Source organism: Helianthus annuus, chromosome 11 (assembly GCF_002127325.2).
Source record: "Helianthus annuus cultivar XRQ/B chromosome 11, HanXRQr2.0-SUNRISE, whole genome shotgun sequence".
In the NCBI taxonomy this organism is placed as follows: Eukaryota; Viridiplantae; Streptophyta; class Magnoliopsida; order Asterales; family Asteraceae; genus Helianthus; species Helianthus annuus.
Genome location: NC_035443.2, coordinates 160,445,761 through 160,517,849, shown reverse-complemented (window position 1 = coordinate 160,517,849; position 72,089 = coordinate 160,445,761). Strand labels below are relative to the sequence as shown.

The 72,089-nt window shown below is 36.8% G+C and overlaps 4 protein-coding genes, 1 long non-coding RNA gene and 1 pseudogene across 36 annotated transcripts; 2 read left to right on the top strand and 4 right to left on the bottom strand.

Annotated features, from left to right (window-relative positions):
• Window positions 1-26,980: 26,980 nt before the first annotated feature.
• Window positions 26,981-33,398, top strand: LOC110890863 (clathrin interactor EPSIN 2). The gene is made up of 14 exons (XM_022138513.2): window positions 26,981-27,219; window positions 27,924-27,990; window positions 28,079-28,130; window positions 28,417-28,496; window positions 28,584-28,662; window positions 28,758-28,841; window positions 28,947-29,092; window positions 29,605-29,889; window positions 30,006-30,047; window positions 30,176-30,265; window positions 30,894-31,090; window positions 31,186-31,376; window positions 31,473-32,154; window positions 32,814-33,398. Exons 2-14 carry the CDS (start codon window positions 27,956-27,958, stop codon window positions 33,164-33,166), a joined length of 2,316 nt encoding a protein of 771 aa, XP_021994205.1. The 5' UTR covers window positions 26,981-27,219; window positions 27,924-27,955; the 3' UTR covers window positions 33,167-33,398.
• Window positions 33,399-34,409: 1,011 nt separating this feature from the next.
• LOC110888642 lies at window positions 34,410-35,505 on the top strand (annotated as a pseudogene).
• Window positions 35,506-35,910: 405 nt separating this feature from the next.
• LOC110890864 (solute carrier family 35 member F1) lies at window positions 35,911-40,673 on the bottom strand. Its single transcript, XM_022138514.2, has 11 exons — window positions 39,952-40,673; window positions 38,790-38,884; window positions 38,623-38,680; window positions 38,317-38,511; window positions 37,946-38,025; window positions 37,678-37,760; window positions 37,107-37,158; window positions 36,715-36,783; window positions 36,492-36,578; window positions 36,345-36,406; window positions 35,911-36,238 (listed from the first exon to the last, which is right to left on the bottom strand). The coding sequence occupies exons 1-11, from the start codon at window positions 40,067-40,069 to the stop codon at window positions 36,091-36,093; spliced, it is 1,047 nt and encodes a 348-aa protein (XP_021994206.1). The 5' UTR covers window positions 40,070-40,673; the 3' UTR covers window positions 35,911-36,090.
• A 7,677-nt stretch (window positions 40,674-48,350) lies between these two features.
• Window positions 48,351-54,294, bottom strand: LOC118484105. Of its 31 annotated transcripts, none has more exons than XR_004872725.1 (9): window positions 53,812-54,293; window positions 53,538-53,620; window positions 53,265-53,340; window positions 52,319-53,147; window positions 52,187-52,228; window positions 51,973-52,050; window positions 51,869-51,897; window positions 48,590-51,778; window positions 48,352-48,487 (listed from the first exon to the last, which is right to left on the bottom strand). It is a non-coding gene; the product is annotated as an uncharacterized LOC118484105 (long non-coding RNA). The 31 variants fall into 31 exon arrangements; XR_004872718.1 differs by having other exon boundaries at window positions 48,590-49,054; window positions 49,150-50,219; window positions 51,661-51,778; window positions 51,869-52,228; window positions 53,812-54,292; XR_004872719.1 differs by having other exon boundaries at window positions 48,353-48,487; window positions 48,590-49,054; window positions 49,150-49,276; ... (1 more) ...; window positions 50,081-52,228; window positions 53,812-54,292.
• Window positions 54,295-55,278: 984 nt separating this feature from the next.
• On the bottom strand, window positions 55,279-60,071 carry LOC110907933 (2-isopropylmalate synthase A-like). Of its 2 annotated transcripts, XM_035980003.1 has the most exons (10): window positions 59,261-60,063; window positions 57,550-57,763; window positions 57,391-57,471; window positions 57,196-57,285; window positions 56,923-57,110; window positions 56,342-56,375; window positions 56,096-56,254; window positions 55,887-56,021; window positions 55,643-55,785; window positions 55,318-55,547 (listed from the first exon to the last, which is right to left on the bottom strand). In XM_035980003.1, the coding sequence occupies exons 1-10, from the start codon at window positions 59,911-59,913 to the stop codon at window positions 55,448-55,450; spliced, it is 1,797 nt and encodes a 598-aa protein (XP_035835896.1). In that variant the 5' UTR covers window positions 59,914-60,063; the 3' UTR covers window positions 55,318-55,447. The 2 variants fall into 2 exon arrangements, with proteins under 2 accessions (XP_035835897.1, XP_035835896.1); XM_035980004.1 differs by lacking the exon at window positions 55,887-56,021 and having other exon boundaries at window positions 55,279-55,547; window positions 55,643-55,659; window positions 56,090-56,254; window positions 59,261-60,071.
• Window positions 60,072-66,703: 6,632 nt separating this feature from the next.
• LOC110905202 lies at window positions 66,704-67,926 on the bottom strand. Its single transcript, XM_022151095.1, has 2 exons — window positions 67,385-67,926; window positions 66,704-67,262 (listed from the first exon to the last, which is right to left on the bottom strand). The coding sequence occupies exons 1-2, from the start codon at window positions 67,924-67,926 to the stop codon at window positions 66,704-66,706; spliced, it is 1,101 nt and encodes a 366-aa protein (XP_022006787.1).
• Window positions 67,927-72,089: the final 4,163 nt, after the last annotated feature.

Below are 72,089 nucleotides of genomic sequence, written 5' to 3'. Positions count from 1 at the left end.
TATACCTCACTAAAACGGGTCAGAACTGAAGTCAAAGCAAAAGTCAAACTTTTGCGACATTCGGCTCCGAACCGGTTCAATATAGCAAATGATCGATTCAAACGAGCGCAAACAAGTTTATATACTTAATATCATGTTTTATAAGTGTCAAAACAGGTTTCATAACATATACGTTACGGATTATGCATAAATCGCTAAAATAGCTTTCTGTTGACTTTTTAACCGCACGTTTGACTCGATATTTGACATAGTTAGAGTGGTGATCAGGGGGAACCTTTTTAGAGGTTTATTACCCACATAATTACCTACTCAAAACTACTTTTGATCCGTCATAAGACTGAACCATTTGCAAGTTATTGTAATGACAACCGTTAGTTACGACGGTTGTGTTTATAGGCTAAAACTATGGAAATGTATGATCAAAATGGTTGTGAACGACTTACAGAAGTGTGTTCTTGCTTATAGAGCAGAGAAGAGGACTTGAGAGCTCTTGCAATGACCAGAGATGTGTGTTTTTGGTGTTGTGAAGGTTATGTGTAAAATGTGGCTATTTATAGCCAATGCCAAGCATCTATGATCATTACAAACACTCACAACAGTCTAGAGATGATGGGTAGGTGTCCCTGAGGGCTATGGGTCGAGTAGGGGGCGCCCATGCTCCATTAATTATGTGTATGATCGTTCACAAGCTCCAAAAGGCAAGAAACTACAACTTTCTGCATCTGGGCACTTCACGCGACCCGCATGGGAGTTCCCATGCACTTTTACGCGGGTCGCCTGAGTTTAAGAAATCAGACGCGTAATTGAGGTGGCTCGCGGCCCGCCTCAACTTAAGCCTAACCTTCACGCGGGTCGCGAGAGGTCTGTTTTTCAGATTTTTAAAATCTTTTGTAATGATTATCAGAATCCGGTAATTAATATCGAAATCTTTCGTAATGATTTACCTGACCTTTCGGGTTTGAAGGGGTAACTTTGCGGTTTGGCCCTCGGTTATTTACCGATAGGGGCCTCGTGTTATTTACCCGCATTATAAAGTCCCTTGTTAGTTTATTATTCATTTGGAAAGCCTTAACTTTCACTGTTGACGCTTTTAACCCTTCTTATACGAATTTGAGTATAACTCTTTCGTTTTAAGACGGAACTTCGCGGAATTTATACGGTATATTCTAGTGAGCGTATAATACTGTTACGAAGCCTTGGGAACGTTAAAGGGTCACTCAGAGGTAATATTAAACATGTTGACACAGTTAACCCCTGTAGCTCGTAATCTCTCACTTTCTTCCGCGTTTCGTTTCCGTACGATCTATGATTTATTCGTTTGAAGGTTCAAGCATTATTTAGGGTTACTATACAGTATATTTACCCTTGTTGACATTTATAACCCTCAAATTTATATACTTTCAAGGTTTGTCAAAATTGGTCCTTTATTTAATATCAATGCCACGTGTAAACAAATGACACGTGTTAACACATTATTGGACACAAAAATTCGAGGTGTTACATCCTCACCCCCTTAAAATAAATCTCGACCCGAGATTTACTCAAATAAATAGGGGTACTTTTCTTTCATTGTAGCTTCGACTTCCCACGTATATTCAGGACCTCTACGAGAATCCCATTTGACTTTTACAATCGGTACGTGCTTTCTGCGAAGCTTCTTTACCTGTCGATCCTCAATCGACAAAGGTTTTTCTATAAATTTTAAGCTCTCATCTATATGCACATCTGTGTGTGGAATCACCAATGATTCATCGGCGAAGCACTTTTTGAGATTGCAGATGTGGAACACATTGTGAATTCCATTGAGCTCTTCAGGCAAGTTCAGTTTATAGGCAACTGATCCGACTCGTTCAATGACCTCAAAAGGCCCTATGTATCTCGGACTCAGCTTGCCCTTCTTGCCGAAACGCATCACCCCCTTCCAGGGTGATACCTTAAGTAATACCTTTTCACCCACTTCGAAGTGAAAATCCTTACGCTTTGGATCAGCGTAGCTCTTCTGCCTATCGCGGGAAGCCTTGAGACGTTCCCGGATCTGGACAATCTTGTCCGTTGTCTGGAAAACAATCTCTGGTCCCGATAATTGGACCTCTCCTACTTCCGCCCAACAAACAGGCGATCTACATTTCCTACCATATAATGCCTCAAAAGGCGCAGCCTTTATGCTGGTGTGGTAGCTATTATTGTAGGAGAATTCGATCAGGGGTAGGTTTTTATCCCAGTTACCACCTAAATCGATCGCACATGCACGAAGCATGTCTTCTAGCGTTTGGATAGTACGCTCACTTTGACCGTCCGTCTGTGGATGGTAAGCCGTACTAAAGTTCAAACGCGTGCCCAAAGATTGCTGGAAACTTTTCCAGAAGTGTGATGTGTATCTAGTATCCCTGTCGGAGATAATAGACACAGGTATGCCGTGTAAGGCTACAATCTTATCAACATAAAGTTGGGCTAACATATCGGAGCTATACGTCTCCTTGATGGGTAGAAAATGAGCTGATTTAGTCAGCCTATCGACTATGACCCATATTGTATCGTTTCCTTTTCTGGTTTTGGGTAACTTGGTTATGAAGTCCATAGTTACACATTCCCACTTCCACTCGGGAAGTTCAGGCTGTTGTAGCAAGCCAGACGGCTTTTGGTTCTCGGCTTTGACTTGAGCACAAGTCAAGCACTTTGCTACATGGGCGGCTACAGACTTTTTCAAGCCTATCCACCAATAATTTGCCTTTAAGTCTTGGTACATCTTGTCAGCACCAGGATGGACTGAGTATTTGGAACTATGGGCTTCCTGGAGAACAACATCTCGTAGTCCTCCATAAATCGGAACCCATATACGTCCATTCAGCCTCAAGATTCCATCCTTGCTAAGAGTCAACTGCTCCTCAGTTACTCCTAGCTTTTCATTAGGGTAATTAGCTTCCAACACAGCCTCTCGCTGTGCAGCTAATATCCTTTCAATTAAGTTGTTCTTTACTTCAATGCTCTTGGCATTGATTCGAATGGGTTTTACCCTTTCCTTTCTGCTCAAGGCATCGGCGACTACATTCGCCTTGCCGGGATGGTACCTGATCTCGCAATCATAGTCATTCAGGGTCTCCATCCAACGGCGCTGCCTCATGTTCAACTCTTTCTGGTTGAACAAGTGCTGGAGGCTTTTGTGATCAGAATAAATCACAAATTTAATACCATAAAGGTAATGCCTCCACAACTTTAGTGCAAATACAACGGCACCCTACTCCAAATCATGGGTGGTGTAATTCTTTTCATGCACCTTTAATTGCCTTGAAGCATAGGCAATCACCTTGCCTTTCTGCATAAGCACACACATGCCCGTGTGTGATGCATCGCAGTAAACTACGAATTCATCAGTACCTTCCGGTAATGTCAACACAGGTGCGTTGCTTAGCTTTTGCTTCAGTATTTCGAAGGACTCTTGCTGCTTTGGGCCCCAAATGTACTTTTCTTTCTTCTTGGTCAAGGAAGTCAAGGGCGCAGCAATCCTCGAAAAATTTTCAATAAACCTTCGGTAGTATCCTGCTAACCCCAGGAAGCTACGGATTTCGGTAGGCGTCTTTGGCTCTTGCCAGTTCATGACTGCCTCTACCTTAGCGGGATCCACTTGGATACCACGCTCACTCACAACGTGACCTAAAAATTGAACCTCTCGTAGCCAGAATTCACATTTCGAGAATTTGGCGTAGAGTTTCTCACGCTGTAGTAATTCGAGAATGCAACGGAGGTGCTTCTCGTGGTCAGCTTGGTTCTTGGAATAGATAAGGATATCGTCGATGAATACTATGACGAATTTGTCCAAGTACGGCTTGCAAACGCGATTCATGAGATCCATGAACGCAGCCGGTGCATTTGTGAGCCCAAAAGGCATCACTAGGAACTCGTAATGACCATAGCGAGTCCTAAATGCTGTCTTATGTACATCTTCATCTCTGACCCTTAGTTGATGATAGCCCGACCTTAAGTCGATCTTTGAGAAGTAGCTCGCTCCTTGCAGCTGATCGAACAGATCATCGATCCTTGGCAAAGGATATCTGTTCTTTATGGTAACTTTATTTAGCTCTCGGTAGTCGATGCACAACCGCATCGATCCGTCCTTCTTCTTTACAAATAGGACAGGAGCTCCCCAGGGAGATGAACTAGGTCTGATAAAACCTTTCGCCAGCAGTTCATCCAACTGGGTCCTCAGTTCTTTCATTTCCGTCGGAGCTAACCTGTAAGGTGCTCTTGCTATCGGAGCCGCTCCAGGAATGATGTCTATTCTGAACTCCACTTGTCTATCTGGTGGCAAACCAGGTAGTTCTTCGGGAAAAACCTCGGGGTATTCAGAAATGACAGGAAGATCCTCTATCTTCGGCTTAGGTTCTTCAATTATAACCTGAGCCATGTAAATTACACAGCCTCTGTTCAAACACCTTGAAGCTTTCAGCATAGATACGTCTTCGGGCAATCCGTACTGCGTATCCCCTCGAATGGTAAGTGATTCACCACTCGGAGTCTTTAGCACTATATGCCTCTTGTCGCAAATGATTTGGGCCTGATTATGGGATAACCAGTCCATGCCTAGCACAATGTCAAAACCCGCTAATTTGAAGGGAAGTAGAGATAAAGGAAAAGAATGGTTCCTAATGGACATTTCACATCCTTCTAGAACAGTAGAGACGGTTTCTATCGTGCCGTCTGCTAACTCTACTTCGTATTTCACGTCAAGGGTTTTGATTGGCATATTTAGTAGTTGGCAAAATTTCTGGTCCACAAAGGACTTATCAGCGCCAGAATCGAATAGTACTCTTGCAAATATATTATTTACGAGAAAAGTACCTGTAAGCACATTGTCGTCCTTAACCGCTTCCTTTGCATCCATGCGAAAAACTCTCGCATTTGACTTCTTTGTCTCTTCCGCCTTCTTGGCATACTTTGGGCAGTTACTCTTGATATGCCCCTTTTCGTTACAACCGTAGCAGGTTGCATCCTTGATCTTTTTGCACTCCACAGTCTTATGATCCTTGGACTTGCATAGTCCACAGGAAGGAGTCTTTGATTGCGACTGTGAGTTCGATGCAAATCTGCATTTCCCAGAGTGGGGTTTCTTGCAGATCTTGCAGTTGGGCCTTTCACCAGCTTGCCCATCCTTCTTTGCCTCCGACCCTCTTTTGCCTTCACCGTTTCCACGGTGCTTCTTCCCTGATCTTCGTGAGGTATCATCCTCACGTTTTCTCTTCTCAGCCTCCTTGTTCCTTAGTGTCCTCAGACGGACAGCGTTTAAGGTAAGAGACAAGGAAAGGTCAGTAACTGACCTGAAGGTCGTCGGCCGAGAGGCCTTTACACTCGCCTTTATTGCGGGCTCCAAGCCCCCAATAAAACGGGCGATTCTTCTGGGTTCTGGTGTCACAAGGTATGGAACTAGACGAGACATGGTATTGAAACTCGTCAAATAAGCCTGGCAGTCCAGGTTCGTCATCACCAGTGAGACAAAATCAGCCTCTATCTTCTCAACCTCGTGCTGAGGGCAGTAGTTTTCTTTAATGAGAGCAATAAATTCCTCCCATGTCATCTTGTACAAAGCAGACTTACCAGATGCCTGCACCAACGCCCTCCACCATGCCAGGGCCTCGCCCTTAAAAGACTGGGACACATATTTCACCACATCCCTCGCTGCACACCCGCTGATGTCCACAATAGTGTCCATCTCGTCTAGCTAGGTGATACAATCAACAGCACCTTTCTCCCCTGTAAATTCCCGGGGCTTACAAGATACAAAGTATTTGTAGGTGCAACCCTTAGCATTTGATGCATCAGTATATTCTCTATTGCGATGGACGCTGTTCTCAGTGGACGAGTGTTTGTCGTCATCTTTCTTGGGTTCAGAGGGTGGTTTGGAGTGTGTCTTTGGTTTAGAGGGTGGTTTTGACGCGGTTCTGCCTTGGGACTCAGTATATTGACGATCAATAGCTGCCTGAACAGCATTGTCAATCAGAGCCTTCAGTTGTGCGCCTGTCAGATGCACTGGCGTATTGTCATAGTCATCTTCATTTGTGTGGCTGTTCTCTCCATTGGGATCCGCCATTGTAACTTGAATCTGTTACAGAAGATAACAAAATTTTATTTAGGCGATTATTATATAATTGTCTTTTATGACAATTTGTCAACCATGGTACAGAGACCATATTTGGTTAACTTATTATTTCATTAAATATTAGGATTTGAATATATCCTATTTCAGCTACATAAATAGTATTGGCGGCATAAAGCCTAATCATGATGATGTTTTATAATATTAGCCGAGATTTCAGAGAATCAAAGGCATAGAGGTTTGAACCGTAGTTCTCTTACCTCTTTCTGGCAGGGAGTCATAGACCACCACTGTCTTTTGTCGTTATAAGACAATTATTATGGCCCATAGGCACTACACCTCTAATGGATGTTTTAATATGGTTGGCCCGTAGGCGCTACATCACTAATGGATGTTTTGATAAGGTTGGCCCGTAGGCACTACATCACTAATGGATGTTTTATTAATACTGGCCCGTAGGCACTACATCACTAATGGATGTTTTGATAAGGTTGGCCCGTAGGCACTACATCACTAATGGATGTTTTATTAATACTGGCCCGTAGGCACTACATCACTAATGGATGTTTTGATAAGGTTGGCCCGTAGGCACTACATCACTAATGGATGTTTTATTAATACTGGCCCGTAGGCACTACATCACTAATGGATGTTTTAGTAATACTGATCACCTTCATTGGTGATTTAACCCACGATTTATAAATCATTTAGTTGGGTTTTGAAATCCTTAAAGGATTATTGTGTACGAATGACGTGCGTGATTTTAACGAATCACATCTGCCATGATTGTTAACATGCGTACAGAGGTTAACAGGGAATCAGAATCTTTTCAACCAGGTCGTACCATCTTGACTGGATCTTAAAAGACACCAAGCTAGGTTTCACCTTTTAAGATTCTTTATTTAGGCAGATCAATATAAAAGGAATGGTTTTGATTTATTTTTATACATATTAAAACAAAACTCATGACATACATTCTATAATCTCAAATACAATTACATATTGCCCTAAACGGGTCTTTCAAATAGTACATACCTCCATAGAGGTTTTAAAAATAAGTGACAAGTCCACGCAGGGACTAATACAAGATAGGTGTCCATGTAAGGACTCAAGATAAGTCCACGTAGGGACTGAAATATGATAAGTTGTCCACGCAGGGACTTATTTCAAAGTAGAAATTACATTAGTACAACTATTAAGGGCTAGTGGTCACGTTTCTTCTTTTTGCCCTTTAGTAGGTTTGCCAAGCCTTTGAGAAATCCTCGGTGGCTTTTCTTCTCTTCCTCGAACTCTCTCTCCACACGATCTAGTCGATGGAGTATTTCTTCCTGTTCAGGAGGAGAGAAACGTGGTTGCGGTGCTTGATGCGGAACGGGAGGTCTGGGAGGTATTGGATACCCATGAGCTGAGTAGTCCGGTGGTCCCATGTTTCCATGTGCTCCGTCAGGGTAGCGCGCATTATATCTAGCCGACACCACATATGGGTCGCGCTCATAGCCGTAGTTGTATTGTGCTTGTGATGGTTCGAACGGGTTGTAAGCCGTTGGACCCGTGTAAGCAGGTATGGGTTGGTCATACCCAAATGGTGGCGAATTTTGTGCAGCTGGTGCGGAGTTCGCCTCCTGTATAGGACTTGAAGGTCCTTCTTCTTGTAGTGGAGGATAGTGGCTACTACTAGAATGTCGAGGAGTGCTGAAGTGAATACCCCCTCTTCCTCGTGTAGACATACGAGCATTTGTCCTCCTACGCCTTGGCGGATCAGGTATTACTGGTTGTGCCGGTGGCGGAGGTGGTGGCGTAACTGCCTCAAAGCGTGAATCCTCAGAGGGATCCTGTGGATGTCGCGGTTGTTGAGATGTCTGTTGAGGTGGCGTGTAGTACCACTCATGTCGGTCAAACAACGCTTGGAAACTGTCTGGTCCTTGATAGGGCGTTCCATGGAAGGATGACCCATCAGAAACTTCTATCGGATGCGTGGGCGTACCACGAGCTGGTTCAGTAGGATCCTCATCTTCCTCCATGGGATCTTCAGAAAAGTGGTCTTGTGGACCAAGCGGAACAAATCCTGAAGGTTCCTGTATGTAGTCAGCTGGATTAAACTGACCTATGTAGTATGGAGTAGGGTCGTCATAATTCCGGGTCGATACTGAACGTTGTAGAGGTATGAAGGAAGGTTGTGGGTTGTTGGGATCATTCTCTGAGTTTGGCCCAAAGGAGTGCCGGTAGGATGGCGTCGAGCTGTGCGAAGTGGAATGCCTCGCGGGTTCGTAAAGATCTCTTCGTCGTTGTGGCTCTTCGCTCCGTGTCATCGAAGGATGTCTTGTACCAGATGGTCCAGCTTCGTTATCGTGATGTGTCACGACTTCTCCTCTGCCTCTCCTTCCTCTTCCTCTTCCTCTTCCTCGGAATATAACAGGTGGCATTTTCCTGCTCCAAAACTTATTAAAAATTCCAATAATAAAAGAAAAAGACAAAATTGGAATAACAATTCGAATTTGTCCTAAGTTATTGTCTAGACTCAAGTATGTGCAATTGTGTCATTGAGATTAAACACAATAGGATAGTGTTTAATTCACTCAATGTTGGCTCTGATACCAACCTGTCACACCCCGATTTCCACGTGTCTCACCGGTGGGGGATTACCGTGACGATGTTGGCAACAATATAGTCAAACCACACAATTATATAATGCACAGCGGAAGCATAAGATAAATATATAAACTTCAACCTCTGGTTGTAATATCAAATGTATTACAGAAGTTGAATATATCCACAGCGGATCAAAATAAATAAATATTGTTCATTCAGATACGGCATCGAGTTTGTGAGACTATTCGTGATGCTTAGGCAGCTAATACCAGCCAATTTCGTCTAGCACCTGCACTTAATCTTTTTGGGGAAAATACGTCAGTTTACACTGGTAAATACATTCAACTCACACATTTGAAAATGTTTATTAAAATTGATTTGAATGCACAAGGCACAAACTCTTTTATAACTTGGGAAAATTATAATAAAATCTTGTGAACGTTTTACATGTTCTTTTATGCGTTCAGTAGCCCGGGTCGTGCCGGGTTAAAGATTTATAGACACACCACGTTTGCGTAAAACCGTAGTATAAAAACCAACGGCTACGTCTTTTAATTTAATGTCGACACTTTATACCGGGTGTACGCCTACACCGGGATGTCGATGGTCGTGGCCATTTCGTAAAATGATGCCAAGGATATCCGGGACAACGGTCATTAAACCCCCCAAAGGCTTATAAGCAACAAAACTGTTTAAATGAGCCGATCATATTATTTAATTAACCACCTAAGCGATGGAAGAATATAATGCTCAATCAAGCGGTATTAATATACCGTAACCCAAGCCCATATAGGGGAAATAAGTTAAAGTATTTACCTTTGCAAGTATATTTCCTTAATTTGGATTAAATCACCGATAGCTTTTACTGGGGCTCCTAATCTGGAACGAAGGTTTTAATTAACCTCTTAGAATCCTAACGGGTCGTTATAATGGCCGTAGCCTAGACCGGTTGGTTCCGATATATATAGATATGGTTTAATCGCGCGAAAAGGCGAAAACCGAGAATGGAGTGTGATTCTGACCCAACAAGTTCAGAGACTTGTTTTATATGGGTTAATGGTTCACACTCTGGATTTTGGGGTTCAAACAATATAATTTGACCCGTATCGGCTAATTTATGAAAACTAGTTTCATAAGCCGAACCGTGCGCGCAATAGGCGAAACGGTTAACCATGAGAGTCGTACGCTTATTTCCTAAGTCAATATGCCTTAAATGGGTCGTGGTATCAGTAGGATACCTTCCGTGACGCCCGTAACGAGTTTAAGTTAATATTATGCCCCGTAGGGGCTTTTCGGTCATTTTAAAGACTTTTAAAGAGCTATTCGAGTTCTACAGGAAATCTGAGTTTCCCGAACAGCTTATAAAGCTTAAAATACTTTATTTATTATTTAAAACCAGTAGCAACTGGAATCGGGTCAAAATACCTTGTAGAACTCATGTTTTGGCCAAAAAGGGCATATTCGGTATTTACCGAACCGTAGCCATAACCGCAGGTTATGAGCGAGGTAAAAATTATTAAAAATCTTTAAAATTCTCAAAATATTAATTTATAACAGTGGGTAAAAGATTTGGTGACGAAATCTTGGTTTAGATAGGCGTTATGCTATTTGCGCCGTTAATTACTAAAGTTTATTTAAATTGCGCTAATTAGCATAACTCTCATTCTAGACCTCGGATTGACGTGAAACTTTAAGGACATGCTTATAATTTAAAAAGCAAGGTTTTGGTCCGTTCACGTGTCCAAAATACTCGTTTTAATTTTAAAAGGCCGTTACGGTCAACTTTTAGGCGAATGACGGAATTGCGCAAAAGACTCGGATAACTCATGAACCGATCACAGAGGTTTGTACCGACATGTGACCTGGTCCTAAGAGAGTCCTAAGGTATATCTATACCTCACTAAAACGGGTCAGAACTGAAGTCAAAGCAAAAGTCAAACTTTTGCGACATTCGGCTCCGAACCGGTTCAATATAGCAAATGATCGATTCAAACGAGCGCAAACAAGTTTATATACTTAATATCATGTTTTATAAGTGTCAAAACAGGTTTCATAACATATACGTTACGGATTATGCATAAATCGCTAAAATAGCTTTCTGTTGACTTTTTAACCGCACGTTTGACTCGATATTTGACATAGTTAGAGTGGTGATCAGGGGGAACCTTTTTAGAGGTTTATTACCCACATAATTACCTACTCAAAACTACTTTTGATCCGTCATAAGACTGAACCATTTGCAAGTTATTGTAATGACAACCGTTAGTTACGACGGTTGTGTTTATAGGCTAAAACTATGGAAATGTATGATCAAAATGGTTGTGAACGACTTACAGAAGTGTGTTCTTGCTTATAGAGCAGAGAAGAGGACTTGAGAGCTCTTGCAATGACCAGAGATGTGTGTTTTTGGTGTTGTGAAGGTTATGTGTAAAATGTGGCTATTTATAGCCAATGCCAAGCATCTATGATCATTACAAACACTCACAACAGTCCAGAGATGATGGGTAGGTGTCCCTGAGGGCTATGGGTCGAGTAGGGGGCGCCCATGCTCCATTAATTATGTGTATGATCGTTCACAAGCTCCAAAAGGCAAGAAACTACAACTTTCTGCATCTGGGCACTTCACGCGACCCGCATGGGAGTTCCCATGCACTTTTACGCGGGTCGCCTGAGTTTAAGAAATCAGACGCGTAATTGAGGTGGCTCGCGGCCCGCCTCAACTTAAGCCTAACCTTCACGCGGGTCGCGAGAGGTCTGTTTTTCAGATTTTTAAAATCTTTTGTAATCATTATCAGAATCTGGTAATTAATATCGAAATCTTTCGTAATGATTTACCTGACCTTTCGGGTTTGAAGGGGTAACTTTGCGGTTTGGCCCTCGGTTATTTACCGATAGGGGCCTCGTGTTATTTACCCGCATTATAAAGTCCCTTGTTAGTTTATTATTCATTTGGAAAGCCTTAACTTTCACTGTTGACGCTTTTAACCCTTCTTATACGAATTTGAGTATAACTCTTTCGTTTTAAGACGGAACTTCGCGGAATTTATACGGTATATTCTAGTGAGCGTATAATACTGTTACGAAGCCTTGGGAACGTTAAAGGGTCACTCAGAGGTAATATTAAACATGTTGACACAGTTAACCCCTGTAGCTCGTAATCTCTCACTTTCTTCCGCGTTTCGTTTCCGTACGATCTATGATTTATTCGTTTGAAGGTTCAAGCGTTATTTAGGGTTACTATACAGTATATTTACCCTTGTTGACATTTATAACCCTCGAATTTATATACTTTCAAGGTTTGTCAAAATTGGTCCTTTATTTAATATCAATGCCACGTGTAAACAAATGACACGTGTTAACACATTATTGGACACAAAAATTCGAGGTGTTACATCCTGCTAATTCTTGGTGGTTTGATTCTGGTTCTATGGTTCATGTTACCAATTCAACTCAGGGATTCCTTTCAATCCGGAAGCTGGAAAGAAACCAAAGAACGCTTAAGGTTGGGGATGATCGAGAATTAGAAGTGAAGGCCATTGGAACATTACAATTAGTTATGAAAACTGGTTTATGTATTAAACTTTATGATACCTTATATGTTCCTGAGGTAACTCGGAACCTTGTATCAGGACCAAAGTTAGACATGGACGGTTTTATTGTTTCCCATGGTCATCACAAACTCTCTATCCTTTATGATTCTGTTCTTTATGGTACTGGTATTCTGGATGGTGGTCTCTATAGATTAGAACTAGAAGATAACTTTTCCAAATCTTTGTTGTCATATAACATTAATGAATCACTCACAAAGATGGAAGAGAAACGAGACTTAGAGACTTCATCCATGTTGTGGCATCAGCGTTTAGGCCACATTTCAAGAGAACGATTAAATCGTCTCGTAAAGGATGAAGTCTTACCTCCTCTCGATTTCTCTGATTTTGGAACATGTGTCAAATGTCTTAAAGGTAAAATGACATTAGCGAATAAGAAAGGTGCCACTAGGAGCTCTAATTTATTAGAACTCATTCACACTGACATTAGTGGTCCCTACCAAATCGCTGGCATAACAGGACATACTTCATTTATCACTTTTATTGATGATTATTCTCGTTATATGTACTTGTATCTAATTAAGGAAAAATCTGAATCCCTAACAACTTTTAAAGATTATAAGGCTGAAGTTGAAAAGCAATTAGATCGTTAGATTAAAGTTGTGAGATCAGATAGAGGCGGTGAATATTATGGAAGATATACTGATGTGGGTCAAGCTCCTGGTCCATTTTATGAGTTTTGTAAGGGCCAGGGGATTGTGAACCAATATACCATGCCTGGTACACCTCAGCAGAACGGTGTCACTGAAAGAAGAAACCGTACCCTTATGAACATGGTGCGCAGTATGTTAGCCAACACTAATTTACCATTATTCCTCTGGACTGAAGCGTTAAAAGCAGCTGTTCATATACTCAATAGAGTTCCTTCTAAGTCTGTCCCTAAAACTCCTTATGAACTCTGGACAGGAAGGAAAACGAATCTTAAATATATGAAAGTATGGGGCTGCATTGCTGAAGCAAAACTTTACAATCCTTTCCTAAGGAAACTTGACCCTAAAACAGTTACCTGTTTCTTTATCGGGTATCCTGATAATTCTAAGGGTTATCGTTTTTATTGTCCTTCCCATGTCACCCGTATTGTTGAAACCAAGCGTGTCGCGTTCCTGGAGGATTTCAAGGTCAGTGGGAGCAGTACCAACCCTTATGAAGAATTGCAAGAAGTACAAGACGCGGGGGGAGAGACTCGTCGCTTACCATTACTCCGATTACTCCTCTTGTACCCAATGCAACTATTGTACCTGAAGTTACTGCACCAACTCCAAATTCACCTCCACAATTAGAACCTATTATACCTCATGATGAAGGCACATTAAACGCTCATAACCAAGACAACGCTGAACCCGGTAATCCACTCAGGAGGTCATCTAGGCAAAGAAGGCCTACTAATTGGGATGATTATGTTACCTACCTGACTGAAATGGATCCCGGAAAGCTCAATGATCCTATCTCTTACAATGAAGCCATTAGTAGTGATCAGTCTTCTGAATGGAATAAAGCGATGATTGATGAGCTTGAATCCATGAAGAAAAATGACGTTTGGGATTTGGTAGAATTACCCAACGGTGTGAACCAGTAGGATGTAAATGGGTGTTCAAAACAAAACTGGATCCGAATGGGAACGTTGAACGCTACAAAGCGAGATTGGTTGCAAAGGGCTACACTTAGAAAGAGGGAATTGATTATCAAGAGAGATTTTCACCTGTCTCTCGTAAAGATTCATTAAGGATCGTTATGGCCCTAGTAGCTCATTTTGATTTAGAGCTGCATCAGATGGACGTTAAAACCGCTTTCCTTAACGGAGACTTGGACGAAGATGTTTACATGAAACAACCTGAAGGCTTTAAACCTGAAGGTCAGGAGCATCTAGTCTGTAAGTTAAAGAAATCCATTTACGGGTTAAAACAAGCATCACGTCAATGGTACCTCAAGTTTGATGAAGTCATGAAGAAACAAGGTTTCATGAAGAATCAAGTGGATCAATGCACCTACCTCAAGATGAGTGGGAGCAACTTTGCTATACTTGTCCTTTACGTAGATGATATTCTATTGGCAAGTAATAGTTTAGACATGTTGCATGAGTCGAAGCGGTTACTCTCGCATAACTTCGACATGAAGGATCTCGGAGATGCTTCTTACGTCATTGGCATCGAAATTCACCGAGATAGACACAAGGGGATCTTAGGACTATCCCAAAAGGCTTACATAGATCGTGTCCTTACACGATATAACATGCAACAGTGCAAACCCTCCGTCGCTCCAGTAGTTAAGGGAGATGTTTTCGGTTCATTCCAGTGTCCGACAACAGAGGTTGAGAAGAAGCAAATGAGCCAGATACCTTACGCGTCAGTAGTCGAGAGCCTGATGTATGCTCAAGTCTGTACTCGCCTAGATATCGCTTATATTGCTGGAATGCTAGGCCGTTATCAGACTAATCCTGGCCTAGATCACTGGAAAGCAGCTAAGAAGGTACTTCGATATCTGCAAGGGACGAAAGACTATAAACTGACTTATAGAAGAAGTGATCATTTAGAAGCGGTGGGCTATTCTGATTCTGACTTTGCCAAGTGCAGAGATGACAAGAAATCCACTTCGGGCTATATCTTTATGTTAGCAGGCGGCCCTATCTCATGGAAGAGTCATAAACAACAGTTGACCACAACTTCCACAATGATGGCAGAGTACATTGCTGTTTATAACGCAACCTGTCATGGAATGTTGCTTAGAAATCTGATCACTGGACTCAAAATCGTTAATTCCATCTAGACCATTGAAGCTTTACTGTGATAATTCAGCTGCCGTTAGTTTCTCGAACAGTAACAGTTCGACTGGAGCTGGTTTATATCTCGATACAAAATATCTATTTGTACGTGAACGAGTTGAGGAAAATAATCTTTGTATCGAGTATATTAGTACTAAGGATATGCTTACGGATCCGATGACTAAAGGTCTCCCTCCTAAGGTTTATGAAGAACATGTGCGGAATATGGAATTTAGTAAAGACCTTATTTAAGCATATTGTACTAGCTTATGTTTTATGATTAATGAAATTTCCTCAGTTTGATTTTGTATGTCTCTTAGAATATGTTCAACCGGTATAATGGCATATAGACAAATAAAGTTACAAGTCAAACAAAGGGCTTACGCGTATTTTGATCATGACGATTAGGTTTTAAATTAAGGCTATAGTATGATTAATGGGGGTCCTGAGTCGCACAATGATTATTTCTCTGCTATAGTACTTGTTTAAGGCTAAAATGAGTGTTAACTCCTGATCAGGCTTATCTAATACTCATAGTAAATGATTACTCGGCTAAGTGGGATAATGTAAGATTAAATATATTATGTATTAATGTTTAATCTATAGCCATTATAATCATTTACATAATATAGATCAAAATATATTATAACCTATTAAATAATTAGTTGGTAATTGTTGATGGACCATATTACCCTTATTAACTAATTAGGTTTCCTCCTGGGTGCTTATATAAGGAGAATTATGTGGAGGTTAAAGGGTTGCTCAATTACACAATTAGACACACCCCATTAGTCATAACATCACAATTCGACCTCCTCTCCTAACCGATACCCTTTTCGGTTTTTCTAAGTCCCCATCATCAGTCAGCACCCTAAGGAGGAACCAGACCACGATGACAAGCATGTCGAACTCCATTACTGGATTCTCCAACGCACTGTCTGCTGTAACAGGTATGTTTTAATGTTTTCCTTCATGAACAAACAGAACTGATTCATCAGCCCACACTTAAGGGCAACGTGTAAGAGACTAAAAATGAGATGAGGGAATTTAAAATTTAATACTTATGATTTTTTTTGTGCTTTGAGTATGTTCCTAAACATGAATCAAAGTTCTGTTTAATAGTTGTCGCGATGTGGGAGTTTTGCTTAAGAAAGGTAATGTTTGAGATGTTTTTTTATAGGATTTTTCCAAGATTTCAAGTGGAATTAGTAAAATTATATGGAGACTTGTGGTGCTAGAGATTAGTGGTTGAAAATAATGTTGCCATGATTGGGACTTGGGTTAGGAATAATCACAATCAAAATCCAAATTAACGTGTTAACTTGGATTACAAATTAGCATCACAGTGTCATGTATATACAACCTGCATTATGAGTCAAATTTGGTATGAAAATGCTTTCTAGTAAACTGTCGGGGTGGATCTTGTGACATGGAGGTCACGGGTTTGAGTCATGGCCTCTTGTAGAACTGTAAGGTAAGAATGTGTACATTAGGCCCAAGTTGGGGCCCAACTTGTAGAAATACGGGAACATTATGCGCTTTCTAGCAGATTGTCTCAAGCATTTTAAGATTCTCTGTTAGATGGGCAAGTTAGGTGCTAAAATCTTTATTTACGGGTTTGATTGGTTGATTACATTGCAAAGTTTGTGTGAAAGGTTAGATTCGTAAAATATCAAGTTGGGAAAGGCAAATTGGTATCTAGGTGAATTAGACAAGTGTGAAGGGTCTTGATTCCTAAGAGTTGTAGTGGGCCGTCAATTTACTGCCCCTTTAATTCTCAGACTTCTACCATTTGTGTTTTTTTTAAATAGATTTAAATTTTAAAACATTATTGCATTTAGTTGACTTTAATAAGGATTAGGTTTATTTGCTTGAATGGGCCTAACTAAATAGGATAAGCTAATGAGTTTAAAAAACCATAGAGTTTTAACTTCGAAGTTTAATTATATGCTTTTAGTTTTGATCAATTAAAAAAAAATAGGACCTCATGGAAGAGTAGGCCTGGGAGGTCGCCCATCCCACGGGCCATCCTTGGTAGTGGCTGTGGCAATTTGTAGGGGTGCTAAACGGGTCTTGTTCGCAGGTTGGCTGGTTTAATCTGACTCGAACCCGAAAGTTTTACACGAACCCAAACCCGAAAATCCTATCATACATATGAACGCGACCACGACCTGAAATTTTGTGGGTTGACCCGAACACGACCTGTTCAACCCTAATTTTTTTTATTTTTTCTTCTGAAATTAATATATTAAAATTAATATTTACTTAAAAACACAAATGTATATAATACAATTATATTTAAATTATAAAATTTGATGTTAATTTCTCTTTTTAAAATATAATTATGACATAAAATACACATCCTATTTAATTTATGACATAAAACATATTGTAAAATCCATCTATACTATATAATAAAAGAAACTAACTTTTGGACACGTGTCATTCATTGAAGTTATCTTCAAATTTATACTTATCTTTGGACACGTGTCATTCATTGAAGGTATCTTCAAATTTATCTTATATTAATTAAATAAATTAATATTAAATCTTAGTAATTAATAATCTCAATCTCATATTTGTATAAAAAATTTAATCATGAAATCAAATGAGTAGATGACCATGAATTAATTAAAATCATAGATTATCATATAATAATTGCATTTGAATTCATTAAAGCCATCTATTTTTTATAGATAATTAATATCAATTAAACGATAATCATAAAATTAAATTTAATAAAATATTAATCAATGTTTATTGGTTCTATACTTTTATTTTTGTGTTCAACTCTCAACTCAAATACGGTAATCACTATGTTTACGTGACATTTATAAATAGCATCACCGCAATCACTCCATCCATCGTATATCGAGTATATCTGTTAGTTTTTTTAAAGATATAAATTTTTATTAGATTCATTCAACCCGTGTGATAAACGGTTTTTTTAAAGATATAACATTTTTATTTTTTATTATACAAAATTACATTTATGCAACTCGTGTAATACGCAGGGTTTTTAAAAATATAACTTTTTTTATTATGTAGTATATAAAATTAAATTTATTCATCCATATAATACATAGGGTTTCTAAAGATACAACTTTTTATTGTTTGATATATAAAATTACATGTGCTCAACACATATAATACACGAGGTTCTTAAAAATGTAACTTTTTTCATCATTTAATATATAAAATTAAATTTACTCAACCCGTAAAATACATGAGATTCTTAAAAATACAATATTTATTCAACCCGTGTAATACACGGGGTTGTAACCTAGTATATAATATAATATAATATAAATGTGTTAAAAGGGTCAACCCGACCGGGTTAACCCGAACCAAACCCTTTAACCTAAACGGGTTCACGAGTTCAACCTGACCATTTATTATCACGTATACCATTTAGTTTTTCATGTCGAAAAAAAGTCGATAACCAACCCTAACTAGGACACACCTAACCCATGTAACCCGGACTCAGGGTGCCTAACCATATACATGAAAATGTCAAATGAGTTGTCAAATTAAGTGGGTTGTGAGAGCCAAGTGGGGCTAGCTTACTTGGTAGAGGCACTTGCCTCTTAGTGGGAGGTCTTGGGTTCAATCCCAAGCAAGAGTGAAGAGTGAGTTATTTGTAAATATAGGAGTTTGGGAGAGTAACGTTAGCCATTAAAAAAAAAAAGTGGGTTGTGAGAAGTTTGGCAGGTTTAATTTTTGGATAATTATTTATTTAGTTGTAACATTAAATGGGTTCGTACGTTGACTTATTTAATTGTAAATTTTTAGCTTGTTAGTTTTTTTTAACAGGTTACCAACCCGGCAACCCTTATCTGTAGATTCAACACTAACCACTTCATTTTCATGCCCACTTCGTGCTACGTCATGTCGGGAATTTCCACCCCTAAGTTGGACATGGAGAGTTGCTGATCGTTCGACAATAGCAATAAAAAAAAAGTAAACAAGTTTCTCTTTTGCAGTTTCACATGACATGCAATATAAAGAACTAGAAAGCTCTTTTCAATATTTATAATATGTACACAAAACTTGAACTAGAAACCATTAGAGTTCGACTAAAACTACCATGCATAATTCAAAAATAGTCAAGTAATCACTCTTAAGTATTTAGTTATACCAACAAGAATGAGATATAAACAGTTATATAATATAATTTCGGCTCGTCAGTATAGTAAATGTTAGTCTTGCGAAGTTTGGTTGTTTGGAAACCTTATGCACCATGAACTTGTTTGCTTTCGTTCAAGCATATCGTCTGGCACTTCAAAGTAAGTTAAGAATTTTTAACATCACAAGTTATGTGATCTTTATGATTTAATTCTACTTCCTGCGTGAACTCTGTTATATGATTTTGCACCGCGTTTTTGTTTGACACTTTTTTATGTGATGTTGAATGCATGATATATATCACTTTTTGGCAACTTTCAAATCATATGTTTAAAGTCATTGGTGCTTTACATGATGTTGTTTAGGCTCAGATGCATGATTGCATATACCTTTTAGGAGTGGTGTTACTTTACCTTTTTTTGCATTGTGGAATTTAGATCACTTGGCATATGTTCTTTATGCAATCATGTGATGTGCATACTCTAAATAAAGAAAAAAACATATAAAGAGAAGTTCACAGATCTGGATGCTGAGTGGGAAAGTGTTAATGCTGGCTTGGAAAAGTTCGGGCCAAAAGGGGTAATGGTGTTGGTTGAAACGGGTTGGGTTGGGTTAACCGACTCATATGCCCTTGTTTATTCACTTTCTTTTGAATTCTATGACTATGAGTACTTAATTTGATTATGATTTCTATGTTATTATAAATATAATAGACCTTTTATTAGTAAAGCGAGTTAGGAGCTTTTTTATGCATTTGAATAGATACGTTAAGCCCGTTTGTTCGTTACCTTTTTTTATTTAACCCGTTAGAGATAAAAACAACCCAAAGTGAACCGTTGTTTATTGTTAGGTAAAAGTTTGTTTTACATGTTGATTTGAGAATGCAAACTTTAAAACCCGTTCTATAACTATTTTGGCGTGAGCGAGCAGTCATCTTGGGAAGAAATTGCACAAGCTAGTACTTACTCATGAACGGGTCAAACGGGTCAATTCGCGTTTGTTTTACCTTTAAAGGGTAAACTAACATAAAAAGTTAGTTAAAAAAGAAAACTGGTCAAATGGGTTGAAATTCGTGCAACATGCGCATAAAGCCTCTTAGTCTAAATTTAGTAGTTATTTTGCAAGAAAATTCTAAATTTATTTTGGGGATACTCCTAAGCAAATATTAGGATTCCCCTAGATCCAAAAAAAACATTGGGATACCCCTGAACTTGTCTTCTAGATCAACCCAGGGGCGCAACTTCCTTGGGGCGGGAGCCCCCCCCCCCCGAACTTTTCGACGCGTAGTGTTATGAACATCACCTTCGTACAGAAATTTTTAGGTATATACATTTTCGCCCCCCCCCCCCCCCCCCCGGGAGTTGGGAAAAATCGACCCCCAACCTTCGCCAATGGATCCGCCGCCACTGATTGACAAGAAGTCGAAATCTACAACCCGTTGTGTTTAACGTTCGGGTAATGTACTGTTTCTTTTCTAGAAATATGATAACCTATTTGAGCGGAACGCCAGCAGTCAAAAGTTCCCCGGGCCAAGCAATGACTAGAGACAGTTTATCAAGCGAAAGATCACCCGGGAGACAATACGGGTTAAAACGATCAAAATGCCCTTGTAACGCCTGTAAAGTTATATTCTGGTTGATCATTAGAAGGATAACTTTTATGTTCTTTAACCATGTCATGAGCAATTCATTATTTCTTAGCATTTTTATGTTGACTGTACTAGTACTAGTAGTTGAAATCTAGTTTATAGAGAAAATGTAAAATTTACATTTCATTTATAAATTGTTGGTTCTATTTCTGTTTCAGTTTTTAAAATCTAGTCCAATCATTCGGATAGTAAAGGCTAAAAGCATTTAAATCGGGTCCAATTATTTGAAATAATCAAACAAGAATTTTGGACCATGTAACTTTGTAAAACATATTAAGTGTAATAATTGTTTAAATATTATATCTTATGTTTTAGTTGTAATAATCTAACCTTCATTTTTCTCTTCCACTATGTACATATGATGAAATCTACGTGTACTGGTACTTATTGCACCTTTATAAATTATAATTATGCGCATTGTAGCCTAGTGACGTCTTTGAAGAGGCTCAAGGACCATTAGGTCCTGAGTTCGATTTCTATAAGGAGGTTTTTTACATGATGTATATGCATTATCGCGTAGTGGAGATGGATATAATCGGGTGGTTCTGATGATGACACAATAATACTTCAGTGTCCGTTAGTGTTATCGTTAAAAAAACATGCAAGTAAACTTTTAATATTAATTATCAAGAATTAATAGATTTTTAATTTTATAAACGCCATTAACAAAAAGAAACATTAAATAAATTAAGATCAATTTCGTAACTAAATAGCTTAAAATAGAATATCAATTTGAATTATTAGAAAAATTATAATATGTGGTGTAGTCATGATCCTAATGATCATCACCACCCTCCAGGTCAGCGACATGCCACCCCACCCTCATCCACCACCCTATATGGTGTGGACCACACTATCTTCCATGATCCTCCCCACCAATAAAAATCCCGTAAGTAACTGAAAGAGGGTCATAGCTCTCATGGATTAAACCATGCGAACCAGCATGGTTTGAGAAGGGGGTAGTGTACCACGAGAATTATGTCTCGCATGACAATCCATGATCCAATCCACTACCCCATACCTCATAGCTTAATTCTTATTAGTTATCTTAAATTGAACCAATAACTAGGGTGGAGATACAATAGGAAGATTATTTGGCTAGGAAGTGATTTTGACCATCCATTAAGTTAATCAAGGGCTAAGATTAAATCAGGGAAATTGAAAGGAAGAAAAGAGGCGTGTGAGTTTGTTCAAGGGCATTCTAGTCAATCCAAGCCAATAGTTTCTCTCTCCTCCAATTCCCCCTCATTTTTTAAACGTGAATAACTCTTTCATACGACATTATTTTTTTATAAAAATTGCAACAAAAAAACGAGCGTTTTTTTATCTTTAAAACGAGTATACTATTGCTATATTTAAAAAAAAAATTAAAACCCAGTTGCGTAAAACGCAATAGAAAAACCACCAGTTACGTAAAACGCAATGAAAAAAAACCTAAAAAATGACATTTTTCTAAAACGCAATGCACCAAAAACACAAAAAAATGACTTATTTGTAAAACGCAATGGCCAGGAAACACACAGAAATGTCTTATTTGTAAAACGCAATGGCCAGAAAACACATAAAAATGTGTTTTACCTAAAACGCAATGCACCAAAAACACAAAGAAATGTCTTATTTGTAAAACGCAATGGCCAGAAAACACTTAAAATGTTTGTTTTCTAAAACGCAATGGACTGAAAACACATAAAAAGTGTTTTACCTAAAACGCAATGCACCAAAAACACAAAGAAATGTCTTATATGTAAAACGTAATGACCAGAAAACACTTAAAATGACTCATTCTAAAACGCAATGGACTGAAAACACCTAAAAACGTGTTTTACCTAAAACGCAATGACTAAAAACACTTAAAAATGTGTTTTTTTCTAAAACGCAATAGCCAGAAACCACATAAAACTCTCTTATTTCTAAAACGCAATGGACACATAAAACTGTCTGTCACTGTGAACTGTCTGAATTGTCTATGAATTACTGTTTTCGAAATGAGCCAATTTCTAGAAAATTAATTTTTCTGATGCGTTTTTAGTACAGCAATTTAATCGACCCCAGCCAGGGGCTCTGCCCCTTGGACCCCGCCAGGGGCTGCCGCCCCTGGGACCTCGCTACCAGGGGATGCCGCCCCCGGACCCCCACAAAGATCGTAAAACGCAATGACTGAATCAAAAACCCAGATCGTGAAAATGAAATTAAAGCATTTCTTACATGGATCGAAGCCGATTTCTTCATCAATTGACGAAATTTGAATGATAGAAACACTTATCAACGTTCGAATCGAACGAATCGAGTGATTATCTCCAAAATCACCGGAAAAAACGAGATTTTTTTATGAAATTAAACTGGGTTTTCTTCAAAAAAAGCTGAAGAACACGTTGATCGGGTTTTGAATCATTGATTGGTGATGAAAATCGCACTATAATGTAGTGATTATTGAGATAGAAAGTGAAGAAATAGTTGAAGATGGTGGGTTTTGAAAATGGTGGGTTTTGAAGTTACTGGGTTTTCAAAAAGGAAGAAGAAGGAGTTGGATTGACTAAAATACCCTTTCTCTTTATCTTAAAATTTGCCACATGTCATAATCCTATGACTTCCTATCCTTCCTAGCGAAAATTAACTTTCTATTTGATATTTTCCCCCAATAACTATATTACTCTATATACGAAATGAAGTTGTTTTGAACATTGTTATATATCTTCTCATCCATTTGGTAAAACTCTGAATTGCATTATTGGTTTACGTTTTTAATTTACCCCTTTTCATACAACTCTGAATAGAAACTTTCTTCTGTTTTACTATGTATGTCCTCGTGTGGTTGAGTTGTTGCTCAACTCTACTAGACTTGCGAACATGTATATTTTCTTTTTGTGCTTCCGCTAGTCTCATGTTTAACTAATTGACCGACTTTCCTCAATTTCGTTAGCAAAACCGTTATTTTTATCAGTATACAACCTCTTTTACTTCTGGTTGGTATTTTTCTACATCATTCACTAGCACGAAACTTAGCACCAATCTATACAACTTATACCCAACAACTACACACTTTTGCTCCATCTAGTTATTTATATTATAATTATAAACATAAGAATATATGAACAAGATCCCATTGTGAAAACTATACTTTTCATTTCTTTTATTTAATATACTTCCACAGTTGACGTCACCTAAACGACCACATAACCAAGTAAGCCTACATATCAAACATAAATACATGCTATGATTCTTTCCAAAATAATGTGTTATAGTTTAGTGTATCATCTTAACTATCATCATGTAGCTCCGTACACAAACGTTATATGAGTTAACTTGAGTATCGTAGATGTGGGAAACCAAAACAAAAACAAAATGCCTTTGATTCAGCCCTACAACCTTTTCTAGAATTCCAGGTATGATGACATATTTACACCTATAGTTGTGAAATAATTGAATTACAATGCTTTTTGAAAGACATGGTGCAGATCTTTATAGCTTCACTCATTCACTCGATATTTCAATTTGTTGCATCCTACTATAAGCCTGAATTGTTATGACATAGACACCATCTTTTTATGTGTAATCTGTTATGTATTGTATACTTTAACTGATGTATATTACAATTTTTCAAGGCTCTAATCTTTTTTCTTCTAATTTGATTATATAAGCAGCCAACCAACAATGACTTTTGCAATTACTATTGGTTTATGCTCACTCCCTTACTTTTATAGATGATTATGAATGGATCTAATAATTATTTATGAAATCGTTTTAATCTCAGTTCACTTTCATCTTATTTTAGGTTTAAGCACTTTAGTTGTTTACTGACTCGGAAGGAGGGAGGGAGGGTTGATTCAAGAAAAAGGTTGAGGTTTAAAAATTGGAAGTTTTCTGCAACAGGGTTGTTTAGGTATGCAGTAACTTATTTATTTGTTAATTATTTCAGACATTCTCTCTTTCAATTTGTAAGGTATGGATTTGACATTATTCCTCCCTAAAATCATTGTTTTAGTTGATCAGGACCACATGATTAGTCTTATTCATGTAAAAAGAAAAATTATAAGAACAATGCTTAATATGTTGGAACAAAAAGAAAGTTGGTGATACAATCTTGGCTAAACTCACTCCTTTCTTTTTTTTTTTTTAAGTTGTAGGTGGTAGGCTGAGCAATTGGAGTGCACTAAAGAGGAATTCTGGTAATGCTTCAATTTGCGCATTTAGATACTAATCTAAATTTACCTACTTAATCTTCATGTAAAAATTAAAAATATAAATTATATTTTTAATTTACAAGAGTTAAAAAGAAATTAGCTGAGAACACATGCAATGCTATTTTTAGTAAGGTACATCATCGATTAATATCATATTCATGTTCCAGATTTTATTAAAGATTGTCCTTTAAACCTCCTAAGAACACCTTTTTGGTGCCGCCGGTGATCCAAATGTTTCTTGCTATCTCTTATATTCATGCCTATTTATTATGAATGTAAATGTAAATTTGATATGAAGTTTTTAATAAAAATTTGATAAATACGATATATATTTATTTTATATGACTTTCATTTAAATTTTTTAATTAACCCAAAGAAGTGTATCACACGGGTTCGGTTTGCTGACAAAAGATTGAGATGTATTAGCTTTTGGAAGGCATGTGAATTATAAGCCTGCTTTTGAAGTCGTCTTTCTATGGATCAATGAACTTTTGTCGTCAAAAGACCATCTTGACTTTTTCACCCTATTGTGCATAATACAAAATTTTTATGAACATTATTTTTAGGAACTTTCTTAAGATAGAGGTTCTTAAATGGAGCATGATTTAGCAAAGAGCACAATTGTTTTTTATAACCTATTAAAGCTTTTAGTTGACTTCAAACTTGGTTTTAGAATTTGATGCCCTATTAGTGAGGCGAGCGAAGCTCTTGTGAAAACGCATTAAGTAGGTGGTGATGCTTCATGTGAGATGCAACTTCTAGAATCAAGGACCGAGATGGATGGAGATGATGGAAAAGGTTGGGAGACTGTTGATTTTTTTAGAACGAAACTTTTAAAACTACTTTGTTCATGTAATCTTTATTTTAAAAGTTATTCCATTAGTAATTCTTTTTAAACTGTTGCGTTGTAAGTTGGTACCTTATAGATGAATTATTATGCTTTCATAATATTTAGAGTTAGGCTTAACTAGAGCTTTGTTTGTATTTATTTTGATATATTATTACCTATAGTGTTCAGAAATTAATATATTAAACGTATTTTTGATATATTATTACGTATAATTATAATAATATAATATTAAACTTTCAATAATTAATATTTCTTTAATCAATTAATATACTTATTCCCCAATACATCGTACATTAATAAAATTTCACATTTGTTTATTCAAAAATTTAAATATCAGAATCCGTAAGTATTCACACATTTTTTAACGTTTAGTTAATATACCTTATTCTTCACACAATTTTCATTTTTTAGTATATATGTACTTTTAAGTTTAAAAAAATTTAAATTTTCCAACCCGTGAGTATTCACGGGTGATAACCTAGTTACTCTATATACGAAATGAAGTTGTTTTGAACATTGTTATATATCTTCTCATCCATTTGGTAAAACTCTGAATTGCATTATTGGTTTACGTTTTTAATTTACCCCTTTTCATACAACTCTGAATAGAAACTTTCTTCTGCTTTACTATGTATGTCCTCGTGTGGTTGAGTTGTTGCTCAACTCTACTAGACTTGCGAACATGTATATTTTCTTTTTGTGCTTCCGCTAGTCTCATGTTTAACTAATTGACCGACTTTCCTCAATTTCGTTAGCAAAACCGTTATTTTTATCAGTATACAACCTCTTTTACTTCTGGTTGGTATTTTTCTACATCATTCACTAGCACGAAACTTAGCACCAATCTATACAACTTATACCCAACAACTACACACTTTTGCTCCATCTAGTTATTTATATTATAATTATAAACATAAGAATATATGAACAAGAAATATTTTTATTATATTACAAAATGAAAAAAAATATTCATAAATCTTTTAATCAAAAAAATTATTTAAAAAAACTACAATAGGTGCCACCTGGAAAATAAAAGAAAGACAAAAACAAATATTAGTAAAAGTTAATATAAAGTAAAAATAAATAAAATTATAAAAATTATAAAAAGAAACCATTTTTACATAAAGAAATCATTTTCTTGAACAAAATAAATCAAATCCCATTAATTTCTCTGTATAATTTCCTCTCTTTCTCTCTCTATCTTCCCTAAATTGATGCACAGATTACACAGTCGCCATTAAAGTATAATCAAGACCAAATCCTCATCTGGGTTCATTATTTCGGATCCAATTTCGACTCAACAAGTCCCCTTTTCACTCTTGATTTCATTTGTTTGTTCATCTTTCAGATCTGCCCTCTTGAATTTGACCAGGTTTGATGTAATCTTGCTTGTTTGGATCTGGGTTTGTTCTGTTTTTGTTGATTGATCTGCTAGTTTTCCCAGATCTTGTTATGTTCTTTGAATAGTTATTGAAACTTTTACATTTGTGATCCATGTGTATAGGGTGTCTGTAGCTTATATGTTAATGGTAATGTCTACAGTTTACAGTTTAGATTTTAGGGATGATCATTTGGTACCGGACAGATACCGAACCGGTACCGTACCGTATGGTACCGACCCATTTTCGGTACCAATTCTGGTACCTACTTTTTGTGTTTTTCGGGATTAGTATTTTCGGTTCGATACTATGCAATATTTGGGTCCATTTACCTTCAAATATCGGTACCATATGGTCACTTTCGGTACACGTACCCTTTTTGCGTTTTTCGGGATCAGTACTTTCGGTTTCAGTTACCGAGCTCATCTCTAGTTAAGAGACATTGGTTTCATTATCACACCTGGTTTTAGAGCGCACGCCTAAGGCGTGAAGCTAGTGAGGCGACCGGAAAGACGTTGGGGCGACGCTACATGCACATGTGCATAAAAAATGGTCAAAATTAGGGTCTAGAGAAGACGGATACGTAAACACGACTACAAGGCCTTGATTTCTTAAAATGGATCTTAAATTTTGATGAATATTTATTGCTAGTCGCTTGATTTCTCTTGAATCTGAACAATGTTATGTTGTGTTTCAGTTTAGAGAGCGTTTGCATCCTTCTTCGGGACAATGAAGAAGGCGTTTGATCAAACCGTCAGGGACCTGTACGTTCAAATACGATTCCAATAAGTCTAGTTAAATTTGTAACCACATTATGCTTGAATATACATTTATATAATATGTTTCATGCAGTAAACGAGGGGTTAACAAGAAAGTTCTTAAAGTTCCTTCAATCGAACAAAAGGTGAAGGAGCTCTTTCTTTCTCCGTGTAATTTATGTTTGCAGTGGCGAAGCTTGAGATTTCTGACCGGGGGGTCGAAAACGTATATACCCAAATTTTCTATAAAACCGGGGGGTCAAAAACGTATATACCCAAAAATTTCTATACGAAAACTACATACTCCCCACTAACGAGCGAAAAGTTCAGGGGGTCGGCCCCCCTCTCGCCCCCACAAAGCTACGCCCTTGTATGTTTGAATCTTCGTAATGTTTTGTACTTTTGTTAATGTTTTAATGTTCATCTTTTCAGGTTCTTGATGCTACAAGTAATGAGTTGTGGGGCCCCCACGGATCGCTTCTTGCTGATATTGCGATGGCTTCAAGAAACTAGTATGATACGCGTCTTTTTTGTTACAAAATCAAAACTACATATTTATTTATTCTTTAAATTTTTGTTTAACGGTTATGCATATGCAGTCATGAATACCAAATGATCATGTCAATTATTTGGAAGCGTATGAATGATACCGGCAAAAATTGGCGTCACGTGTACAAGGTTTGGACTGTTCATACGTGTCGGATATTAGTACAAAAAATATGTTATGTTTTTGAAAATCTAACGAGGGTTTGACTTTCATCTTTTTTCACCAGGGGTTGACTGTTCTTGAATACCTTGTAGCAAACGGGTCGGAGCGTGTCATAGATGAGATTAGGGAACATTCGTACCAGATAACGGTACATTTTTTGAAACTTAATATTATTACCTTGTAATAAATTTTATCATTAGATTATCATTTTCTTTTTATTAAAAATTGGTAATTGTTTTCTTTTATATGGCAGTCTCTGTCAAGTTTTCAGTATCTTGATCATAACGGTCGGGATCAAGGGAACAATGTACGGAGGAAGTCGCAAAGTCTTGTGGCTCTCGTGAATGATAAAGAAAAAATACAGGAAGTTCGGGAGAAGGCCGCTGCCAACTGGGACAAGTGAGCTATTATTATTTTTATTAGAGTAAAATGCCAATTTTGTCCCTGACGTTAGGCCAGTTTTGCGACTTTCGTCCAAAGGTTTGTTTTTTCGCATCTGGATCCAAAAGGTTTGAAATCTTGCCATTTTCATCCGGCTCGGTAACTCCATCCATGTTTCTTCATTAAGTCAGGGGTATTTATGTCTTTTTTGTTAACTTAAAGGGCGATTCGGTCCTTTTCACTTTATGTAAAAAGACCGAATACCCCTGAAAAAGACCGAATTGCCCTTAAAGTTATCGAAAAAGACGGAAATCCACCTGACTTAAAGAAGAAAAAGGGATGGAGTTAACGAGCCGGATGAAAATGGCAAGATTTCAAACTTTTGGATCCAAATGCGGAAAAACAAACCTTTGGACAAAAGTCGCAAAATTGGCCAAACCTCATGGACAAAAATGGCATTTTACTCTTATTATTATTTATATGTTTTTTTATATATTATTTGTGACACATGATTATAACATTCCAATCAGGTTTCACAACTCATCAGGAAGCGGGAAGTACAGGCCCGGATCGTATCCGGGTCCGGGAGGTTACGATGATAACCGATACGGAACTAATGAAGACCGGAATGGGTACGGGAGAGAAAGTGACGGTGGATATCGTTATGGTGAAGAACGTTACAGTCGAGATCAATATAGGGATGATGAATACCGAGGTAGAAGAAGTGTTGACGGAGACAGCTATAGCCGAAGAAGTAGAAGCTCCGATAGGGACAGAGAACGAGCTTATGAAGATGACGGACCATATTCTTCTAGGTACATGCATTAATATAACTATAGTCCTAGAATACATGACAAGAAAGTGGATCGAGATTGTGTAGAGCCGAAAAACTTTTTTGTTCAAAGATATTAACTTCCGTAAATGATTGCAGAGAAAGCAACGCGAAAGGTGAGGATCAATCTCATGATGGAAGGTAATCTAGTTATCCTCTACATACCCTTTTTTTATTAACCGCACCAACTTTTTAATATAAACTTTAATATTGTGTGTGTGTGTTTTTTTTTTGTTTTTTTGTTTTTTTTTTTTTTTTTTTTTTTTCAGGCAGTTTGAGCAAAAATCTCCTGAACAAAATCTCGGGGTCCCTCCTAGTTATGAAGATGCTGTGGCTGGTAACCGAAGCCCCGTTGAGAGGTAAATTTTTGGTTTACGCGATCGAAGAATCTTGTTTGTAAAGTTGGCCGTTTTGACATGCTTGCTAATTAATGGGTCGATTCGTGTGTACTATTTTTAAAAGAGTAAAGTACATGGATGGTCCCTGTGGTTTACCAAAATTTTGGATTTGGTCCCTAGCTTTTCAAAAGTACACGGATGGTCCTTATGGTTTGCACATCGCAACGCATTTACTCCCCAGCCAACAAATCTAAAGGTTTTAGCAGGTCCAAGTTGGAGACTAAATGCTTCACAAAGTAAAAACCACAGGGACCATCCATGTACTTTTGGGAAAAGATGGGGACTAAATGCGTTACAACGTGCAAAGTACATGGACCATCCGTGTACTTTTGGAAAGCTAGGGATCAAATCCAAAATTTTGGTAAACTACAGGGACCATCCTTGTACTTTACTCCTTTTAATGCGTAAACTTTTAATTCCCTTCTTAAAAAAAATAGATAAAGACTCATATTTGTTGCATACTAACTGCTATTAAAAAAACGTGCTTGTTTTGACCCGCTCCAAAAGCTATCTTTTTTTTCTCCTTTAAGTCAACCTATGTTACTGTGAATCTAGCGTTGACTTTTTTATACTTATATACTATTTGAAGGAACGGAGAGACGAAATCTGTATCCCCGCCGCCTGTAACCACCACTCATGAAACCACTGTTTCTAGCACCCCGCCGGTTGCTCCCGTTGTTGCTCCATCGCCAGTAGCTGCTACACCTCCACCTGCAGTCACCCCAAATAATGAAACTAATGGGTTTGATGAATTTGATCCCCGTGGTTCATTCGGTTCATTTCCAGGTTAAAAAAAAACTATTATCACCGTCCCCGTTTTAACATTTGCATTTATATTCAGTCATTTTTCATACCTGAATTTATATTATTATATATAACAGCGGCCCCACCAACATCCGGTGGTACTGAAACGGATCTGTTTGGTACCTCATCGGACCCTTTCTCGTTGAATTCATTAGCTCTTGTTCCTGCTACAATTCCCGCTTCTGAAGTTAATGCTTTTACAAATTCAAACCCGACTGGTCAAAGTCAAACCTTTGTGGCTTCATCTTCGGCCAGTGGCCCTGGTCAGGTGTGTTTCACAAACGCAAAATCTCTAAAATGCCCTTTTTGTCTATGAATGTTTGATTATTACTTCAAGACCCTAATGATTTTTTTCTGTATGCAGCCGTATGATAATCCGTTTGGTGATGGTCCGTTTAAAGCTGTCCCTTCGACCGATGGATTTTCAGCCCCACCCCAGTCAACATCAAACGTTGACCCGCCACAACCAGCTGCTCCGATGCCAAACTCCGTCGGTAACTTTGGATACGGGGGCGGGTTTGACCAAAATATTGATCTTCTAGCAGATCTCCTGCCACCATCCGGACCTTCACAAGCAGGTTTCCAAGGTCAACCTGGTCAACCTTCATTTCAAACGGGTCAACCTACACCGAACCAAGAAAGTCAACCACCGCCACAGCAGGGCTTTCCACCTCAAGGTGGTCAGTTTACGTCACAGCCTGGTTTTCCGCCCCATGGTGGTCAAAGTCAAACGACGGGTCTTGGTGGTTTTCCGTCTCAAATGGGCTCTGGTTATCCAGGCTCCAATGGTCAGCCTGTTCCTCAGAGTAATTTTTACGGGGGTTTTGAGCCTCATGGTTCATCGTCCCCGGTTCCACCGGTGGCTCAGGTTACTGCCACTTCAAGTTTTTATCAACCGCCACCACCGGTTCAGTCTGGATCTGCCCTAAATGCTTCAACAGGAGCTCTTGCTATAGTCCCTCAAGAACCAACCAAATTCGAGACGAAATCCACTGTTTGGGCTGATACGTTGAACCGCGGGCTCGTTAACCTGAATATAGCTGGATGTGAGTTGCTTTATTATTTATAACGGGTTATGGATCGGGTTGGCCATATATGCAGTTTTAGCAATAAAATATAGTTTTTAAAATTGAATTTAATATATTGGTTATAGGGCTGCAAACGAACCGAACATTCAGTGAACAGTTCGTGAACCGTTCGGCGGGAAGCTCGTTTGTGTTCTTTCATTTGATAATTGAACGAACATAAACAGAGGCTGCGTTCAATCATATGTTCGTTTGTGTTTGATAGTTTATTAGGGTTTCATTATGGTTTTAAATTTTTATAATTTTTTTTAATACTTCAATTCCCACTAATAAAACATTTAATAAAGTATTGTGTAGGGTTCCAACCTTCGCAAATCGCAACCTTAAAAAATTTCTCATCGCCACCTACATTGTCGACGTTTTCTCGAGGACCACCATCTTTGTAATGAAAATGTTGATTTTATTCGAAATTTAATATATGTTCGTTCTTGTTTATGTTCTTGTTTATGAACGTTCGTTTGTGTTCGTTCGGTTCATTTGCAGCCCTAATAAGTTGCATAAAATTCAAAAAACTGGAAATGTTAACGGGTCATGACCTGTTACCTGACCCGCCCATTTTATCTTATCTCATTCTTATGCCAAGTATCTGCTACTAATGAATCTTTTTATACAACGACCAGCTAAAACAAACCCATTGTCGGATATTGGAGTAGACTTTGAAGCGCTGAACAGGAAGGATAAAAGAATGGAGAAACCAAGTGCAACCGCGGTTACGTCAACTACAACCATGGGTAAAGCCATGGGTTCGGGTTCTGGAATCGGACGTGCGGGTGCAGGTGCACTCAGACCCCAACCGAACCCCATGATGGGTCCCAGCATGGCTGCACCAGGTTATGGAGGCATGAACCAGCCCATGGGCCAGTTCCAAATGCAACCACCGTCAGCAGGGTATCTAGCGCCTGGAACTTACAATCCGATGATGGGTCGTGGCGGTGGTGGTTATGGTCAACAGCCGTATGGTGGTTATAGATAAATTGAAGAGGATCTTTTCAACCGGATGGGAAAGATGCAATCGTTTTGTTTGATGAAGAAGTTGTTCACGTTATGTATGATTGTATCGTGTAATATGCATATGGTTTTGATATGTTGTAGGTATTGTGAAGTTTGTATATGAAGAGGACATAACCAAACTCAGGTTGCCTCATAGAACGGTTTTTTGTCGTATTGATTGTTGAAGCCAATAAATATATTTCTATTTCAGCTTATAACACTGAGGTTCAGTGGCGGAGTCAGGAACTTTCTCTACAGGGTTCACAACTAAATCTATAGCTAAGTTAGACCTATTTTTATGCATGTTGTGGCTGGTAGGTGAAGCGCCATAATGAGCCGACCCTTGACACAGGCTGGGTGTAACGAGTCGATTCTTGACACATAGCAGGGTTCTATTAGTGGATTCCTGGTCAAGAGGGTGTGATCGAGCCTGGTTGAGGGGGCACGCGTCACCAGTGTATTGTGCGATGTGGCCACTTCTTGTCGGTTTCAATAGTCAAAGTTTAGAAAGGTAACTAAATTGGTCCATGTTCATTTTGGTAATTTGTGTGGTCAAGATGTTTCTTTCTCTGACTTAAGAATGTTTTTTTGTTATAATATAAATTTCATATCTTTTAATTGATAGGCATTCAATAAGTTATTCATTTGTAATTCAACTATAATCCCTTTGCTATTGCTGCTACTACTAGCTGCTATATGTGATCTTTTTGAACTCGCGACCCCGGTTTCTTCATCTAAATATCTGCTTAGATCTGCAGCTTCGACTGCATGGTTTTCTTTATCGAACCTACAGCAAGTCGAATGTTGCAAAAACAGTCAAAACGTTTGTAATTTCCACAATATAAAAAGTGTTGGTTTTTGTATCTTAAGATACCAATGTGGTGGTGGTCCATGACCATTGGCAAAGCCTTTAAACACCTTGGGAGGGGGAGGTCTTGGGTTCAAGTCCTACAAACGACAAAAATAAAAGAAATTTGCCGTTAAAAAAAAGATAGCAAGGAAACTAAACGCGTACCCTGAATAAACAACGAGCCCGATAGCAATGGCAACAAAGGCTACGAAATACATCCAATCAACCTGATGGTCAAAGTAAAAAAGTCAAAAGTCAAAGTCAACATAATCGTTTATTCACGTGTCAGAGGGATAAGATACCTCAAACAACACTAAATCAATCTGTTGCTTCCAGAAAGTAACTTGGATCAAAGAAAGTATTGGATGAAATCTTCATGGGGATTGATGGTGATGCTGAGCTGATAACAGACAAACTTGTGGAAGATCAAAGGAAGCTAGACATTGTCTCTATTGTCGGTATGGGTGGAATTGGCAAAACTACCCTTGCGACCAAAGTATACAATGATGGTTATGTTAAGCATCATTTCCATGTCTGTGTTTGGGTCACTGTTTCTCAAGCATATGATAAAAGGGGTGTATTGACTCAAATTCTGGAATTCTTCAGTGGTCAACTAGACCTCGAAAAGGTTAATGACTCTCGACTTCGCGAATTGGTGCACAAAAATCTAATGGGTAAGAGATATTTAGTTGTCATTGATGATATTTGGCACATAGAAACATGGGATAACCTGAAAGTATTTTTCCCCCATGACAACAATGGAAGTCGAATTCTGCTCACCAGTCGGCGGCTCACTGAAGTTGCTAAGCATGCAAATTCAGATGGATTGATTCATCACTTAGGATATTGAACAAAGAAAGAGTTGGGAGTTGTGTCTGAAGGTCTTCCAAGGCAATGAGTGCCCTGAATGGTCGATTAAACCTGGAATGCAAATAGTAGAAAATTGTCAAGGATTACCACTTGCAGTGGTTGTCATTGCAGAAGTTTTAGCAAAGGAAACACGGAGTAAAGAGTTTTGGGTGGAAATTGCTGTAAAGACCGGTTTGTACATTGTTAGTGACCAGAATGGATGTCTAGAAACGTTAGGTTTAAGCTACAGTCATCTTCCTCTTCACTTGAGAGATAGCTTTCTTTATCTTGGTGGCTTCCCAGAAGACCACATGTTTAAAGTACGAGAGTTGATCTGGTTATGGGTAGCCGAGGGGTTTATTCAACAAGATGGAAATAGAAGCTTGGAGGATATCGCAGAGGATTACATGATGGATCTAATTGACAGAAATCTTGTAAATGTAGCAGACACGAGTGAGTATGATGGATCTGTCAAAGCTTGTAAAGTGATTGATCTTATTAGGGAGTTATGCCTAAGAAAAGCCAAGGAAGAAGGATTCATTCTTATAACTGAAAGTCTAATGAAAGTCGGAATTAAGGTGACTGAAATGTTAGCAATACACAGAACATGTTCATTTCCTTAAACATGTTCATTTCCTTAATGAATGAACACGAACAAGAAATCTCGTTCGGTAAGCGTTCGTGAACCGTTCATTGAACATATTTATTCCTTAATAAACAAACATGTTTGTTCGATTCATTTACAACCCTAGTTCTGCTATCATGATTTTGTTATAATACATTATAGGTAAAAAGAATTCATTGCAACACATTTTTATTTTATAATATGTAACCTACTTGTATAGAAAGGTCAATTGCAATCAAATGTAGTAAATCAAACTTTTCTTGTAAGAAACCCAAATAGTATTATTATTTTTGAACGGCCAACGACTAAAAGCCCGGCTACCCGGGTAGCCCAATGACAAAAGGCGAGCCCATAGTCCCTCGATCGCAAACAGCATTGGGTAAACCAAGCCCACCATCTCCAGTTCCAGTGAAAACCCGCCAACCGAAGGTCCATTACAGTAAAACCCCGGTGCGATGGATTCAAACAAGTAATAATTGATAGGCATTCAATAAGTTATTCATGTGTATTGCTTAGCTATAGTTCCTTAAATTCACTGATAATAATGAAAATAAAATAAAAAGATGAAGCTATTGGTTCCAGATCAAATCTTCTTGATCACTGCATCATCCCCTTTGATATTGCCACTACTACTAGCTGCTAAATGTTTATTTGAACTCGGGTCTCCGGCTTCTTCATCTAAATATCTGCTTAGATCTGCTGCTTCGTCTGCATGGTTTTCTTTATCGAACCTGCAGCAAGTCAAACGTCGTGAAAAAAGTCAAACATTGTAATTTCCACAATATAAAAACTGTTGTTTTTTTGTATCTTAAGATAGCAACGAAACTAAACGCGTACCCTGAATAAACAACGAGCCCGATAGCAACGGCAACAAAGGCTACGAAATACATCCAATCAACCTGATGGTCAAAGTAAAAAAGTCAAAGTCAAAGTCAACATAATCTTTTCTTCAGATAGTTGTTTCATTGAAATATGTCTACAAACCTTTTCATGGTACGCGAAGATACGAATCAAGACCGACCACATGTCAGATGTCAGCAACGACAGATTCAACATTGTTGCTCCACTCATCTAAAATTGAAACAAGAAGAATGAACATGAGTATAAAGGGCAAAAATGTAATTATAACTTGAAAATTTTCCAAAAATATAAGCATTGCAATTTTATGCCGTGGATGGAGTGACAAAATTATTTCAGACATTATTACCTTCAGCAAAACAGGAACGCCTGAGTAAAATAAAAACATTGCGGCTGCAAATCCCGTGTAAGGAAGCAACTAAAAAGTCAAACAAATAAACATCTACGGTTAGAACTCGATACGTTAAACGTTTTATAATATAAAGTCCAAATGCAGAAGAAAGCAACATTTTCCCTTATGTATGTATGTATATATATATGGTCCCATGCGTGATTATACCTCTGATCCAACGGTTACCATTGTCTCATACGTGATGTATGATAAGGCATTTTGTATGTTAACCTTACTATATATATATATATATATATATATATATATATATATATATATATATATATATATATATATATGCATGTGTTTATATATAGATATGTGTGTATAGAGAGAGATGGAGAGATTACTGATCCTGAAGACCAATGGATGGATTTGAGTTCCTCGCGCTCAAGTATGCTTCTATTGACATTGTTAAAAGAATACAAACGTGAAGCGAAACTCGAATGCCAGTTTCACTATGCCACTTTGCTTACATATTATAAATAAATATCGAATCATAATATATCATATAAATACATGCTACGTAAACAGTGGCGAAGCTTGACCCGAATGACCGGGGGGGGGGGGGGGAGGGGGGGGGGGGGTCGAAAACGTATATACCAAAAAAGTTTCTGTAGAACCGGGGGGTCGAAAACGTATATACTCGAAAATTTCTATACGAAAACTACATATATAACACTACTGAGCGAAAAGTTCGGGTGGTCAGGCGCCCCTCCCCGCCCCTTCTATACTTCGCCACTGTACATAAGTACATATAAAGGTGTAAGAATGGATGAGTTTGGTTGTATAACGGGTCAAAATGGTTTATTTCTTAAACGACAAATGGGGAACTGTAAAAACTAATAAAATATTAAAAAAAATTAAGGAGCTCCATTGAAATTATTATGATAGATGCCGTAATGATGCATGCAAGGATACATTTGAATACCACTGAAGATAGCACCGAAGAGCCCCAACATTGCCATAAGTTCAATCCTGTCAGCGGTTTTCACAAAGAACTCCTGCACAACCCCAAAAACAGTTATTAGTGCTCACAAAATTAGTGTTTTTATAAAGTTGTCTTTAGTCAATATATATACATACATAAAGATACACACACATGTATATGTTTTAATCGGCATATCGTACAGGTCAACTAACAGTCAAGAAAGTAGTGTGTCCGTTTGACCAAAAACAAAATGCTTACCTCGCTAACGTTGCTGACAGCATAAAGTGTGGCCCCCGCAACCACCAAAAAGTCCCCTTTAATAGGGTTGCTTCCGCTTTCTAAGAAGGTAATACATAAATATTAGAGAAAATGTCATTAACTGAATTACCGGTCGCACATGTCGGCTGTAGCATGCCAGCTGTGTAAAATAGCTGACGTGGCTTCCAAATTGTACAAAACGGATGATGTGGCGCTTGTAAGTCATGTCACACAATGGCGTCCACATCATCAGTTTTCTACAAACAGATGCCATGTCAGCATATGTACGGTTATACGGGTTGCAAGTCAATATAAAATGAATAAATTTTGTAAGAAGTGTATGATATATAGTAATATGACAATATACTCACGTGAGCGGTCATCTGCATGAACATCGGAGAAAATAACGAGCACAAGACCAGCGATACAGATGGCAACACCTGCAATTTTCTTGTACCTGTATTTTGTCTTTAGAAAGAGCCACGTCAGCAGTATGACCGAGGGGATTGACCAACAATCGAGCAGCATTATACTCGTTATTGATGTGTACTGATACGCCTTCACCACTGTTAATCAGAAGAAATAAAAGTCAGCACATTCAACACTTATACACATTCGTTTATTTAATATTCTACAAATTGAATTTTTTTGTGTTTTTTTTTTTTTTAATTCCTTACCAAGATAATTAGCCTCGACATCTACAAGCCCAAGAAGTAAATAATAATACCATTTGGCCTGCAAATGTTAACATGAAACGGAACAGAAATTCGTCAAACGGTAGCCACTGATGCAGATAATTATCGAAATAAATATTTAAAACAATGAAAATAAGTAAATAACTAACCTTCAGCCCGCTTCCTCTGTATAATAATATTCCTCCGTAAACAATTGCCAACATCACGTAGTTAGCTAAAGATTGTGATGTAGGCGCATTGATCCCTAAGTTACAAAATAAAAGTTAAATTAGAATGTATGTCATCGGATACTAAGCATTTTACATAACTGTTGTATGTATCATAGTTAAAGCAATATGTAAATGTATTTGAGCGGTTCTCACAGCATTGGACGATCCTCTATGTATATATACACAAAGATTCAATATAAAAACACGCACAAATGGTATGAATTAGAAGAACAAAACACACCTTTCATCGATGAAACATTCATAAAATATGCATATCACACCAACCATGTAGGCTAAAAGACATAAATCTTGTAGCTTTTATGTATTTAAATCATCCTACTAGTTTTTTTTTTTTTTTTTTTTTTTTTTTTTTTTTTTTTTTTTTTTTGCAAAACAAATGACTGTTGTTGCATAATTACAAAAATAAATCTTTTGTATTCACATATCTTCGGGGGCGTAGCTTTGTGGGGGTCGGGAGGGGCGCCCGACCCCCCGAACTTTTCGCTCAGTAGTGCGTGGTATGTAGTTTTCTTTTAGAAATTTTTAGGTATATACGTTTTCGACCCCCCGATCGTAAATCTCAAGCTTCGCCACTGCATATCTTAATTTGTACAAAATAGCACATTCTAGTGTGTTTTTGGCATATATTCCACCATAAAAATGGTTAATTTGATGTAAAAATTCAAGTATATTGGTTTAAAAAAGTTGATTTGTCAAAAGTGAATCAAAGTATCAAACACCAAAGCACAACTCAGTGTAAATTAGTAAATTACAGCTTGCAGCATCAAATACATTCACTTTTCACATAATAGAATAAAGATTAAAAAAAAAACACATTATTGTACTCACTTCAAAGTTCAAACCACTAAAGATGATATTTTATCACACAACAAAAAACCACTTTTTGCATAATTCAATACTATTACTTTTATGAAAAACAAATCAATTAAACAAATCAGTCAGCTTACAAAAAAAAAAAAAAAAAAACTCAAATTGGTCTATTATGGAAAAACAAACCAAAAAAAAAAATAAATAAATAAATAAATAAATAAAGAAAGAAAGAAAACAAATCACATGGAGCCCAGATAATGAAAATACAAACCTCTTCTAGCAAGCTCAGATGATGAAAATCCAGTTGATGTGATAAGAAGTGAAAGAATCTGTCCCAACACAAGACCAACCACTGTCTTGTTTGACACAATCTCCTTAAAACTAACCATGATCAGATTAAAAAAAAAAAAAAATTCTACCTTCTCAAGAATCAAGAAAACCCAATTCAAGAAACCTCAATAACACACTAAAAAACCCAAATTGCACTTCTTTTATAAATCTTTTTCAAGAATCACTCATACCCAGATGAGAATATGAATACCCAATTCAAGAAACCTCAAAAGCACACTAAAAAACCCAAAATTGCACTTTGTTTGTAAATCTTTTTCAAGAAATAACCAAACCCAGATGGGAATATGAATACCCAATTCAAGAAACCTCAATAACCCACTAAAAAACCCAAAATTTCACTTTATTTGTAAATCTTTTTCAAGAAATACTCAAACCCAGATGAGAAAATGAAACACCCAATGTAAATTTGGGATCTTTTTTAAGTGGGTAGGTTTGGAAAAAGAATGGCAATTGTAATAATCGAAGAAAAATGATTGCTTTAGTGGCAAGTAGTAAGTCAACTTCAATATGAATTTGATGTTAAATAGGAGGATGAATCAAGAATGAGAGAGTTGAAAATGAGAAAATATTATAAAATCAATGGCTGTAAATGAGTCAAAAGTGTTTAGGAGTGTTTGCCTGCCATTGGTAGAATAGAGGCGCAGAGATTGGGGACACACAATTTGGGTAAATTTCACTTTTTATGTTTTATGCTATTTCTTTTTTATTCTTTAAGCATATGTGCTTACCTTTTAGACCTTTTTAGATTTCGGCTAAATTGAATATGGTATTAATTCAGGTTGAATTTTGTTAATCATGTCCGGCCTGAGAATTCGTGTTCTTTGTTCGAGCTCGAAAAAACGCACCCTTAGACCTTAACGAAATTGGGTATTGGGAGGTCTAAACCTAATGACAATGGACTAATAATTAATCTAAACCTTAAAAATAGTTTTGTAAGTGGATCTAGGGCTGGCAATTTTGACACGAACACGATAACACGACACGAACCTACACGAAGTTAACAGGTTTCGTGTTTGACCTTAACAGGTTTCGTGTCTAAACAGGTCGACACGATAAGACCTGTTTAAATTTCGTGTCTAAACAGGTTAAAACCCGTTAACCTGTTAAGACCCGTTAGTGACCTGTTTATAATTTTAAATTAAAAAAATATATCAAATATGTGGGGTTAACATGTCATGTTCGGGTCTTAACAGGTCGTTTTCGTGTCTTAACAGGTCGTTTTCGTGTCTTAACAGGCCGTGTCCGTGTCTTAACAGGTCATGTTCGTGTCTTAACAGGTCGTGTTCGTGTCTTAAACAGGTCATATGATATGTTGGTAACATTTTCGTGTCTTAACAGGTCATTTCGTGTAACCTGTTTATTAACAGGTTCGTGTTCGTGTTTGAAAAATTAGACACGATAAGATTTCGTGTCGTGTTCGTGTTTACAGGTTTCGTGTTCGTGTCTTATCGGGTTCGTGTCTTAACAGATCGGGTTGACCCGATATGCCAGCCCTAAGTGGATCTATGTTGGTGTGTATATGGATATACCCTTTTAATTTATTTTTTTTTACATATGCATATCAATTTTTTTTTTTAAATAATGTGTCCTTCGGAATATCGGGTTCTGGTCGGTGAACTTTCTCGTCCACCTTAGGGCCGGCCATGTTGTTAATATTATATAATATGAGGTTAATGGGATGTTGAAATGAATAAAGATGCGAACTTTATTTCGAGAACACTTATTCATTTTTTACCAAAACAATCTTAGTTAAGATTTTGAATTTGAGAAAGATATCTATTTCAATATGCACATATTTGAGAAAGATAACTATCTAAAGCACCTAATGTGGTCCTTACGGATCTCAAATGTTTATGGATGACCATATACGTAGTGATGGACATGCAAACCATGCAATGAAATTAACTTGTACATTACGAAAAACTAAATTTTATTATGTAACATTTAAATGAAACTTATTATGTTTCTTTAGACATGCAAAACTAAATAGATTGTTATAACTAATAATGTCTCTATTAAGTATAAATATAAAAAGTGATGATAACTAGGAATAAGTTCCGCACACGTTGCGGTGCGGGTAAATCGCAAACATCGAATGGACTACTCCAAACGTTATGTGATGTGTTAATCTTTTGAAAACACGCGTTTCAACATATTTGATTCAACTCGGTGTAACCTATATAAGCATTGCAATTGAATCAAAACATAAGGTAAATAAAATTTATATCGTACAATCATAACATATTATATGTGACCTGAGTTATACATAGAAAACGTAACGGGTATATCGGAAAAAGCGGACACATATAATCAAAAGAGATTAATTAAAGCTTTTAGAAAAGGGAAAAAAAGGAAACCACAATTTTACTCCACGCGGATCAAAACAAAATTTACAAAACATTCATAAAATAATCACAAAAACATATTATATTTGACCTGGCTCGTTTCCCAGAAAAAGTTTACGTCGAAACATATACCAACTCAAATTTACACACAAACACACATAAAAATATGCACGAAAAAATTATTTTTTAAGCGAAAACGTATTATATTTAACCTGACTCGTTTCCAGAAAAAACTTTACGTCAAAACATAGAGGAAATCGAATTTATACAGAAACATACATAAAAATATGCACGAAAAAAATTAGTTTTTCTTAAGTAAATGAGGTATAATGGTAAACTATACACAAATTATTAGTAAAAAACTCAGTGTTGTAAAAGTCGCTAGGCGGTCTCTAGTCGGCCGACTCGGGAGTTGGGAGTAATCGGAGTACTCGGAGAGTACTCGGGGAGTATGCGGACACGGTAACTATAAAGAAAATTAATTGTTATATATTATACATATGTTAAAATAAGCATAATTCATATCAACTGAGTATAATTTAAAATGAAACATGTTTAAAGTTCAAATATTCTGAATACAAGTCCGAGTAGTCCGAGTACAAGGCCGAGTAGGCCGATTTTGACCGATTTTGACTAATTAAAAGTCAACAAACCACGTTGACCGCCTAGACCGACTAGGCCGACTCTTTCCGACTACGTCCGACTAGGCGCCGACTAGGCCGACTAGGCGCCGAGTTTGACCGATTTTGACCGAGGCCGACTAATTGAGTCCGCCTAGGAGGAAGTCTCCTCGGAGGGGTTCCGAGGACCGAGTACTCGCCGAGTACTCGGCCTTGGAATCCGACTTTTACAACACTGAAAAAACTTAATAGGTTAAATATGTTGGTAAAATCGTGCTAAGTAGCACTAATGCCACACCACTTCAAGCGACCACCAATATCAGAAGAGCTCGTGTAAATAAAATAAATAAAAATGTAAAAACTAACACCAAATGAAAAACATGCATAAAATCATTGAATCACGCACGCCTGTTGCGGCGTGTTAATGCGAAGAAATTAGACATAAACGTGAAACGTAGAAAAGAATAACTAAGCCAATTTTGGACTCGGACGTTGCGACGAACTTGTCAAACAGAGAACATTTGACGCGTTGTGACGGGCCTGTCAAATGGGAAAGCACAGACGAAAAAACGTTAAACCCCAAATGCACGTTGCGACGTGTTAACTCACAAAATTTAAAACGAAAAACTTGCGAAAGATGAAAATTATGGGGTTAGGAAGTTGAAAATAAAAGAATGTTGGGGTTAAATTGTAAAAGATGAAAAGTTTTGGGTTAAAGGTAAAAAAAGTCAAAGGGGTTAAAATGTAAAAGATAAAAACCTTTAAGTTAAAAATGAAAATTGTCAAAACTTTTTTGAAAAACTCATAATGCATAAATTACAACAATAGAAAGCAACAATTGGTTGCTAATTTATAGGTTGAAAATAGGGAAAAAATGTCATTTGACCTATTAGGTTGTTAGGTGCTGGGGACGGCCCTGGCCCGTCGCAGCTCGGCGGGGTCGTCCACACCCTCCTCCCCAGGCTCGTCCCATAGGTTTCGTCGGCCTATTGCCAAAGGCGACGCTCCCCTCTCTTTCTTATCCAACACACAAATACATACACACATCTTGTTTATATAACAAAAGGTGATGGGGGTCATCACCCACACCTTAGGCTCATCACCCACACCTGATAACGTGACCGCTTACATGGAGGCCCATCTCCAAGTGATGGACCACCTCCATACCCAATAGCCTTATCATCATTATCAACAATATTAAAGAACAACTTAGTGGTTAATATAGCGTCTTATCACGTCACGCTACAGTAACTTTTTTTGTCTTTTTTTACTTTAACCCTTTCACTTTCATTTTTCACAATTAAACCTCTTTAACTTTCTAAAAATTTTATGAAATGTCAGTTTGACACCCTCAAGTTTTAAGTGCTTATTTTTGTATATGTTCGTGTCGATATAAACTCAAGTTGTTTTACGCTTCGACGTAAATTATGTCGGGTCAAATACAGTAGCGGACCCAGGAATTATTTGTTGGGGGTGCTGACGAGGGGTCAACCATATTTTCAAGGGGTGTGGTCGGGTTTTTTGCCTAAAAAAACACTAATTTTTTTTTCAATGGGTGCACCCGCCCACCCACCAAAACACTTGGGTCTGCCACTGGTCAAATATAATACATTTTCGTGCTTATTTTTATGTGCGTTTTCAGTTGGTGTACCTTTTGACGTAAATTTTGTTTGGAAACCGGTGCGGTCAAATACAATACCTTTTGATGATATAAATTTGAGTTATTTTACGTTTCGATGCCACGACAACACTTGGGATAAAATTACTGGTTTAAAATAACACTCAAATCAGAGATAAAAGGATGGTGGCGGCAACGCATATGTGTCGACACGGGATTGGTCTTGGACGTGAGTGTTGCGAGAGCTTGCCATGTGTTTTGAAGTAATTGGTTCATATTTTGAAAAGAAAATCAACATCAAATAGACAAATATTACTTTTTTTGGGTAAGGAGACAAATATTACTTTGGTCACTACTAGTCCAATGATTTTCTTCCCGGTAGGAAATTCTTGAATAAGAGATGTATTGTGATAGTGATTTAATAAGGTCCACTAATACAGGTCAGGATAGATGATGCATGCATATGATCTTATGACATAAAAGATAATGTAAGCGTTGTTTTAAGTTATATCATTAATGAATCCACCCCTAATTGAGCTTACCAAAATGTCAATGATCAAACCGTGGAGTCTTAGGTTTTACCTACATAGGCAACACTTTTTGCTTGGAAGTAACACCAAAGAAATCAAGGCGTTAACAACATTAGGTAGACAATGTGAGAGAGCTTCCTTGTTGATATTCGTTAGAACTTTGTCGTATGATAAGTAAATGTTTCATGTACATATCTTCACCATCATCATCGCGTGTATAGAATTCAAGAGAGGGGCGATGTGATTTCTAGATTCCACCATTTTAGACCTTCCAACAATACACGAAAGGCGGTGCAAATGGTTAAGACGTTTAAATTACACAAGACTCCAATCAAGAGTTATCAAGTGTAATTGTAGATTTAAAAGTCCTTGGTCAAACTCATTAAGAATGAACTTTTGGTAATACACTCTTCAAATGCTAATGTCATTTGCAAAATGATGGAATAACAAAAGGAATCAAATGTTGTGGCATCTCAAACACTGTTGATGACTCCATGTTTATCTTTCTGCAATAATGCCATAATAATTTGCAATAAATTCTTCGAATATTGTGTTTACTTGAAAAGGGAAGGAATAACATAAGGTGACAGAAAATACATCCCTAATGGTGAGTGGGAACTAAATTAATTAATATAAAATAAAGGAATGTGATTTTACCGAAGAAAATTCCATTAAATCAGTAGTAAATTGATAAATAAATACCTTTCAAAAAAAAGTAAATTGATAAATAAAAGATAGTAATTAGATGATTTATTTATAAACGAACCCTTGAAACCTCTACTAATGTTGATAAGTTCCATCATTTATTCTTTGAACAATCTTTCTAAATCATGATATCACTTTCAAATTAAAATATTTATGCAAATCGAAGTATTTCGACAAGTTATTTGAAATCTTAACTCAGAAATTAAGAACTAGCATGCGTCAGTGTCTAGGGGTGAAGGGATTAGAAGCTGCAACGAGCCGGACAAGAGGAAGAAGGGTTGCTGATGTGGCACCTCCGGTACCAACGAAAACACCACCCCAAGTGGTCTGTTAGGATACAAATAGAATCAGTGGTGGATGTAGAAATTATTTTCTAAGGGTGCTAACGAGTGATTCAACCAAACTATATCAAAGGGTGTGATCAAGATTTTGCCTATAAAATACATTAAATATTTTTTTAAAGAGACTTCCGTCCACCCCTTGGGTCCCTCTCTGAATAGAATAGAAGGTGCCCCTTGAACCCCTCCAAAAATTAATGAAAAATCAAACTAACAATTGAAAACACAACACTCAACAATGACTTTGCAAATGCTGTTAGTGATTTGACATATCAGTTATATTTTTTTCATCTTATATTCATACTTTATTTACTAGCAGAACGTCCACGTGATGCGGCGTGAGCGACACATCGCATTACGATACTCATTTTTTGATAGCTTTCTTATTCATATAATATTTCTTGTAGCATCATTGTAATAGATTTAAATCAAAAGCGAAGTAATCGGGTAATCCATTTTATTGTGTTGTGTATGGTTTAATCGGTTCGGTTATTATTATCAACCGAAGCCGAAACCAAAGTCATCAGTTAGTCTTTTTTATTAACTAATCAGTTTTCGGTTAATCACTTCGTTTTATTCGTTTAGATTGATGTTTTTAGTTTGGTTCATTTAATTCAGTTAATAGCAATAATCAAACTTGAACTAAAACTTCTCCTTATAAATATATGAAAATTAAGTATAAATACATGAAATGAAAGTATAAATATATATAATAAATATATAAAATATGAATATATGGACTAGAGGTATAAAAGCTAGAATTATATGAAAATATGAATAATTCGGTTCGGTTAAGCTAATTTTGGTTAAACAAGAATATAAAAAAAATGATAACCGGTTTTTATTTAATTCGGTTTTCAGTTAATTCAGTTTTTGGTTGATTTCGGTTCGATTTCGTTTGTTTTCGGTTGGGTTTAGGTTAACGATTTAGTTATTGCTCACCGATAACCGATCTTGGTTAATAACCGATAGGTGCGCGCACGATGAGGCGGGGAAAAAGACATTGCCATGGTGTGCATTGTTCAGTTGGTTAGATTATTATCCTCAACCGAAATCGAGGTTAATTCGGGTTTCGTTTAATCAGTTTTCAGTTAATTTAGTTCTTGGTTGATTTCTGTTCGGTTTCGATTAACAATTCAGTTATTACTGTAGACACTGTTAATCACGTAACATACCATTTTTAATTAAAAAACTATAGGAATACTATACTCAAATTAAAGAGAATAAATACTTGTTTATATGGTGTTATTTATTAAAAAAAAAGGTAATGTACCAAAAAGTTATGATCGTTTAAAAATCGGGGGTGGGGGATTAGTTTTTTTATAAGGGGATAAGGTGTAATTATTAACTAATTTTATATAATTTTGTTAAAGACGAGTGATTAAAGTGTAATCTACATGAAATGATTAAATTGACGGTATTTAATCACTTGGCATTCTGTAGCTATTAAAAATTATGAGATAATGACTAAGTACGTTGGGCTTCAATTACTTATACACTAAGACATCATCTACCTGTACCTTTTAATCTACACGTCAATACTAACCAAGACAACTATTGAAACATTGACAAAAATGAGTAGGTCGTCATGATACTTTTTGATTTTTTTCAAAACATTATAATTTATAAGATATGACAAGAATACGTAAAAGAATTATAAGTTTGTTGTGGAGGGGAGAAATGTAACTAATTACCCATAAGGCCATAATTATGTTAAAACTAATGGATTTAAGTTCTTATTTTTGAGTATCTTAAAATAATTATTATATATAAATTAAGAAGAAAAAAAATATAAATTAAGAAGAAAAAAGTTCTTATTTTTGAGTATCTAAAACATAATTATTATTTAAAAGACCAATTTACAATCATTTTAAGGGTAATTTATAAATTAAAAAGAAAAAAGTTCTTATTTTTTAGTATCTTAAAATGTCCCTTACTCATTCTTTATAATATAGTAAGATTATTCAATCTTTAATACTTTATTATTGAATCTTTATTTTGTTGTTCATACCCTATTTTACCTTTTTATAATTCTAAAACTGTTATATCTATTGTTACTTATTTTGTTATATTTTAAGAACTAGCCTAAGACCCCGCGAGCTTCGCGGGTGGCTAAACACCAACTAAACACATAAAATAATTTAAACGTAGAAGCGTTAAAGTGTGATTTGTTAAACCTAATATTTTGAGACATTTGAACACGTCACAATAGTACATCTACATAATGTCCGTTACAAATTAAGTTTTTGTCAACTAAACCTTCATGATGTATTCTTTAACTCCACTATCGCATTCATCCTCTGACATTATCAATTCCAATCAGGACGACTTAGAATTTAAAGCTCTATTGCTAGATTATTAAAAATATACATGAAATTAATTTGAAAAAAATAGATTCTTACTTAAGTGTAAGAACAACTCAAACGGGTTCTTAGAGATATCAACTGGTTGGCTACCCTCCAACACTTGATTTGCTATAAATCCCTTTTACTGTTATAGAATGGTTAGTCAAAAAGCAGCATTAAACTAAATCCTTTAAAATTGTGAAGTAAAAAATTATAATTTATATACATTGAAATATTAACGAAAATATTAGAGAGTACATGAAAATGTTAGAAAATTGAAACTAAGTTACAATTATAAACTATTGAGTAAAAAAATATGAGATCATGCAACAGTAGTAAGAGATATTAAATAGCTAAAAGGATTACACTTACATATCTATTCATTATTTGCTAAAAAACCAAATTTTAAACTGTAAACATCTTCATCTATACCATTTTCACTAAATTCTCGAACAAAGCTTATATCTTTCCTTTCTTCATGTGGTTGACTTTCCCTTTAATATTATTCTCTTCCGTCTTTAGCTATCGCCAAGCACATTGTATACAAAAAGTTTGTATTACAGATTTATAAACTAAAAATAACAATAGAAATTACCAATATCATTGCGTATATTAACCTTTGAAAATTTGCTTACAAACCCTACAATGTTATACTTATCACAAGGCGTCCCACATGCATGAGATTGTCCTTCTATTGTACCCTTTTAAGCCATGTTTATTATGTGATGCCAACACAAAACACATCTGCAAGCAAGGATAATATCACTATTACTAAAAAAATTACCATTTTAAATTGTTGTTAATGGTCTGAAACAAAATAAAATGAAATGGAAGAATAAAAAAATGACATTGGGATTATGATGGCTCATCATTTCGTCTCAATGCAAATTGATCCCCAAGCTAATTCGTTGAACTTGTGAAACTGAGAATTCAACAATTTTTTGCAGATCACCAAATCTTGATATCAAATAGCATGCAGACAAAATAATAACAATAATGATATAAAATAAACCAAAATATCATGCTTTGTAATCCTATTAAAACATATACTTCCATTCAGCATCTTTAATTAGCAATAACATGATCAATAAAGCTTACACAACATATCAAATAAAAGCACAAACACCATAAGTTGCTTCAAATTCTTTGATTATATAGAAAAACCCTGATTAACAGTTTTACAAACCATTTAAGTTCACCAAACAGAGAATAAGCATAAAAATTGGAAGCAATCTCACAACTAATCAAAGGAACAAATGTTTGTACCTAATTAAGAAGACTGGATTATGCCATTAAAAACTTCATTTAAACCCAACCTCACGTATGTATTGTCACCGATACTCAAAACTATACATCTTTAGCTAAACAGGTGGTGTCCTTATCAAGAAAGTAAGTTTGTGAGTCGACCTGTTTAACCCATGTATTTGTTTTTTAGTTTCATAAGATGTATTCTATTAAAAATGATATGGCATAGTTTAAACATAATTGCTTCAAAAAATTAATAAAGTATGTAAATAGAATTTAAATGTTTTAATATGTATAGATTACCGGTTAAACAGGCCGCATACGTGTCAACCCATGAATACTCTTGTCCTGATCGGGTTCACGCTTATGACACGATTCTCAAGTTCATGTCGTTTTTGGGATCACGCAAATGTGGCACATTTAGAATCTGAATCGCATGCTCCTAGGCACAATAAAGTATGTAGTATAAAAATTAACTCACAACTTGAGCGCCTTGCTAACTTGTTTTATGAAAACCAAAGACCCATTTTCTCTAATGGCTTTAGTATTCATATGTCCTAAAATTCGGCAAGATAAACTATATTGAACAGAAGATTAACACATGTAAGAAAGCTTTTCAGACCGTTAAAATTCGATTCATACATAAATAATCACCATAGATATTTCAAGTAAATGGCACTTACAAACAGAGCTTTATTGGGTCAAATATATTACATCATAATATCTGTTTACAATCCAATATAATTAGAACGAATATCTTTTCCACTGCGAATTCAAGAACTGATGTTACATCATAATATCACTAAAGTTATTTCAAGTAGAAGGTATTTACAAACATCCCTTTTCACTTTTAAAAAAAGTCCATTTTGACCCGTTACCTGTTATGACCCATTACCCCGACTGTTCCGGTACTTATATATAAACAGGTTGAAACACAAAGGGGCTTCCAATAAGCTATCCTATATATTCAACCGGTCTTTTTCGAGCCATCGGTGAATGCAATTTTGCCATCTACCTTTCTTATTTTAAGATTCTATGACTTACGTCCCTTAGACTACTATATGAGTACCCGACCACTTAAGATTGTGCTTTCAAAATAAATGTTGGAATAAGGTATCAGTTAGAGGAAATAAATTTTTAAACCTAGGATATGAAGCCAAAATTTCCTTTAAACTTGTATGAGAATTCTTTATCAACATTAACCATTTTACCCCTTAATCTCCCCAGATCTACCATGCCACCAAAATCCACCAAATCTTTGTCAAAGTTTCCACCAAAACTTTTATTCATGTGAATTTCATTTGATCTCCAATTTGATGAAATCAACACAATCAAGTTCCAAATTTGGTAAGAAAAAGGTTCTAGAAAGAAACCAAAACGGCAGTTTTTTTAAGTGATTCCTTTGAAAACCGTAAACCACATATGTAGTTACATCGAACCCAACAAATATGAGACCTTTTGATTCATTCTACTAAAAAATTCATCTATAATGTATTTTCAAAGCATGAGACCTTTTGATTAATTTTAGTAAAAAAAAACTCGAGTTCTTCATTAAGTGAAGTTATAATTGTAAGATCAAAGTTGTTTGAACAACCTAGCCCGTTTAACATGTTACCAAACTTGACCCACCCAACTTGCTAACTCAATTTATAAGCAATGCCTCATCTTGCATTCTAAGTAGTTAATGCGGTAAAAATCAAAATCGGTCAAGGACACCGATATTTTAGATATCTATTATCGTGGTGGGATATCGGTAATTTTAATATCATGCTGAATTTATATATATAGCAATATAACACTATCAATTCCGTATACTCTCCTACCAAATAAACATAGATGAAAAATTATCTCAGATGGTCGATAGAACATTATGAATACCGTACCTATTTTGAATGAAAAGATGTTTAATGGTGCTATTGTTATGCATCATTAGTTTATCTCTTTCATACATGATGAGTCAGCAAGCAAATATGCACGAGTATGCCAAATATATGTCGTATTCTGCAGGAAATCAAAACCCATAAAATAAATACTTTTATTAATTTACTATACCAAGACCACATGATTCATATGGGTTAAATAGTGCCATACCCTTAATTGGAAATGAGCCAACTCTTGTGCTATGTACCCAAGAAGCATGAATGAAAAATCATCTCATTTATAGTCAATAGAGCATTATGAAAATTTAATTGTACCTGTTTTGAATGAAAAAAATGTCGGTGCTATTGTTGTGCGTCAGCATGCCTTCAAATATTCGTGAAGTAGATGACCCTCTACAAACACCAAGCATCGAAATCACGGACAAAAGCCCAATCGAAACCACAAGTACCGTCATTGTTCATAACTGATTGAAAAACAAAGCGCAATCTTCAACAAAATCATATGTTTTAGGGGTTCAAACAGAATTACCGATTAGCGGAACAGATAAGAAGGTATAATAAACGTATGAATCTGAAAGATAAACAAACCTCTGCATTAAAACATTATAATATAGACTAAAAATATATAAATTGTGTGGCCAAACTTTATAGCAAAACATACCTATTGTGTGACTTAGACCATTTAACACGAACACCCATCTACCACTTAACCTCTTGTTCAGTTGTTGTTTTGATAACCAAAATTAGTAAATCTTTAGCTCTAGCCAGCCTAACAATATCGATTGGAATACACCACAATAACATAAAAACATACATATTAATATTGTATCATTAAATTGTTGAACTCTAACTTTGTGACTTGTTGGCTCGCCATTTCAAGAGCCATTAACGACTTCCGTGTCTAATATTATTTTTTCTTTGCAACAACAGTTGAAAAAGTTACATGTCAAAAGAGACCATTTCTCAAATACAGACAGAGACCATGAGAGTCATAGAAATTCAACTTAAGACACTAACTTGTGCGGAAGAGCAAAGTTCTAATCGCTACGTTGTCTTCTTTTATAGATAAATATTATTTTGAGCACCGATAAAAACACAACACCACGTGATATCCCGACTGCAATTTTACCAGCATGTGATAGGCCACTGAAAAGGGCCAGTCGGGTAAAGAAGGTACACCACATAACCCTTTGTTACCAAAAACAGTTGTATAATGATTATTTTATATAACAAAATTATAATAATTTATAGATTGCAAATAGACTTCAAAAAGAGAAATTATGACTATAATAGATGGATCAGTCATGTATTGGGCACTTGAATCAGAACTTTTGACCCTTGGATCCATGTACTGGGTCAGTCATATATTAACACAATATATATATTGGGTACTCTACCTCACTATCAGCTTCAGTATCATGATCTTGCTGCATTGAGTCACCTCCCAAACTCACATTAACATACTCACAAGGAGCAAGCACACTTTTAACCTGGATGTCATTATTTCCAAAATCAAGAACAAACACCACCAAAACAATACAATCAACAAGTGGAACAATAAACCTTTCAAAAAAAAAAATAATAATAAGTGGAACAATAAGTATGACCTGAACCCATATATTGTTGCCCCTTCTGAACGGATCATAGGAAATATCTTGAGGGTTGTTCCATTAACCAAATCTACTATATTAGCGAGAAAAAATTAATATATACCCACACTTTTAGCGACTACATTCTACAATTAGAAGTTAAGCTACATAAGATAATTGTACTACCATAAAACAACTTCATTGCTTTCCCAGAGACATTTCAATAAGTGGAACAATAAACCTTTCAAAAAAAAATAAGTGGAACAATATGGCTAAATTAAGATCAGATACCTGTAATTTCGTATTCACAGCTCATGGTAATTAAGCCCCGCAAGCTACGGTCATGCTCCATCACATTTTCTCTGTACGATACCCTAATACACAAAATAAAAAACTGAAATTAATACACAAAATGAAATCACAGTCTGTAATTAAATTCTGTTAGGAGTACGAGCATAATCAAACCTTCAAATTGGCAGAGAAGACTATTCGTCACTGATTATGATTTAGGGTTGAATAATCATTATACAAAAACTCTTCACAATTGAGAGAGTCGCTTACATACCTGATCCAGATCATCTGGTTATGATTTAGGGTTGAATAATCGCTTCCATGATTTAGGGTTGAATAATCATAGATAGAAAGATCGATAGAAAACACCTGTAACCACCACCAACATGATTCTGATATCTGAAAATGTTTTTCCAACCAGATCTGCACCACCACAGCCCCACGTATTCCTTCATCGATTTTGATTTCCGGTATTCAATTGAAGATGTTGATGGATTGGAGGATAAGATGAATCGGAGAATAAGATGAATCGCGAATAAGATGATTGTTAGGGTTTCTAAATCTGATTGAATGATGAAAGGAAAAAAAGGGAAGAAAGAGATGAAGAGTTGCAGAGAGAAACAAAGAAAGAGGTGAAGAGTAAAAGAAAAATATCAAGGAAAAAAAGAAAGAAGATTGTAGGAGAAGGAATGGAGTATCTACGCGTGTTTTGATCTAGGGTTTCGATGTATTGCCGCCCAAAGAAGAATTGTGTGGAATATTAAGTTGACAGGTGGCAATAATAGGATTAAGCTAATGACAAGTGGCACCAAAGTGTTTTGTTTTAATATAGATAATAGATCAGTTTAGACCGTAGGGTGTGAAAGGATTTAGGTTGGGGGCATTGCTTGACATGTGGCGAAGGTAAGATCCACAAGCTTATGCTGAAAAATGATGGGTGTTAGGGGTGCTAAACGGGTCGTGTTCGTGGGTTGGCGGGTTCAACCCGACCCGAACCCAAAAATTTTAGACAAACCCAAACCCGAACCGAACCCGAAAATTGTGTCATACATATGAACCCGAACCCGACCCATTCAACCCGAATTTTTTTTTCAGCAAATTAATATATTAAAATTAACATCTACTACAAAAAAAAAAACAAATTTATATAATAAAGTTACATTAAAATCATAAAATATTATGTCAATTTCCCTTTTAAGTTATATATATGACATAAAATTACACACCTAATCAAATTATGACATAAAACATATTGTAAAAATATAATTTCAATAAAAATGGGTTAAACGGGTCAACCTGCCAACCCGACCGGGTTGACCTGAACCTGACCTGTTTAGCTAAACGGGTTCGCGGATTCAACCTGAAACTGACCCGAACGCGTTTATACTAAACCCAAACCCGCGAATTTCGTGTTAGGTTCGTGTCGTGTTTTCAGGTCGTGTCAGAAATTCACCCCTAGTGGGTGTGGTGTTGCATGGCTTAGCTTGACGTGGCCAGCCATGTGATTTTTTTTTTTTAATTAAAGTAGCCAACCAAAGCTAGCCATATTGGATCAGCCAACCAAATGTGATTTTTTTTAATGATTGGTCCGGTTCCCAAAACATTTATTAACCATTCCGGCTCGGGTTCAAACATGTGAGGCTCATGGAGTGATCCATCCCACATCTCTTTACAAGAAAGAGACCAACTAGTGTGTCAAGTGGCTTAAAGGATTTACATACCTCTCATGTGTACTCTTTAGTGTGTCAATGCACTATTTTAATTGCATTATCCAACAACATGAAGGAAATAACCAACTAAAGAACAATATCATACAAAACTGGTACACACCAAAACTGGTACAAAAACATAAGTTTCTCAAATTTATTAAACAAGATACAATCCCTAACAAAACATTACACACCAAAATTTTAACTTGTTGACTGCTTCTTCAACCCTAACATCTTGTTAACGGCACCAACATACGCCCTAACACTGGAGATAACAATATCCATCGATGCACCCGTTCCACTGCCAACAAAAGCCACAAACATTCATTCATACCGTATACACATATACGTGTATATAATATTAGTTGCTATCTAAACCTGAGTCTTGCTTCTTACCTATATGTCCGTGAGATTTGTTCTCCAGATGCATGAGTAGTTGTGTGGTCGTCATCAGCAGAAATTACAACACGGGTGCTGGCTATCGCGTCAATGCCAGCTGTAACCGCAGACATCGAGTACTCAAGGAGTTTTACAGGCGCCTGTAAAACAGATTTTAGAATCAAACGTCATAAACTTAGTAAATTTGACCCGACCCAACTCAACCCGCTCATTTTGACAATGTTAAATTCAAAATTCAAACCTTTACAATGAGATCAACCGCCTTATAAGCTGCATCGACCGGTCCTGTTCCAGTAGAACAGGCAATTTGTTCTGTCCCGTCATCTGCTATTAACTTAACTGTTGCGGTTGAAAGACCTAAAGTCCCGCACGTCACCTGTAGATTATAATTAGTTTCAACATGTTTAAAAAATAAAAACTATACGTATGCAAACGCGGCCGTATACGTACCTGTACGTCTCCAAACTTCCAAACAACGGTGGGCTGGAAAACCTCATCGGATACCAGTGCTATTAAATCATCATCGGTAATGACCTTTTTCATTTCGGCAACCGATTTAAACCGCCAAAAGACATCATTAAGTTCCCTCCCATCAATGTCATAACCAAGCTGAACATAAAAAATACATAACAACAAAGATGTCGGTTTCTTTATATTTAGAGACCAATGTGTTCATAAATCATAACGACACTCTACCTCAAATAGTTTAGCTTTCAAAGCATGCCGTCCACTGATCAATAATATTTGAAAATTGTTAGACTACTATATTTCAATAACTCAAAAAAAAAAAAAAAAAGAGTAAAATGCCATTTTCGTCCCTGAGATTTGACCACTTTTATGACTTTAGTCCAAAGGTTTGTTTTTCCGCATCTGGATCCAAAGGTTTCATATCTTGCCATATTCACCCGACTCGTTAACTCCATCTATTTTTCTCCGTTAAATGAAGGGCATTTCCGTCTTTTTAGACATTTTTATTAGAATAAAAACACTATAAGTAATAAAGATCCACCTCTGTTGACTTTCTCCCCATCCAAACCCTTTAATCATCACAAAAAAAATGTCTAAAAAGATGAAAATACCCATGACTAAACGTTAAAAAATGGATGGGGCTAACGAGTTGGATGAAAATGGCAAGATTTCAAACCTTTTGGATCCAGATGCAGAAAAACAAACCTTTGGACGAAAGTCGCAAAAGCAGTCAAATCTCAGGGACGAAAATGGCATTTTACTCCAAAAGAAAATAGAATAAAAAGTAGACAACCTGTAATTTTAATTACCTAAGTTTTCCAAGTGTAAGACCAGATTCGTTAGATCTAAAAAGTCCAATATCTTCAGGCGACATGATTTCGTATGTATTTCTATTCTTTAGCATTCCGTCTTGATGGATTCCACTTTCATGAGCAAACGCATTAGCACCGACAATAGCCTTGTGAGGCTGCACCTGCAGTCCACTGTACTCTTCCACCTAAACACAATATTAAAAGTAAACGAGACGTCAAATGTTAAGAATCATTTATTCTTAAATAAAAATAAAAAGCTTTGAGATATACCATCTTGCTAGCCATGACAATATGTCGTGTATCGATACCGGTGTAAAGACCACCCAATAAGTCTCCTTTGCACTTTAAAGCCATTACCACCTATATTTTTAAATAAAAGTTAGACAATCGATCAATTAACAAAAGCTTTAAGATATTACTATTTGTTAGAACACTTGATGTATATTACCATTACGTTACACTTACCTCTTCTAAAGAAGCATTACCGGCTCTCTCTCCAATCCCGTTTATGGTTACTTCTAATTGTCTTGCACCATTATAAGCTCCCTAATATTCACGTAAATTAGGAAACTAAAGTAATAAAAAGTAAAAACGAAAAAATATGTATGTAAACCGTAAATGTACCTCTAAAGTATTGGCAGTAGAAAGTCCTAGATCATTCTGGCAGTGGGTAGAAATGATGACATTCTCGATGCCCGGTGTATTGGCCTTTATGTCGGCAATGAGCTGCCCGAATTCACGAGGCCAGTTGTAACCGACAGTATCGGGTATGTTAAGGGTGGTTGCACCCGCTTTGATAACCTCTCCCAAGATCTCGTATAAAAATTCCCTCTCTGATCTGTTAACGAACATAACACAAATCCGTATTTTATAAGAATGAGACAAATAAGTAAGCATTTTTATCAGCTTTATATACTTATTCTAACCAAGAAACTATAAAAACCACTACAGTTTGCATCGCTGCAGTTGATGCACATGTCATCCAATCTGATGCAGCGTCTTATGCAGTTAACCAGTATTTAAACAAACTAAACTGTCGATTGCAATGGGTTTAAGTTTTTCAAACTTGATCATTGATTAGGCAAGGGGTTTGAGTGTTTAAACAAATTAGACCATCGACTAAACAAATCTGACCAGATATGATGATAATATCTTACAATTTAGTATTTAAAAGTTAAACAACTTATAATATCATCTATAAACAATTTCTTAGGGGCTGTTTGGCAACTTCTGAATGGTTAAGTGCTGAACCAGTAAGAGGTCTGAATCATTAAGTGCTGAACCAGTAAGAGGTCTAGTAAGAGGTCTGAACCATTAAGAGCCAGTATAGTGCTTAACCCGTCAGAGGCACTGACCAATTCAGATTAGAGGTCTTAACCATTCAGACTCTGTATAATACTTAACCATTCAGACTCTGTATAATACTTAACCATTCAGAGGCAAATGTCTGAACCATTCAGACATCTGCTCACGAAACAAACAGTCTGAACCATTAAGTGCTGAACCAGTAAGAGGTCTGAACTATTAAGAGCCTCATTAAGAGGTAAACAAACGGCCCCTTAGTGAGTTTTTAATTACCAACGCCTCCCATAATCACTTAATCATCTTTTAGGATCTTAACGCATCAGAGCACCAACCGCTTTTCAAAACCAATCCCTAACCCTACTCCCCAACACACCATCCCCAATGCACACAAAAACCCCAATCCTAACCCCTAACCATAGTTGTTAATAGCGAATAGCGGTAAATAGCGATAGTGAGCGCTATTTGATGTTTAGCGATAACGTATTATATATATTTTTTTAAATACAGGGTTTTATTCACGAAGTTAAGGTTTTTTGATGCAATTAGTGAAGATTACAGCTGTTGGTCGCTAAAAATTTGGTTTTAATTAAAAAACCCTAATTGTTGCTATTGAGCGCTAAACATCAGATAGCCATGATCCAGCGCTACGCTATTTGCTATAGCGCTCGCTATCATCACTATTAACAACTACGCCCCTAACCAAATCAATCCAAAAGAATTACAACCAAACCGAACAAACCCGGTCCCAAATCATGGTAATCTCAAAAACAACACACATTTTTTTAAGCGACAAACGAATAAAAGCCAGCTACCCATGGTAACCCAATGGCAAAAGGCGACCCCATACGCCCGCGATCGCAGACAGCACCTAGGGAAAACCCGCCCGCCGAAGGCCCAGTAAAACCAGGTTGGAATCGGATTCGAATCTTCACTAGCTATAGCTCATTGGGAAACAACACAACACATTCATCCATCAATCAAAATGTACATGCAAACAGACAACCATGAATTATATGAAACAACAATGTACCTTCCGGCATCTTCCGGACTAAACTCGACATCATCACACCCCAAACTTCTGGCATAAGCCACCATACTCCTGGCTTTCTCAACAACTTGTTCTTTACTCATCTTAAGCTTATACTTCATATGTATCTCACTAGTCGCAATAAACGTATGTATCCTCGGATACCTCGCATACTTAACCGCCTCCCACGCCCGATCAATATCACTCTTATTACATCTCGCAAGACCACATATCACTGGCACGTGACCATCCTCCCCCTCACGTGCCACATTATTATTATTATTGTTATTGTTATTGCCGACTTCTTGTGCGATGAGTTTGACGGCTTCTAGATCGGCTTCAGAGGAGGCTGGGAAGCCGGCTTCGATGATGTCGACGCCGAGCTTGGCGAGGTGGCGGGCGATGCGGAGCTTTTCGATGGTGGTCATGGTGGCGCCGGGGGATTGTTCGCCATCGCGGAGGGTGGTGTCGAAGATGCGGATGTAGTTAGGGTTTGGGATGTGGTTTGGGGTGTAGTCAGGGCGGCGGGAGCAGAGGGTTGGGTAGGGTGAGGGTTTGAAATGGAGGAGTGTACGGAGTCTGGTGGTGGTGATCGGAGAGAAGAAAGTGGTGGTGGTTGGAGAGAAGGTGGGGGTTTGAGAGAGAGAAGCTGCCATGGGAGTGGCGGATGCAGGGCAGCAGGGGCGTGTGGGACTGACAAAGTCTAGTCTATCTAGTCTAGTAGAATAATATAAATATATTTTTGGAGTACATCAATGGAGTTTTTGAAGGGATGATGACGTGGCAAGCGATGGGTGGGGAGGCCACCTACTTGCTCTTCGTTGACGGGCTGCTTTTTGGGGGCAGAGTTGGGTTTTCGGCTTCGAGTGTAGACTAGTACCAGTTTGGGCCTAAATCAAATGGGTTTTAAAACCGGCCTCGTTTTTCTTTTCTTTTTTTACAAATGGGCTAAGGGTATACGGGGCACTCTCGGTGACCCCATGCGGTGAGCGAAGTCCTCGCTCGGGAACACCGCCGCCGTCACCGCGGTGACCGAATTCGGCGAGATGGGTCGGGGTGTAGTTACCGCATGAGAGAGAGGAGAGAAAGGAGAGAGAGAGGGGGTGATTGGTTGTTAATGTGGGTCCACTCTTTTTCCACCAATCATATTTTTTTCTTCTTTTTTTATAAAAAAATAATTGTGTGAGGGGAGTGACGCCATCAAATTGAGGGTGTGAGGGGAGTTTAAGAGGGGACTTGACGTGGCATAACCTGATTGGGTGTGCGTAAGAGAGGGGACTCCCCTAAGAGGGGAGTGCCCCTCTCACCCTAACTGGTTTGGGTTAAGAATTGATATTGGGTCTCCGAGAATGTTTTGTGTTTAACATTATCTTGTTTTGATTCTTTGATGTATTCGGCTCATCGGCTGTGTTTATGTTTGTTGATTGATATTGGGAGCATGATTATAATGATGATCTAAGGTTTTGCTAGAAATCATGTTTAATATTGTTTTAATCGTATGAAGTATGATTCAGTAACTAGGGATGGTATGATGATAAGATTTTGATGATTTTATTGTGATGATAAACTGCTAGATCTGATTCGGTAGATTGATTTTGATGTTGATTGATGTATTTGATAAACTAAGGATTTCATGATGTTGGTGTTTTGATGATTTCGTGTGATATGGTATTCATAAATCTGATATGGATGTTGTTGGTAATGATTAATTGATGATTTAGGGTTTATGTGAATCAATATAGAGTTTAATGAATTCTGAATATTTTGGCATGGGTAAAACACATGAGGATTAGGGTTATGATCTTGAATTTATGGATGTTTTGTTGATCTAAATGATTTGGTGATAAGTAAACTTAACAACTATTAAAAAGGGGTCCTATTGTATTCGTGTAAACGTGGGTGGTTACGGGCTTGGTTAGAAAGACGGCACCGTAGGCTACAGTTGAGAACCGTAGCTTACGGCGGGGGTTGGTGGGTTGCACACCTCATACACTGCACACCCCCACACCGCACACCTTATGCTTTTGTCGCACACTCATCACCCGCACACTTATGTATTGTATACCCATGAACTGCATACCGTACACCCATATACAACGGGCGGCACACTCATGAATCTGTATATCGTACCTCGCACACTTATATTCATACCGCACACCCATGCTGAGGCCGCACACCCATAATGCACAGAAGACTTGTGTTGTTTGTTATGAACCCACGTGTGAACCCACATAATATACGTGCTAGGTGAAAGCTTCACTTGCATGCTATTTGTTAGATACGTATAAAACTTACATAAAATACTTATATACAAACCCTAATAATACTGGTAATTATAATAGGACGTGGTTGACCCTACTAGCTCTAGTACTTTAATCTGCCGAGCTAAGCTAAGGTGAGTTCACACATTTACTAAAAGCATGTATTCTCGGTTGTTGGGAACCACACTATCCCTGGATTGGGACCACCTAATATTCCTGGTTTGGAATACTGTTAAATACTATAATTTATACTTCATGTCTTTAGTGGACTAAACAAACTCTGTCTGAAAGTCCCCACACATTATACCGATTAGTCGTCGGGTTTGGCGAACGGGGTATTAGTTGATATCGCTATTAGGTTTGTCAAACCTCGCACACATTCTACCGATTAGTCGCCGGGTTTGGCGAACGGGGTATTAGTTGATATCGCTATTAGGTATGTCAAACCTCGCACTGTGCCGAGGAGGACGGACATGAACTTTGCCTTGGCAATTAGTTAATGATGATAGACATTGACACGGGGAACAAACAACTACAACAATCAAGTTTCGGTACCACACAGTTTAGTAGCTTAACGATGGGGTAACTCCCTATGACATGTTTTATAAACTAAGTATTTGAACAAACCTGTTTTTATAACAACAATGAAAACCGTAAACTCGCCAACTTTATGTTGCCACACTTGTGCATGCTTTGCAGGTCGTTAGGTATAGCTTAGGAGCTTGCACTGTGGGAGTGTCGTGATTGCGATGAACTATTTGATTGGGTTTTTTATTAAACAATTATGGTTTTAAACTATTGTTTGGAATTTTAAACATTTTGCTTCCGCTATTAACTTAGACTTAGTCTTTGAACTTTTGAAAACTTAATCACTGGTTGTGTTAATGGTGATGGATTTTGTTACTTTAAATTAATTGTTTAACATGATTGGTGGCATGATCCTGGTTAGTCACACGCCTCGCGGTAAAACCCTGCACGTGGAATTTGAGGGTGTGACACAAACTGTATCATTTACTTTCAAAAAGTACGAAAAACGTACTCGATGTTTGCAAACCCTTGCAAGTTACGTCATTTGACCCTAACTTAGTTAGTTTATGGTTAAATTTGACCAAGTGGACCCCATGTGAGGGAAATTAGTCTTTTTACCCCTTTATTTATATAAAACATTATTTTATATAGACATTTTACCCATTTATTCAATTCTCTCTCTTTTTCTCTCACACATACTCACTACCACTACCACCACCTGCCACTCCCGCTATCACCTAACCTAACCACCATCACTTTCCACCATTAACCTCTCCCACTGCAACCACCACTCCAACCATCATACCATTGCCATCAGATTTAACCATGAAAACCGAAAATCCCTTATTCAAATAAAAAACCAAAATTAAAACCTACTATGAAACCCCATATTTGAATTAAAAACCCAAATCTGAAACCCCTCGCCAGAGCCTTAGATTAGGTCATCACTGTAGTCTTATCATGGTCCTCGTGGTCAGATCCATTCTGAAAACCCACCGCTAGATGAAAACCAGAGCCCAAATCTGAAAACCCGTCACTATCTTTAATGTTGCCTGCATTTAAAGCAGCGGTGGTGGGATTTTAAAGGCAGTGGTGGTGGTGTTTGAAGGTAGCAATAATGTTGGTGATTTGGTTAGGCGATTGTGGTGGAAGGTAGTGTGGGGTGGATGGTGGTGGTGGCATGTTGTGTGGGGTGGGTGGAAGGTGGTTGTGGTGGTATCTGCTAGGAAAAGAAAGAGGTGTGAGAAGAGAGAGACTGTTGTGTTTATTGTCTCTATCACACTCTCTCTTTCTATATATATATATATATATAAATGTAATATATGGTAAAGATCTGTTAGGAACCACCATTTATTATGAGAACCATGAGAACTAATGTGAACACAAGCAAAACTACTTAAAAAAACTTAAACACATAATGAGGTTAAATGGATGGAATCACCCAGGGTCGGATCCAACCCACATTTGTGGGTTCCCAGTAACCTAGTGCGTTTGGAAAAAATGGAAAAAAAAATAGCGAGAACCTTATATAATTTAGAAAAAAATAGTGAGAATTAAAGAAAATTTACCAAAAGAAACCCATTGGAATAAAATCCTGAATCCGCCACTGGAATCACCCTACCTCCTTGCATGACCATTTTCATGGTTCCATACGTTTATGCTTATTTTATATGAATCGGGAATTCTAAAGGATGTTTTGCATTTACATGGCGTGCTTGCTAGAGTTGGTCTGGCTAGATTGTGCCACGCAATATTTAGAGCTAAGTAACGGGATGGTATGTGTTGATATTGTAGGTACTCGAACTTTATGGTGTATAAAATATCATCTGATTTGGGTCAAATTGATAGCCAGGCAAGAAAATAAGAAAAGCCTATTGGCGACATACGTAAATGTAATATCCTAAGTTATACACTGTAAAACAAAATTCCACAATACTTGGTATATGTTGTAGTTTGTTTATGTCTTTCGGTGTTATCACTGGCGATATGCGAAACTGTTATCTATATCCTGCCGCAATGCGGCGGGTACTTCTACTAGTTATATATAACAATTACCGTCAGTTGTTAGGAACAATACAATAATTGGACAAAACTTTTATCTTATTTACTATACTGCCATGCATAGAGGACACTACCCCCTTTCCTGTCTCTCTCTGACCCACTATAGCCACAACCCAAAGCATCACCTCCTTCAACCACCACCAGATGAGCATCGTAGCCACCACTCTCTCCTTGTCGTGCTGAGCAGACTTTCTTTCCCTTCTCAATCCTCAAGACGCACCTATATCTAGGGGCGTTCATCGAATATCAAATTTTTGAATTATTCGAATCGAATTATTCGAATAATTTTTATTTTCCCTTGAATTCGTATTCGATTCGAATTCGATTTAAATCTACCAAATTCGATTCGAATTCGTACTCCAATAAATAACCCAATTCGTATTCGATTAAAAGTTCGAATTTGATTCAAATTCGAATAAATTCAATTTGATTTAGATTCTTTAAAAAACATGTAAAAAACTATCAAAATAGAACATAAATTTTAAAGTAACCATAAACCACGATATCATATTAAAACAGTTCCAAATAAAGTATCATAAATCTAAAATTCAAAACGACAAGTCGGGAATAACCACTCCATATTACAAGTTAATATTTTTAGGGTTAGAAATTTATTGATAGATTTGTTACTTAGGTTTTAGTTACGGGCCATGTAGTTGGTTTGGTAATGAGTAATTTTAATCTTTGGAATAAATTTTGAAAATAATTTGTAGTATAGCCTAATAAAAGTTATATATGTATTATATATAAAAATAATAAATAAAAATGTATAATTTTTATTCGAATTTCGAGTCGAATCGAATTTGAAATTGTAAATTCATATTCGATTCGTATTCAATTTACTTGACTCAAATTGAATCGAATTCGAATTCAAATGCTTATAATCGAAACGAATTCTTGATAATCGAATCGAATTTAAACGAACTTCGAATTTTTCTAATTCGAAACGAATTCTGAACACCCCTACGGCTATATCCGCCTCTCATCCGCCGCGTGTGTGGCTGCATGACGGAATAACGAATCTGCAACTTCAAGCTCGGATTTCGGTCGGAGTTGTTACCGAGAAAGCGAAGGTTGAGTTTCTAGAAGTTGCGGCTAGGGTTAAAGAGAGTTTAAATAATCGGAGACGGTGGAGGTGCTGGTTATGCCGCCTCCGGTGATGGTGACGAGAGGAGATTTGAGTCTGCTGAAGTTGTTGTGGTATGTTATGTTTTAATTTTTGAAAATTTGGTGATTGTTTTGGTGGTGTTTGTGGTAAACGAGTGTTTATTGTGAAAGTTGGTTAGTTTTGTGTAGTTTGATCATGGTATTGGGTTTGAACACAAGTAGGTTATTAGGCAATACTGTAACCGTTACAATAACTTTTTATCAACGAGGTATAGTGATAGAGTTACAGAGCTTGTGTGGATCATCTGCCACTTAGTTCTGTTTGAGGGGTTGCTGGTTTTTTAAGGAAAATAAACTACAAATGAAGTTGCCAAGGCAATTTTAAAACTAAAAAGTGATATTGTTTTACATAAAAGACAAATCGATATGATTAACGAAGTTGATTGTGCAATTTGGTTGGGATTTTGCAGTCCACTAGAGAAGGTGACACCTGAAAGTTCACCCAAGTAAGTTTATAACTTTTGAGTCTGTAATGATACCCAAGTTAATTTCTTGAATTTTCACCCGGTTAAAGTGAGTTTTTGTGTTAAATCTTATGAGTTTCTTTCCCACTTATGCAGTATATTTTTGTTGACTAATTATTAGCTTTTGTATAGAACTTCATTTTTGTGAACATAGGTTATGTTAAATTCTGGATTATTAAGGTTATTGTGCTCAATCCCTAACGAACTAATATCACAATTGCTTATGAAAAATCCAACATTTATTGAAGATATGTAACCAGCTGATCTCCCAATCTATCAAGTCATCCTATGATCTCCCAATCTATCAAGTCATCCTATGATCTACCCAGGTCAATGCCTAACCGTAGCAGGCCCATAGCTAGAAAAAAATATTTAAGAATTGCACCTGCTGATCATAGTTGGGCTGCTGCAACAACCAAAGGGGTGTTTATTCGGTGGATGATAATTTCATATTTGATCCCACAAATCTCGATATTGATGTTACACCCAAGGTAAGAAAGTTATTTGTCGTAACATTTGGTAATAGTTAGATATTGTTTTAGAATCGATTATCTGATTGTTGGGATTTTAAGTTATTTGAAAAAGTATTTAATAGCATACGCAGATACAAGCGATATTTCCAACAATTCGTTTTATTGCAAATGATTATATGCTTTTACTAATTCAATTTCACATAATCATTCTCAGTACACACATCCAAACACCACTCTTAAGCGAATTGTTTGATGGTGATAAGCTATGATGCACTGGGACGGGTATAGGAACGGGGTACGAGGACGGGTACGGGAACGGGAAACGGGAAACGGGAAACGGCAAAACAAAAAAATTCAAGAAGCGGGCGCGGGACAGGTACGGGAATAAAAACATATAAAAAATAAATATATATTAAAGATAATGTAACACAAAACCTCAAAATAGTTATATATTGATGTAAAGTTCAAAAATCCCATATCTTCCTAATCTAATCAAACATTAACAAGCAAGTCGCTTTCAAGTTCCGGTCCATCTAATGAAAGATCAGCAAACTCCAAAAATCCTACATTTTCCATCGAGTCAAAAGAATCTCTACCCACATCCCACATATTTACACCATCATTAGGGGCCCTAGACAAAAGCCGAAGATTGTTGCGGATGTAAACCAAGTATTGAGCACGACTCACAGTCAATCTGTTCCTCCTAAGCGAGTGGATAAATGCATAGGTGCTCCAATTTCGCCCAGCACATGAAGATGAACTAGGTTGTCCAAGTAATTTAAAAGCTAAAGTTTGGAGAAGAGGGGTTTGAGCACCAAAGTTAGCCCACCATGACTTGGGTTCCATAGTATCCATCTTTGTAATACATGTTAAATCTTCAAAAGGACCAACCTTCATTGAAAACAAAGCATACTCCTCCAAGACTCTATCATGCTCATCATCATTAGAAAACAATCTTCTAAAACAAGTCTGCCTTTCTTGTGAAATTTCTCCATCCCTATGAGGAGGGAGTCTTTTACTATCCTCAAGTAACCATGCGTTACTATAATATCTACAACATTTAAAAGTAAAAATATAAATACATAATAGAAACCAAGCATGTAATTTTAAATCATATCCCTTGGATTTAAAGAGTGTGCTAAACAATGTAGAGGAGTGTTATTCTTCGTCCACCGAGCCACTAAAACTTGATGCACAACATCATAAAAGATACTACAAGTAGATAAGGAAAGTTTTTCTTTCTTGTAGATCTCGGCCTTCACCTTCTCAATCATTGAATCCCACATCTCATACACCAAATGTAGACATGGTTTGTCGGTGTCACAAACTCTAATCATATCATATATCAGTTCAGTAAAACTAAGAATGTATGATACTTTATCCCACCAATCATCATCCAAAATCTTCTTTTTAACAGAGTTAGCTTTCACCGTGTCATCCTCTCTATAAGAAGCCCATTCATCACTTATGACCATAGCTTGTAGACCCCGTTTGACAAGTTTGAATCTCTTAAACAACAACCAAATCATACCTTTTATAACGAGCAAGTGTGCTCTAACTCTTGAATACGACCCTTGTTGATTTTCACCACAAACTTTGCACTTGAATTTCCAAGTTCCTCCCGAACCTTGCTTTTCTAGTTTTTCCACATAATCCCACAATGGAGGTTCATCTATAGATGATGATGATCCTTGTATTTCTTCATTAGAAGCCATAATTTTAGAGTTTGAATAGAAAAAGAGAAGAAGAAGAGTATCGGCAATTCGCAGAGGGAGTGTAGGGTTTTAAACGTGATAAGACTCCACTAATCATAAATTGACTATCTTTTACTTGCAGGCAATTGAAGCAGCTCTTAGAGGAAAACAACCAAGCATAGCTTTAATCGTTAGTTTATGGTTACATGAAGATAATTTAATAAAAAAGATGCATCATTGTTGTGGCTCCGGTGGACATTAAAGTTGCTATTGCATCAGTCCCTTTTAAATTTGTTTATGTTAAATATTATGCTATGCAAATGTATACCCAACCGCAGCGCGACGGGTACTACTTCTGTATAATAACAATTTAAGTAGTTTATTCGTTAAAGGAGCCAAAGAAACCCTCAAATTCAGCATATTAACATAATTACCACTCAAACCATTCACATTTTTACACTGAGAATTTGATGGTTTCTTTTTTTGTTTTCTTTTTTTTTGTCTTGCAGTGTAATCTACATTTCTGACCCCTCAGGTTTATATGCTTTATTTTTGAATCTGCGATTTTCTTCTTTTAAGTCTTTAAATTCAATCATTCTTTATAATGTATAAATTTTACTCCAGCGTGCAGTATAAGTTTACGTTTGTCTTTACATACGTGTTAAGTGACGTGACAATATAATTTTGCATTTTTATGACTTTTCATGGTTTAGCCATCGTTTGCTTACCAGTGTAAATTTGCGTTTTGTTTTACGATTTTTAATCGTTTAACAACCCCACGCCCACAATGCGGGAGGTTAAACACTAGTTAATATAATATACAACTAGTTATTAGTTATATTACATTCTTTTATTTTTTTTTTATTTTACGTGACTTTTTAAGGTTTTGATACCAATGGGATGATCTTAGTTAGTAATTGTATGTGGTTTTTTATATTTAGAGTAGTATTCATCTTTTAAAACATAATGTATATTTTTATGTTCTGTTATTGCGTTTATTGGTCTCGAACGTATACCTATTGAAAAAATGAAGCTCGTACAACACAATCATAGAATCTGATTTCGTACGTTTCTAATAACATAATATATTTTTTATTTTATATATATTGAAAGTGTAAAATACAATATTCCGTAACGTACGATACGTAGGATATGAAATTACTCATGTGATAAAACTCAAAACCATAATTACCAAAAAACAAAACCATAATCACGCATGTTGAAAAACTATAGTCACGTAATTTCAGGCATAAAACATACCTAAACCCCACAAATAACAAAGTGAAGACTATTAAAACACCATATTCAAACCATAATAGTCCATAAAAGCTTTAACACACGATCGTAGAACTATGAATATAAAACACAACATGCTAAAACACAATAATTTTTGTCAGTCGATAAAAAGTCCAAGTCTTTGTCCAATCTATTTAAAATATAACACGTTATGGTGTGAAGATGGTGTTTTAGTAGTCTTCTCATCATGGTTCTCACAACTAAAGATGGTTCTCATTTTACCCTTTCTCTATCTCTCTCTGTATATATATATATATATATATATATATATATATATATATATATATATATATATAACAACCCTCCTAGAACCCTTAACGTGACCCTAAAACGTTCCTTACGTACCCCGTACGTGAAAAACGGACCAGAAATACCTTTGCACTTGTGAAAATCAAGAAAAACAAAATTTGGCAGTCGCTCGCGGGGCGCGACTAAGACCACCTAGGTCTGTCGCGGGCCGCGACTGTCTTTGATTGTCGGGCAAGTCATGGTGCCACGTGGCACGTGACTCACCAGAGCTAGGCCGATGACTGGTCAAAGCTAAAGTAGACACGTGGTTCCTCGTGGGCCGCGAAGGCCTGCTCTATCTTCCTCGCGGGGCGCGAGCCGCCCTAGTCGAGCCTATAAATAGGGGTCGATCAACTTAATTGCAAATCGTTCAAAACTTTTAATTCTCTCTCAACTTCTGAATAGCTATTACTGTACCCGGGCATAATACCCACTATAAAGCAAAGCCCTGCCTCGTTGTAAGTACTATAACCCTGCTATTACCCTACACGATCGATTTAGGATTCTGTAATGAATTTCGGCTCTGCCCGACTCAGTCATTGGAATTCTGTCTCGTGTGTACACCCGATTGATCTAGGATTCCGTAATGCATGTCGGCTCTGCCCGGCTCAGTCATTGGAATTCTGTCTCGAGTTGTTAATGTGAATTGGGTTATTTTAGTAACACGTGTGCATTGTTTAATTTTAATAGATAATAATCAGGAGAATCACCAGGAAGCCATAGTAGTATCACCTAAGTCAACAATGTGAGTACATTATCTTTTTAAATCTTTTTGTAAGTACATTCACTTTTTCTCAATATTTGAGAATACATTTTTGTGAGTCAAAATGTTTTATCAAAACCTTAAATGTTTTCAAATACAATTGCAGTGATTAAGTTTTTGTTATTCTACAATTGCTGCCAGTATTATGGGGTTTGTATATAGTACTTGATAACCTTCACAATTAGGCACGAGTATCCAATGTGTGATATGACCATAGTTACAGATTCGTCGAGTGACACGTACTGACCGAGTAATTGTGTAGATATAAACATTGTAATCACCCTTAATACTGTAATGTGTAAACAATGGATGCTTTACCAAAATGGAATGTACTTGCCAGTATTTCTTGCTGATAAAATGTTTTCAAAACACGTTTCAGGTAACACAATGTGAAAGCCAAATAGAAGCCAGCTGGAGAGCACTGAAGGCTTAGAAAAGTGGCTATAAAAGTTACCTAAATAAACAATACGTTTTGTTTTCAATAATTAGGGTTTATCCCTACAAATGTATTGTCAAATGAACTTGGGTTTTATCCCAATAAATTATTATTATAAACGTTGGTGTTTTACTCTGATAAACATATTTCCTAACTACGGTCTTAATGTATTCCACTGCCAAATAAATAAACACCGATACCACTGATACTGTCCTAGCGGTACCCGCTCCCAGGGTAGGGGTCGGGGGTTGCGACAATATATATATATATATATATTGTGAGGTTGACTGAGGAACGCTAAAAAAATGGGGAACAGTGGAGAACCAATTCAAACGAACTTCGATTGGACTTATTCCAGCGGTGTTGGAACCGGCTCGTCAAACCTTAACTAGGATATCTTAACCCTAAACCTTAAATCCTAGCCCCTAAACCCTAAATATATTAGGGTTTGGCTTTTAGGATTTTGCTTTAGGGTTATTCATTAGTATGTAGGGTTTAGCTTTAGGGTTTGACCTATGGTTATAGTTTTGATTTTATGGTTTAGCTTAGGTTTTAGCCTTACTATTTATCTTTAGGGCTCAGGTTTATAGTTTATGGTTTAATGTTTAGGGTTAAGAGATCCTAGTTAAGATTCGACGAGTCGGTTCCAATGCCACTAGAATGAGTCCAATCGGAGTTCGTTTGAGTCGGTTCCCCATTGTTCCCCACTTTTTAGTGTTTCTCAATGAACCATCTCCTATATATATATATATATAGAAAAAGTATAACGTACAATAGGGCTTATCGTACGATACGTACGCGATGGGTAAATCGCATGTACTAAATATTAAAAAGTAAAATCGTATATGCATAAAAGTGGCTTTATTACATGGAATCACATTTTCATATGAAGTTGGATTTGCTTTAATTAAATCGCATGTGTTGTATTACATTAAATTGCATGTTCATATGAAATTGGAGGCTTTATTACATGGAATCGAATGTTCATATGAAGTTGGATTTTACTTTAATTAAATTGCATGTGCTATATTACATTGAATTGCATGTTCATATGAAATTGGATATACTTTAATTAAATCGCATGTGCTATATTAAATTGAATCGAATGTTCATATGAAATTGGATGTACTTTAATGAAATCGCATGTATGTGCATGTTGTATTTATTTTTTACAAATCGCATGTTGAAGAATTACATCGCACATTAAAAATACAATCGCGTACGTAATGTATGTTAAGCCGTTTTGTACGTTAACCGGCCTATATATATATATACACACATATATATATATATATATATATAGGGGGCTGCTAGAATGAAAACCACCTCGAGTTGTAAGAACCGCGAGAACTACACCCCACGGGTGGGCGTTCACCACGATTTTTTTTTACAACTAGATGT

Bases quoted from the DNA above. Each gene is read 5' to 3' on its own strand.
- LOC110890863 (XM_022138513.2), top strand. From the start codon at position 27,956: ATGAAGAAGGCGTTTGATCAAACCGTCAGGGACCT. The intron at 30,048-30,175 runs GTAATCTAGTTA...TTTTTTTTTCAG, and splicing joins GATCAATCTCATGATGGAAG to GCAGTTTGAGCAAAAATCTC. The intron at 32,155-32,813 runs GTGAGTTGCTTT...TACAACGACCAG, and splicing joins TAACCTGAATATAGCTGGAT to CTAAAACAAACCCATTGTCG.
- LOC110907933 (XM_035980003.1), bottom strand. From the start codon at position 59,913: ATGGCAGCTTCTCTCTCTCAAACCCCCACCTTCTCTCCAACCACCACC. The intron at 57,472-57,549 runs GTACATTTACGG...CGTGAATATTAG, and splicing joins CTACTGCCAATACTTTAGAG to GGAGCTTATAATGGTGCAAG. The intron at 57,111-57,195 runs GTATATCTCAAA...TATTGTGTTTAG, and splicing joins TTGTCATGGCTAGCAAGATG to GTGGAAGAGTACAGTGGACT.
- LOC110890864 (XM_022138514.2), bottom strand. From the start codon at position 40,069: ATGGTTAGTTTTAAGGAGATTGTGTCAAACAAGACAGTGGTTGGTCTT. The intron at 38,512-38,622 runs GTAAGGAATTAA...TCTGATTAACAG, and splicing joins TGTCGAGGCTAATTATCTTG to TGGTGAAGGCGTATCAGTAC. The intron at 36,579-36,714 runs GTAATAATGTCT...TTTCAATTTTAG, and splicing joins GCGTTCCTGTTTTGCTGAAG to ATGAGTGGAGCAACAATGTT.
- LOC110905202 (XM_022151095.1), bottom strand. From the start codon at position 67,926: ATGGCTTCTAATGAAGAAATACAAGGATCATCATCATCTATAGATGAA. The intron at 67,263-67,384 runs GTGGACGAAGAA...TAAATGTTGTAG, and splicing joins CATCAAGTTTTAGTGGCTCG to ATATTATAGTAACGCATGGT.